At 48.2% G+C, this 72,089-nt stretch overlaps 1 protein-coding gene across 1 annotated transcript; it reads left to right on the forward strand.

Annotated features, from left to right (window-relative positions):
* The first annotated feature begins 12,412 nt into the window (after positions 1-12,412).
* Positions 12,413-42,186, forward strand: CIMAP1D (CIMAP1 family member D). Its single transcript, XM_085637677.1, has 4 exons — positions 12,413-12,586; positions 19,471-19,581; positions 38,062-38,175; positions 38,780-42,186. Exons 1-4 carry the CDS (start codon positions 12,442-12,444, stop codon positions 39,262-39,264), a joined length of 855 nt encoding a protein of 284 aa, XP_085493803.1. The 5' UTR covers positions 12,413-12,441; the 3' UTR covers positions 39,265-42,186.
* The last annotated feature ends 29,903 nt before the right edge of the window (positions 42,187-72,089 follow it).

A 72,089-nucleotide genomic window follows, 5' to 3' on the forward strand; every position in this document is an offset into this window, starting at 1 on the left:
ATTGGTATGGTGAGTACCTTGGTACATTCCAGATTGGGCACTGGTGTGCCCTTATATGTCCCTAGTATATGGTACTGAGGTACACATGGCATAGGTACACCAGGGGTCCCCCATAGGCTGAAGCATTATGCCACCCATGGGGAATCACTCAAACTGGAACTGCAGGCCTACTATTGCAGCCTGTGTACGCTGGTGCTAGCAACACTTACGAAAGATATTGGTTTCTCTCTATCTGAGGTCACTGCACTTAAAACCTATAAGTCACCCCAAAGGTAGGCCTTTCAATCCTGAAGGCAGGGTGCACAGTTCTAAGTGTGAGGGTCCCCCTGCATGAGCAGGACACCCCAACAACCTTGGAAGTCCATTTTGCCGGGTTGTAAGTGCATCAGCCATTATGATACGTAGAGTGGCCATGCTTCATTACGCAAGGACCATCTCTTAACTAGCTATAACAAACCCTGTCATGTTTGGTATCAAACATGTTGGAATCATACCCTCAGACCGTAAACGGTGTGGAAGGTATGATTCCATGCACCGTAAAGCTCATCTGGGAGGCCCTCAGTGCTCCTTGTACCAGTCTTCTAGACCAGGACAGCACAGCATGGCTGCTGCCGACCAGAGACCCGATTCTGCCCTCCTGCTGCTGATCCAAGCTCGAGCGGGGGAAGGCAGAACAATAGGTATCCTGTCACAGAGAGGTGTGACCACCTCCCAGACAGGACTTGGGGATTTGGGACAGGGTGTGGGCACTTTACAGCGCCACTAGACTGCTTTGTAGGAACATTTGGTGCCCTCCTTGCATACTCCAGTTGAAACCAGTTGGCTCCCGCTTTGGCGCGAAACTGCAGGTAACAGCGGTGGAGCCGGGTGGGGGGGCATTTTGAGGGACAATGCAGAGGAAAAATTAACTAAATAATTAATTTTCTCTCTGCATCGTCTGTCGGAATCCCCCCACCTGCCCCACCGCTTCACCGCTGTTACCTGCACGGACCACGGCTGGTTTAGTGTATTGGGGCCGGGTGGGAGCACTTGCCAGTGCCATTCAGTCTGCTTGAGGGGCAAATTTGGTGCCCTCCTTATATAGTCCAGTTCAAACCAGCTCAGGGAGCCGCTGGCTTCCGCTCTGGTGTGAAACTGGACAAAGGACATGGGAGTATCCTTCCCACTATCTGACCCCTCCCCTGAGAGGGAACCCTTAATCATCCCAACCCTTTCCTTAGGGTACTTAAGGGCTTACCTGTATGTGGGTCCCTAGATTTGTCGTGGGACAGGAGTCATTTCAAGACCCACTTCTTCTTCGACCGCCTGGGCACTCTGGACCTTGCTGGACTTCACTCTGGGTATTGAGACTGCAACTAGGAAGACTCCTGCTGCTCCTGGTCTCGTCGCCCTGCTTGTCTGCTGCAAGGTCAGTGCCTGTGCACCATACAGGAACCTTCCAAGGCCTGTGGACATCCAAGACACCTGAAGGAGTCTCCCTTGAAGTGAAGGAGTCAATTCCCTGCATCTGCAGTCACCGCAACAAAGCTGAACAGTCCACCAATCCTGGGCGCCCACGGACTCAGAAAGGGTCAGCAACACAGGTGGTGGTTCTTCACATCCCTTGAGGCATGCCCTGTCCTCTCACCAAGTGCGAGGCCAGTATCCCTTGATAGAAGCCGCAGGAACCGAACCCCAGTGCACCAAGTCGACTTGCCATTGCAAAGGCTTGTTGGCTTCCTTCCTCCAAGATCTTTGGGCTCCAAGTAGCCCCAAGAATCTCCTGCGACCAAGATCTCAGTCCTCACCGCATCACTTGCACCATGGGCCTGCATCTTTGGTGAGCTGCTCGAGGTCCTCTTGCGACTGCAGTGCCTCTGGCCTGTGGGTCCTCTTGAGGGTCTTCTTTGATTTCTGTGGGCTCTGCTGATTGCTCGGGCCTGCCCTGACTCCTCTGCTTGTTTTGAGTCTCCTGGGCCTTGCTGGTCCCGACATCGCACCTTTCTCCATTTCCATGTTAGTTGCAGTTGCCAAGGCTTGTTGGTGCTCCCGCCGAACACTGACCCCTCAACTCTCGCCATCTGACATGGGACAGCTTGTGTACGGCTCCTGGTCTTCCACCGCATCACCTGGTCCACACATCTGCAGTTCCAGGGTCACGGTCAACTCCTGCAGCACCCGACATTGGTGGGCATTCGTCTTCCGTGCCTCCTGATCACTCCTGAGTGGCATAGACTCTGTCCCCTCTGCGTGAAGGTTCTTCTCAACTTGAATCCACCTTCAGATTCCACCGGACACTTTGCACTTCTTCGCCAGTGGCATCTTCCTGAAGTCCTCCATTGAGTTTGACGGCGGTTTCCTACGCAACGTCACACCAATGCACCCAGCATCCCTGGTGTAGGTATCCTGGTTCCTAGGGTATCCACGGGTGGGGTCGCACTCCAACCTTCTGTCTTCCACAGGGTTTCTTCAGGATCCACTGAGAAGGGTCCTTCTTCTTTAAAATTTCAACCACGACTTCCCCATAGACTTGAATTGAGCCCGCGGTCTTGTTCCCACTCTGCACTCGGCCTCTGTGTGGTTTCTGGTTACTTACCTTGATTGGTTCCTTGGGTCACCAGCCCTTCTACATCTTTTGGGTATAGTCGTGACTTGAGTTGTGGTTCGCATACAACTATTTTAGTATATGGTTTGGTCTCCCCCTAGCGACCACTGTGTATTTGTGCTACTAACCTGTTTTTATTGCAAAGTGTTGTGTGCAATGTGTATATCTCCGGGTAGGAGATAGCTGTATGTGTTAATGAGTGTTTATAATAAATACATATTTTTATAAATACACTGTGTGGTTCTTTTTCACTTAATCTATACCAATAAGATTAAGTACTGGTAAAACAATCTGCTTTACACGCCTTCTAGACTAAGCCTGAAGGCTTCGCTCCACAGCTATCACTTTAAGAGCTCTCAAATGTTATCAAAGACCACTGAAATCACCATAAGGGTTGTCTGGGTTGGAGCAAGGTGCAAACTTACACAAGTGAGCACCATATACTAAGCCAGCTTCTCATAGCTTTGTTCTCTTCCCCATCTCCCTTCTCTATCTCTCTTCACTGTATAGTTCTCTTCTCTGTCTCTCTTCTCTGTCTCTCTTCACTGTATAGTTGTCTTCCCTGTCTCTCTTCCCTGCCACTCTTCACTGTATAGTTCTCTTCCCTGTCTCTCTTCTCTGTCTCTCTTCACTGTAAAGTTCTCTTCCCTGTCTCTCGTCTCTGTCTCTCTTCCCTGTATAGTTGTCTTTCCTGTCTGTCTTCACTGTATAGTTGTCTTCTCTGTCTCTCTTCACTGTCTCTCCCCTGTCTCTCTTCCTTGTCTTTCTTTGCAGTATGGTTCGCTTCCCTGTCTCTCTTCCTTGTCTCTCTTCCCTATTTCTCTTCACAGTATAGTTCTCTTCCCCGTCTCTCTTATGTGTCTCTCTTCACTGTATAACTCTCTTCCCTGTCTCTCTTCTTTGTCTCTACCATGTCTCTCTTCTCTGTCTCTCTTCTCTGTCTCTGTTCCCTGTCTCTGTTCCCCAGTCTTTCTTCTCTGTCTCTTTGTCTCTCTTCACTATATAGTGAAGCCATGTATGCATGATGAACACACACTCCTTCCTGCCATAAAGTACACCATGAATGAAGACACACAACCCTGCCGTAGGGAGCTCTGCTCTCAGTAGATCTAGTTCCATTCTGAGCTCGTCAGACTGTGATGACGTCTCACCTCAGATGCACTTCTTTGTGATGCATTTCTGAAAGAGTATAACCGCAAGTGACATTCCTTTAAATCAAAGAGGGGTGCGCTTGGGTTCGTACTGCCAAAATGGGGTGTCCTCAAAAGGTACATGAAATGTTCCAAGTGAGTATTTTATTGTAAATGCATTTATATAGCACTTACTACCCATGATAAGGCGTCAAAGCGTTTTTTTCGGCGAGTAGCACGGTACTCCAGAACCCATTAAGGATTAGTGTTGAATTAGTATAGTGAAATATGAAAGTAATTTGAGTGGTGGATAGGTTAGTCAGTTATTTGGATTCAGAAGGATAGCGGGGGGATAGAAGAGGAAAAAAAGGTTTGTATTTATATAGCGCTTGTTACCCCTCATGGAGTTTTGAAGCACTTTTTCGGAGAGTAGTATGCTACTCTGGAACCCATACAGTGTTAGTGGTAAATTAGTATAGTGAAAATATGAAAGTAATTTGAGTAGTGGATATGTTAGTCAGTTATTTGGATTGAGAAGGATAGTAGAGAGATAGAAGAGGGAAAAAAGTTGGCATTTATATCGCGCTTGCTACCCCTCATGGGGTGGTGAAGTGATTTTTAGGCGAGTAGTACGCTACTCTGGAACCCATACAGTTTTAGTGGTAAATTACTTTCATACTTCACTATACTAGTTTAAGTGGTGGATATATTAGTCAGTTATTTGGGTTGAGAAGGATAGTGAAGGAGTAGAAGAGGTAAAAGGGTTTGCATTTATATAGCGCTTGCTACCCTATATGAGGTGTTGAAGTGCTTTTTCGGCAAGTAGCACACTACTCCGGAACCTATAAAGGATTAGTGGTGAATTAGTATAGTGAAATATGAAATTGATTTGAGTGGTGAACATTTTAATCTGTTATTTGGATTGGAAAGGATAGTGAAGGGATGAGGTTGCGGTCATTATTTGGGGGGAGTTCAAGCAGCCATTAAGTGGGGGTATGTGAGTTCATGCAGTCATCGGTGGGGGGTATGTGAGCGAGTGATCATTATTTGGGGGTGAGTTTATGCTGTCTTTAAGTGGGGGTATGTGAGCATGCAGTCATTATCTGGGGATAGGTGAGTGTGCAGTCATTAGTTGGGGTATGTGACTTCATGCGGTCATTCCTGGGGTATGTGAGTTTATGCAGTCATTAGTTGGGGTATGTGAGTTCATCAATCAATAAATCAAGAAATTTGTATAGCACACTACTCACTCGTGAGGGTCTCAAGGCGCTGAGGGGAGAAGGGGGGGTCGGCAGCTACTGGTCGAACAGTCAGGTCTTGAGGCGTCTCCTGAAGGTTAGTAGGTCCTGGGTGTGGCGCAAGTGGGCGAGTAGGGTGTTCCAAGTCTTTGCGGCGAGGTGGGAGAATGATCTGCCGCCGCTGGTCGTTCGGCGGATGCGTGGAACGGTGGCCTGGATGAGGTCGGCGGAGCGGAGCTGGCGGTTCGGGGTGTAGAAGGACAGTCGTTCGTTGAGGTATGCTGGTCGGGCGTTGTGGAGTGCTTTGTGGGCATGGGCGAGGAGTTTGAAGGTGATCCTCTTGTTGACCGGGAGCCAATGCAGGTCTCTTAGGTGGGTGGTGATGTGGCTGTGGTGGGGAAGTCCGAGGATGAGGCATGCAGAGGCGTTCTGTATGTGTTGAAGTCTCTTCTGGAGTGTGGTCGTGGTTCCTGCGTAGAGGGCGTTGCCGTGGTCCAGCCTGCTGTTGACGAGTGCTTGGGTGACCGTTCTCCTGGTTTCAGTGGGGATCCATCTGTAGATCTTGCGGTGAATTTGGAGGGCGTTGAAGCAGGCGGAGGAAACAGTGTTGACTTGCTGGGTCATAGAGAGCGTTGAGTCCAGAATGAACCCCAGGTTGCGTGCGTGGTTTGTGGGTGTCGGGGCTGCTCCCAGCGTGGCCGGCCACCAGGAGTTGTCCCATGCTGAGGGGGTGGAGCCGAGGATGAGGACCTCCGTTTTGTCTGACTTCAGTTTCAGTCGGCTGGTTTTCATCCAATCTATGACGGCCTTCATTCCCTCGTGGAGGTTGGTTTTGGTGATGGCTGGGGGGAACAACCTTTACAACGCAACTTTTACAACGCACTACCATTACAACGAAACTGTTACAACGCAAATGCATTGACAACGCATGCCATTACAACGCAAGTCTTTACATCGACTTGCACTAGATGGCGTGCTAACATTAAAAATAGTGTAGTTTACTATCCAAACACCTTCCCTACTGTTACGTGGACTGGAGTTAGAATAGTAAATTACACTTTTTTAATGTTAGCACGCCATCTAGTGCAAGTCGATGTAAAGACTTACGTTGTAAAGACTTGCGTTGTCACTGCATTTGCGTTGTAAAAATTTTGTTGTAACAGCATGCGTTGTAAAAGCATGCGTTGTAACATCATACATCCATGGCTGGGTCTTTGGTGAGGGAGAGGATTAGCTGTGTGTCGTCGGCGTACGAGACGATGTTGAGGTGGTGTCCTCGGACGATGTTGGCGAGCAGTGCCATGTAGATGTTGAACAGGGTCGGGCTGAGGGATGATCCTTGTGGTACGCCGCAGGTGATCGTGGTGGCTTCGGAGCAGAACGGGGGGAGGCGGACTCTCTGGGCTCTGCCTGTGAGGAAGGAGGTTGTCCAGTCCAGGGTTTTTCCTCGGATCCCTGCGTCGTGGAGGCGTGTGCGCAGGGTCTGGTGGCTGACGGTGTTGAAGGCGGCCGAGAGGTCCAGGAGGATGAGGGCCGCAGTTTCACCCTTGTCCAGTATGGTCCTGATGTCGTCAGTGGCGGCGATGAGGGCGGTCTCGGTGCTGTGGTTGCTGTGGAATCCGGATTGGGAGGAGTTCAGGACGTTGTTCTCCTCCAGGAAGTGGGTCAGTTGTCTGTTGGCGTTCTTCTCAATGACTTTTGCTGGGAACGGGAGCAGGGAGATGGGCCAGAAGTTCTTGAGGTCCTTAGGGTCCGCCTTGGGTTTCTTGAGGAGAGCGTTGATCTCGGTGTGTTTCCAACTCTCTAGGAAGGTGGCGGTCTCGAAGGAGCTGTAGATGATCTTTCGGAGTTGGGGAGCGATGACAGAGCCTGCCTTGTTGAAGATGTGGTGGGGGCAGGGGTCAGAAGGAGCCTCGGAGTGGATGGTGTTCATGGTTTTGAGAGTGCCTTCGTCATTGAGGTTGTTCCAGGAGAGTAGAAGGTTGGTGTGCTTGGTGGGTGTTGGGTCGGGGGGGTCGGCGTCAGTCGTCGGCGCCTGAGTGCCGAAGCTGTTGTGGATGTCTGCGATCTTGCAGTGGAAGAGGGTAGCCAGGGAGTCGCAGAGTTCTTGAGACGGCGGTACGTCATTGGAGCTGGAGCTGAGGGTGGCGATTTCTTTTATGATGTTGAAGAGCTCTTTGTTGTTGTGTGCGTTGCTGTGGATGCGCTCTTTGAAGGATGTTCTTTTGTTGGATCTGATGAGTTGGTGGTGTTTGCATCTGGCGTTCGTGACGGCTGAGTGGTTGTCTGGTGTCTTTGCGCCATTGCTTCTCGAGTCTTCTGCAGGTGTGCTTGGAGTTCTGGAGGTCGGCGTTGAACCAGATGGCTCTCGGGAGCTGGGGTGGAGGGTCTCGAGCGAGTGTGGTGATGAGCTGGTCATCGTGACTCTTTTCCAGTTACAGTGTGGGATACGTTCCGGTTGGTTGTATGCGGTGTGTTTCTCGAAGGAGAAGTGGATGCAGTTTTAGTCAGTCCAGTGGAGTTCGGTGGTGTGGCTGAAGGTGATGTGGTCGCTTGCGGTGAAGATGGGGTCGAGCGCGTGTCCAGCGCAGACAGGTTTGCCTTAGGCATGTAAGGGAGGGGGGAGGGACAAGCAGCTGGGAGGCGGGAGCGGTGCGGGAAACGGGCTTGAAAAAAATGGCGGGAATACAAGAACACAACGAGGGGGCACATTGAGAAAAGACCTCAGAAAATGGTATCAGACACAATTACAAATAATGCAGGCTCACAAGAAAACATGCAGTCATTAGTTGGGGTATGTGAGTTCATGCAGTCATTAGTTGGGGTATGTGAGTTCATGCAGTCTTTAGTTGGGTGTGTGGATGTGAGTTTGGGCAGTCCTTAGTTGGGGTATGTGTGTTCATGCAGCCATTAGCTAGGGGTATATGAGTGTGTAGTCATTAGTTCGAGGTATGCGAGACTCCAGTTATTAGTCGGGGTATGTAAGTTCATGCAGCCGTTAGTTGGGGCATGTGAGTTCATGCAGTCATTAGTTGGAGGTATGTGAGAGTGCAGCCATTAGTTGGAGGTGTGTAAGTTCATGCTGTTATTTGCAGGGGTATGTGAGTTTATACAGTTATTAGTTGGGGGTATGTGAGTTAATGCAGTTATTAGTTGGGGGTATGTGAGTTCATGCAGCCAATAGATGGGGTATGTGAGTTCATGCAGTTATTAGTTGGGGGTATGTGAGTTCATGCAGTTATTAGTAGGGGTATGTAAGTTCATGCAGCCGTTATTTGGGGGAATGTAAGTTCATGCAGTCGTTAGTTGGGGTATGTGAGTTCATGCAGCCGTTAGTTGGGATATGTGAGTTCCTGCAGTTCTTAGCGGGGGTATGTAAGTTCATACAGCCATTAGTTGGGGTATGTGAGTTCATGCAGCCATTAGTTGGGGTATGTCAGAGTGCAGTTATTAGTTGGGGGGTATGTGAGTTCATGCAGCTGTTAGTTGGGCTATGTGAGTTCAGGTAGTTATTAGTTGGGGGTATGTGAGTTCATGCTGTTATTAGCAGGGGTATGTAAGTTTATGCAGCCGTTATTTGGGGGAATGTAAGTTCATGCAGCCGTTAGTTGGGGTATGTAAGTTTATGCAGCTGTTAGTTGGGGTATGTGAGAGTGCGGTCATTAGTTGGAGGTATGTGAGTTCTTGCGGCCGTTAGTTGGGGTAGGTGAGATCATGCAGTTATTAGTTGGGGGTATGTGAGTTCATGCAGTCATTAGTTGGAGGTATGTGAGTTCATGCCGTTATTAGTTGGGGGTATGTGAGTTCATGCCGTTACTGGCCAGGGGTATGTAAGTTCATGCAGTCGTTAGTTGGGGGATTGTTAGTTCACGCAGCCGTTAGTCCGAGTTTGACAGTTCATGCAGCCCCTAGGTGGGGTATGTGAGAGGGCAGTCATTAGTTAAAGGTGTGTGAGTTCATGCAGCCTTTAGTTGGGGTATGTGAGATCATGCAGTTATTAGTTGGGGGTATGTAAGTTCATGCAGTTATTAGTTGAGGGTATGTGAGTTCATGCCGTTACGGGCCGGGGGTATGTAAGTTCATGCAGTCGTTAGTTGGGGGATTGTTAGCTCACGCAGCCGTTAGTCGGGGTTTGGCAGTTCATGCAGCCCCTAGTTGGGGTATGTGAGAGTGCAGTCATTAGATGGAGGTATGTGAGTTCATGCAGCCTTTAGTTGGGGTATGTGAGATCATGCAGTTATTAGTTGGGGTATGTAAGTTCATGCAGTTATTAGTTGAGGGTATGTGAGTTCATGCCGTTACGGGCCAGGGGTATGTAAGTTCATGCAGTCGTTAGTTGGGGGATTGTTAGCTCACGCAGCCGTTAGTCGGGGTTTGGCAGTTCATGCAGCCCCTAGTTGGGGTATGTGAGAGTGCAGTCATTAGATGGAGGTATGTGAGTCCATGCAGCCTTTAGTTGGGGTATGTGAGTTCATGCAGTTATTAGTTGGGGGTATGTGAGATCATGCAGTTATTAGTTGTATCTCATGCAGTTATTAGTTGGGGGTATGTGAGTTCATGCAGCCGTTAGTTGGGGGATGTAAGTTCATGCAGCAGTTGGGGATTGTTAGTTCACGCAGCCGTTAGTCGGGGTTTGACAGTTCATGCAGCCCCTAGGTGGGGTATGTGAGAGGGCAGTCATTAGTTAAAGGTATGTGAGTTCATGCAGCCTTTAATTGGGGTATGTGAGATCATACAGTTATTAGTTGGGGGTATGTAAGTTGATGCAGTTATTAGTTGGGGGTATGTGAGTTCATGCCGTTACTGGCCGGGGGTATGTAAGTTCATGCAGTCGTTAGTTGGGGGATTGTTAGCTCACACAGCCGTTAGTCGGGGTTTGGCAGTTCATGCAGCCCCTAGTTGGGGTATGTGAGAGTGCAGTCATTAGATGGAGGTATGTGAGTCCATGCAGCCTTTAGTTGGGGTATGTGAGTTCATGCAGTTATTAGTTGGGGGTAAGTGAGATCATGCAGTTATTAGTTGTATCTCATGCAGTTATTAGTTGGGGGTATGTGAGTTCATGCAGCCGTTAGTTGGGGGATGTAAGTTTATGCAGCAGTTGGGGAATGTAAGTTCATGCAGCCGTTAGTTGGGGGTATGTGAGATCATGCAGTTATTAGTTGTATCTCATGCAGTTATTAGTTGGTGGTATGTGAGATCATGCAGTTATTAGTTGCATCTCATGCAGTTATTAGTTGGGGGTATGTGTGATCATGCAGTTATTAGTTGGGGGTATGTGAGTTCATGCAGTTATTAGTTGGGGGTATGTGAGATCATGCAGTTATTAGTTGTATCTCATGCAGTTATTAGTTGGGGTATGTGAGTTCATGCAGCCGTTAGTTGGGGTATGTGAGTTCATGCAGTTATTAGTTGGGGGTATGTGAGTTCATGCAGTTATTAGTTGGGGGTATGTACGTTCGTGCAGCCGTTAGTTGGGGTATGTGAGTTCATGCAGTTATTAGTTGGGGGTATGTGAGTTCATGCAGTTATTAGTTGGGGGTATGTACGTTCGTGCAGCCGTTAGTTGGGGTATGTGAGTTCATGCAGTTATTAGTTGGGGGTATGTGAGTTCATGCAGTTATTAGTTGGGGGTATGTGAGTTCATGCAGTTATTAGTTGGGGGTATGTGAGTTCATGCAGCCGTTAGTTGGGGGTATGTGAGTTCATGCAGTTATTAGTTGGGGGTATGTACGTTCGTGCAGCCGTTAGTTGGGGGTGAGTTCATGCAGTCATTCAGTGGGGGTATTTGAGTTCATGTGGGCATTGGCTGGGGGTATGTGAGCGTGCGGTTATTAGTAGGGCATAACTTGCAGCTTTCGAAGCTACTGCAATGTTTTGAATTCTTATATTTTCTTTATTTATACCCGTTGGCGCGTGGCTCCTCTAGCCAAGTGGATCTGTTACGATTAAAATCCAGGAGGGATCAAAACAGGAGAAAGGACGGGCCGAGTTTCATCCCTCCCAAGTGTGTAAGAATCAACACTGTCCGCCAGGAGGCAGCACAGGAAGAGGTGGACTGTCTGGACAGTGGGGGGCATCACTGTCTCTTCTCTATCATCCCTTTGAGCTGTGGGTACATTTGTAAATGAATGTTCTCAAGAAACAAGCGTTATGATCTTACTAGAATGGATGTCTTCCTACGTAAAAAAGTGGTCTTTTCAAAAGTGGTGTGGGGTGTATCAATCGCTGCCCCAAGGATCTGCTAAGACACGAACACAGGAAGATTTCAGTGTTGCAAACGCTGAGTTAGTGGATGAAATGCGCAAACATGTACACAAACATGTAAACCAGAGACCACAGGCCCGCGAGGTTTACTTCCACAATCCCCCAGACTGGGCCTTTCTTCCTAATTTCCACCGGATGCAGCCAGGCACCGGCTGCCTCTGACCCCCCCTGCCCTGGACCTGCAGGCGACAGATGGCTGCCGGCTCGGCCCCGTCATGCACTGCGGCAAGTAACCAGAGCAGTCCTGATATCCTCATTGTGGAAGGAGCTCCAGCCCCCCCCCCTCCCCCCACACTCACTGCGACTAATGACCGAGGCAGAGCTGCCAGTGCAGGCATGCAATGACTTACCCCTCTGTGGAGCCACCAACCTCCTCCTGCCCCCACTGTCCCTCCCATGGGGACACTAGGGCGCCCGGGCACGTGAGCAGGGCTACGCGCCAGTGTGTCCCTCGCGGTTGCTATGTGTGCCAGGGATGCTTTGTTGGACAGCGGTGACTTCGTAGGTCATCGTACTAGGTTACCCGGATCCCTGTATCCTCTTTCACCGACATCGCTGGGGACATTTCTTCTGGTCTTTCATTCAGGGCTTCGGGTGTCAGCGGGGAGAGGTCTATTGTCACTGCGGGGCTAATGCAAGATCTGTCCTGCTCGTTTGAGGTCCACCAGCCCAAGTGAGCCGTCCAGCGACACATCAGCAAGTTGGTATCTGCACTGAGGGTCGTCTGAGGAGGGAGCTGAGGTTCTTCTGATATTGTCAGCAGACCAAGACTGGTGCTGAGGGCCTCCCACCTTCAGCAGCACCTTGAGAGCAGAGGTGACCGCCTTTCCATGTCCACGCAGGACTGAGGGTGAGGTGGCCTCCTCCCCTCCTTGACACCCACTGACTGGAGATGAAGGTCTCCAGACTGTGGAGGTGAGGCCCTTCTTGACCTCAGAGGCTCGAGGCTTTAGGTCAGGATCTTTCCACATCACAGACCGCCCAACAGCAGAGGTGAGCGCCTCTCACATCGTTGACAGTCAGCCAAGGGCCGACCTTCTGATGGTAGAAGCAGCCCGAGGTGAGGTGCTTCCTGCATCAGAGGTCCAGGAGAAGAGGCGAGGGCCTGTTCACACCGGCTCCCACTGCTCGTAGGAGTTAGGACTTCCCACGTCAGCTGCATCTCAAGGGGTTCTGTGAAGAACATCTGACTTCAGCTGCTACCATCCACCGTCCTGAGGCAGGCATGCACTCCTCCGCTACCATCCACCGTCCTGAGGCGGGCATGCAGTCCTCCGCTACCGTCCACCGTCCAGAGGCGGGCATGCAGTCCTCCACCATGAGCGAAGTTGGTGAGAAGAAAACTCCAATGATTGAAGCCCGCGTGACAGGTATGTACAGTTCATAGTGAAAGATTTGAGTGGCACAACAAAGGGTGGTGGCACTTTGGGTCATTTACATCACCCATACGTGTTCCATTTATCTACACTTTTCCATGTAGTAGACCACTGAACATGTTTTTCTACAGTTTACTTTCACACCCAGCTCCTGGTCACAATGAAAAACCAAACATCTGCCAGACACTGCCAGCATTCCTGGAAAAATAACAGTTCTGCTATTTACAAAGGACTGAAATACTGTCCACTTTATCCATTTAGCATGTTCTTGCTGAAGCGTGTGTCTTGACAGGAGTGTGGTGTTCACCGCTGTATGTAATGCAAGATATTGACATTGAACCTATCGTTCACATGACAGTGCATCGCTGGGCCCCGCGAGTGAGTGACAGCTCTTTAAACCCAAGCTCTTTCTTTCACTCAAGGGACACTGGATATTTACCGAGCTCCTGAAAATGCACATTTTCAACCTCAATTCTCCACTCGTGCCCGTGTTACCTGCACAGCTCCCCTGTACACCCGCAGCACCTGATGTGTCTGTCAATGGAAGGGTCCAACATAGACCGTGGCACAGCCAGTGGGCCATGGGCTCTAGTGCAAGGAAGGACCTGGGCCCCTAGGCCCTACAGCACAAATCAGGGTTCAGTGGGACCCTCAGACCTCTGGCCCCAGTGCTACTGCCCCTGAACACAGATCCAGGAGGGTCTGGTGCATGCCTCATTTTTTGGATCACCACTGGCTTTTGAAGTAACTTTCATTTAGATTAAGTGAAAGTAAATGTATCCTGTGAGGTTATCCTGAAAATCTGGCATGGTCCTTTTCTTTGGGATCACCGTTGGCCACTCCTGAGCTCTAGATTAAGATGACCAAGTGTCCTAGATTTGCAGGGACCGTCCCTTTTTAGGTCTCGGCTAGCGAAGGCTGCGCTTGCGCAGTCTCGCTCGCGAGATATAATGACTTTGAGAAGAGGGGCTTGCACCCGCCCCTCTTCTACCCTGTTCTCCATTGGCTGGCCTAGTAAATGCTGGCCAGCCACTGGAGAAGAGGTCAGTCACTCCGATTATGCCCCGTCCTTTTCGGATCGGGGGCGTGTTTTTTGCGAGAAGTCTCAGGGAGGAGACAACAGCAAAACACGCCCCCAAATCCGAAAAGGACGCTCCCTTTCTCCGAGGCATTTTTGCTCTGCCTCGGAGAAAGGCGGTTGTGTCTTCCGGTGCCCTCGTCGTAGATGTTTAAAGGCTAGTTTTGTTCTATTTTTATTAAATGGCTGGTGGAGGGGAAGCTGAGATCGTGCAGGGGGTGGGAGCGGTGGTGGAGAGAGGTCTCGTTGCTATTCCACCGCATCCGGCCGTTGTTGCGCCCCCCAGCCCTTTCCACATTCTGTCTGTCACAGTCTCCGATTCCCCGGTGGTGCGGGTGGCCTCTCACTTGTTGTAAGGTTGGTATTACTGGTACGATTTGTCCTTTCAAAACCACTATATTTGCATATTTGAGATTTGCGTCACACAACGCAAAAAGGGGGTGGAGGTGCCAATTTAAAAAATGCGCTGAAAATAAAATATTAATAAATAAATTGAATTATTTCCTGGCAACAATAGAGTGCGGAGCCTCTACAGGAATGAAGACGAATGCGCATTTGTGGTTGAAAGTGACTTAGTTTTGATCGTATTGTTGTTTGTTATGACCGAGGGAGGCGTCGCACTGGGGAGCTGCATCTTGTGGCGCTCGGGTGTTTACTCTACCCTCGCCCTGCAGCTTAGGCGGCGACAGCTCCTCCTTCCTGGGCAGGGCACCTCGGGGAGCTGCTGCTTTCACTTTCGGTTCGGAGTTTCGCTCTCTTGACCCGCTCCTGTTTCCGTGCGCTTTGACCTCGAGCACAGCGCTGCGGGGGGCTGGAGGTGGCGTCGAGGCGCTGAGGGGGTGCCTTGTGGCGGTCCTTCGGATTTGTTTAGGGTTGTTTTTCGTTGATCTGTTCGTATTACCGGGAGGCCATGGCGGAAGGGAATGCTCGTGTCTACGAGGATACCGTCGAGAAGAAAGATGACGGACCCACCTTTGTGTGGTGGAAGCACCTGCAGCCTCTACGCTTCGCCCTCAAACTCTTGGAGGTGGTGAGTATGGAGCCCTAGAGAGGCCCGCCGAGAGGGCGTCGCCGCCAAGAGGGCCACTAGCCCTCGCCGGGGCCGTGCCTAATCTACATCTAAGCGCGCGCCTAGCCTACCCAAGCAAGATCACACCGGGGTGCTCACCTGGTCTGCCCCTAACCACCACCAGCGACCGGGCACAGCTACCCTCCACGAGAGTCCCCATCTATCGACAGGGCCCTTACCCAGCTAGAGTTCAGCTACCCACCCCAAATGCCCTGTATATCTACCGAAAGCCCCCCTGGCAGCATCCCTTTACTTGAACCCTCTGCCCCATGCCCCTTACTCTCACTGTAGCAATCCAGACCCGCGCCGCCCTCCGCGAACGGCCCCATCTCACCCACTCGCTTCAAGACATATACCCTCTGAGCCTTGGGCCGACCCACTCCACCCACAGGCGAGACCAAAGCACGGGGAAGGAGGGGAGTACGACACTTCACACGCAGGAGAAATATAAAAGAGCAAGTGCTGCTCACTTTATATCCCTGTTAAATGTGACTCGCATGCAAACACTGGTTTGCAGCAATTATGTTTCGGGCGATAGGAAGTGAAAGCCAGGCATATTGGCTTTGCCAGTGCTTGGTAGTTGTGTTGTGGCTTTGTTTCCTTCAGCATTGACAGGGCCGGCTTTAGCGCTGCTGGCGCCCGATGCGACAATCTTTTTTTACGCCCCCCCCCCTCCTCCCCCCCGTTACCGCCTCCTCAGATTCCCTCACTAACACATGGCAAAAGGGCCTCTCATCTCTCCATAGCCTAATTCTCGCATACATGTCATTTGTTTTAAAACGCTGCCTTTACTAATCCACTCAGGTCAAGTCATTGTCAAGCCAAGGGTGGCCGCAGTGACTCCGGTGAGTGTTTGTGTGTGTGTTTTGTAAGAGATGGAAAGGGGTGGAGGCGGTAGGGGGGTATTAGTAGCAAAGTACAGGACCCTTATCTGTGCGCTGGTCCTCAGCCCTCAAAATGCCCCAGTATGAATCAAGGTCTTCGAATAATTTCGAGGAGGCCAACCTAAGTAACATTTTGATTGCCCTTCACCAACTTTTGATGGGGATGGAGGGTAATTTGCACTACGCAAGTTCTAGCTACACACTGTTTGTACGCATGATTTTTGCTCTGGAAAACAAATGTGCAGGGCACCAGAGACACGTCCACAGGTCCACATCTCACCTTTCAGCTACCTGGTGGGGTAGGAGGAGGTAGTTGCATCTCCCCGAGGATATGGCAGCAACTGATTATTGGTTTTAAAATATTTCTACAACAAAATGATGATTTTTGTGGCAGTTGTGCGACATGTTTGAAAGCCATAGCCGATAAGCACAGATAGCTCCAGCGTGAGGTTGTCACAGCTGCCACGTGCCCCCGTGACTGGCGAGGGGCCTCGATTTGCTGGAGTTTGTCCCTTACGGTTTTCCTTTCAAATGTAGTATGTGGGCATTTGCTCAAAATCCTGGGTGGGCTTGGTCACTGCTGCTAAAGGTGACTGATGGTCGCGATCCGAAACAACTAAGATGTGTCAAACAAGCATTTACAATGCAACGGTCTCGGCATTGTTAAAGTTAGAGCTATTGGCATTGCTCATGACATTATTTTTGGGGTTTTTTGTTTTTAAAACATGTCGAGAAACGGCATTGTTATTTACAATGTCAATAGCTTAATCAGTGTGTGTGTAGGTGGCTCTGTGTGTGGGTGCAAATGCAATAGGCCTCGCATTTGAGAGTGATTAAGCTATTGACATTGTAAATAACAATGCCGTTTCTTTAAATGTTTGAAAATCCAAAACATAAACAAAAATAATGTCATGAGCAATGCCAATAGCTCTAACTTGCCGAGACCATTGCATTGTAAATGCTTGTTTCACCATCTGTCCCAGTAATTTTCCATAAATTTAGCACACGCGTGGGTTTTCATTACAGGTGGGTGAGCCACTGAAAGCTCGAGCCAGGCTAGCGTCAGATGCCTGGCTCAGCTAGAAGTACACGTGGACCCTCGAGCTGACGATGAGCCTAACTTTAATGCTCTAACCTCATGCCAAGAACTAAAGACAAAGCATTAACCTTTGATGTAAAAGAAAGAAGAGAAAAAGACACTCATCTGGTGGCTGAATTGCACAGCATGAAATCAGAAATCTTGGGATCAGTCCTGCCTTTACCATTTGACCAAAATGTGTGATCCTGGGCAAATATCTTTCTTGTGTTTGATTTAATAGACGATACGTTGCTACATGTAGTAAAATAATCTAGTTCACATAGAGGGTGCATTTCGCGCCCGCCTTGCCTCTTCACTGACAGCATTGTTGTTAGTGAATGTTACTAAATGCATGTTTACAATGTGTAACGTGTAATAAATGCTAGTCAATGCCAGGATATAATCCGATGTACCAAGGAGAAACCTTTCGTATGTTGAAGAGATATACTTTTTTGAGTTTTGAAGAGGCTTCAACATATCTTCACACGGTGTTTGTGGCACACATGACATGCCAAGCACTGTGGTGGCTTGGCTCATGCCCTGGCTTTGAGAGCAGACCAGACCCTTGATTAGACTGTACCTCAGCACTCCCTGGTAACCACCACTAGTTGTCATAGACACGCGACTAACCAAAGCAGCAGGTAAGACTTCAAGTATTTCAGTGAAGAATCAGTTAGCAGCCACTAGCAGTAAGTACACGAATTACCAGACATGCGACTGAGGGTAAAAGGTGCAGTTACCTGGAGCCTCAGTGTATTTTCTAAGTTGGAGACTGAAGCCAATTAAGTCATTTCGTCCCCCTTGGTCGATGCAGAATTGCAGTCCTACTTCCATGCCTTTAGAAGGTTCAGGTTTTTGGGTTTCAAAATATGATCATCGTTCTCCAGATTGACGCACATGTCCCTTTGACCCATCCTATGAGTCGCAGTCTATACATTGATGCACCTGCCCCTGTTACCTGCACAGCCCCCTCTCACACCTAACATGCTTGTTGATGTCAGTCTATCGATTGATGCACCTGTCTCTGTTAACCGCACATTCCCCTCTCTCAAACACCTAATGTCCTGGTAATGTCAGTCTATTGATTGCTGCACCTGTCCCTGTTACCTGCACAGCCCATCTCACACCTGATGTCTCTGGTAATGTCAGTCTCACCTGTCTCTTTGACCTGCACAGCCCCCTCTCACACCTGATGTCCTGGTAATGTCAGTCTATAGATTGATGCACCTGCCGATGTTACCTGCACAGCCCCTCTCACACCTGATGTCTCTGGTAATGTCAGTCGCACCTGTCTCTTTGACCTGCACAGCCCCCTCTCACACTAGATGTCCTGGTAATGTCAGTCTATAGATTGATGTACCTGTCCCTGTTACCTGCACAGCCCCTCTCACACCTGATGTCCCTGGTAACATCAGTCTATAGATTGACGCACCTGTCCCTGTTACCTGCACAGCCCCCTCTCACACCTGATGTCTCTGGTAATGTTAGTCTTTAGATTGATGCACCTGTCCCTGTTACCTGCACAGCCCCTCTCACACCTGATGTCCTGGTAATGTCAGTCTATAGATTGATGCACCTGCCCCTGTTACCTGCACATTCCCCTCTCTCTAACACCTAATGTCCTGGTAATGTCAGTCTATTGATTGCTGCACCTGTCCCTGTTACCTTCACAGCCCATCTCACACCTGATGTCTCTGGTAATGTCAGTCGCACCTGTCTCTTTGACCTGCACAGCCCCCTCTCACACCTGATGTCCTGGTAATGTCAATCTATTGAATGATGCACCAGTCCCTGTTACCTGCACAGCACCCTCTCACACCTGATATCCTGGTAATGTCAGTCTATAGATTGATGCACCTGCCCCTGTTACCTGCTCAGCACCCTCTCACACCTGATGTCCTGGTAATGTCAGTCTATAGATTGATGAACCTGCCCATGTTACTTGCACAGCCCATCTCACACCTGATGTCTCTGGTAATGTCAGTCGCACCTGTCTCTTTGACCTGCACAGCCCCCTCTCACACCTGATGTCCTGGTAATGTCAGTCCATAGATTGATGCACCTGTCCCTGTTACCCGCACATTCCCCTCTCTCTCACACCTAATGTCCTGGTAATGTCAGTCTATAGATTGCTGCACCCGTCCCTGTTACCCGCACAGCCCCCTGTCACTCACGTACATCATATCTAGACACTGTGCCTCTGCATACATCACCTCTGAATTCACAGGACGGTAGATATTTAAGAATATCTACTACTGACTTTCATGAAACATGGGATGGGTGATTATATATAGAGGTTTATTCAATGGTTTTCTTTGTACAAATATTTATGTTATATGCCTTTTTGCAGCCCTGGTGAAGTCCTGTGTAAAGGACGAAACGCGTTGGCTGGGCTGACAATGTGTGTAAAATATGCCGTGAAGAAGAATGGCGAGTAAAAAGGACTATAAATGAATTGGTCTTCCTGGAGGAGTTAACATACTGGACATAGCTAATATGTATAAGTTATTGATATACCTCCAACTACTGAAACCATGTTGGATGTAGTGATTGAGACACTAAACATATTTTTGAGTGATCCTCCCACATACATTAGTTCATAACATAAAGTGATGTAATACCAGAAGCTCAGGACAACTTTGCTTGTATCTCCTAATGTTTGTTTGGAAAATGACAAAATGTGGATATTGCATATCTTTCTAGAGCCTCATGGCCACTTTCTGTATTCAATTCCTTGTTTTTTTCTGACTGTGTGTTTATTTTATGCAGGTCCTGGGCCAGGCCGATACAAGCTGCCCCCTACAGTGGGCTTTATCAACCATGACTACACGCGCTACACTAGCCCCGCATACTCCTTCCATGGCCGTCTCAGTGATGTCAGTAAGTGCGACCAGAGGTTGACGTAAGAAAGCCACATTTTTATGTGAACGAATATGACTCACCAACATTTTTTAAGCGAAGTACAAGTGTAAAGCCCCACCCATGTAAAAAGGGACACATGAATGGTAAGGCCTTGGTTGTATATTGAAATATCGTCTGCAGAAGCGTCGTGCTATAAAAGCATTGTGGCCAAAATACCGAGAAGGTAAGTGCATACAGGTAAGTCTAGGCTACGTCGATATCCTCAGGGGATATACATCTGGAGTTAAGCTTCGGGGATTTGGAAGTACAAACTTGTGGACTCAATGTTAAGGTGCAATGTCTATCACCTGGCATAGCTTCTGAGGGCCCTACTGGCATGTGCTACAATGTGGGCAACGCTCTGTGTTATTCAGAACATGGACATACACAGAGATTCAACTACACAAAAAGACAACCGTGGCGGTTGGGTCTCAGCAGAGCAAGAGTGGCTCCAGGGCAGCACTGAGGACCAGGTGGCCTCAATGACACCTCTATGGAAACAAGTGACCCAACAAACATCTCATGGAGGGATGAGGTATCTGGTGTCCGTGGGAGGGACAGGTTCTCCTTACAGCCTCCATTAGCCCCCAGACAGAGATGTGTGAGTTGTCTGGTTGCGATGGGATTAAAAGACACCTGAGATGTTCCGTTGTGATTGGACACTGACCTCACTGTCCTGTCCAGCTGCTAAGATATTGGCTTAGCTCTGTTTTCAGTAACTGGGCCTCTTCTGAACACCTCTCATCTCTGGAGGATGGCTTACGAGGCGAGTCTTTGTCACCGGGGCCCCCGTGCACTAGTCACAAGCGACCCCTTTATGCACCAATGCACTGTAGTGCAAAAGATTTCGTGGGGGCGAGCAAATATGTCTGCTCTCAGAATGCATTCATCTGATGTACAAGAACCGTGGAAAGAAAAGCTGGTTTCATGGAGTACATGGACTCACATGATACACTTCAAGGGGTTATTCTAAAAGCGTGCCCATAAGAACTCACCTAGTAACATGCAGTGCAGAGAGCTTCTCTCACTAAACCACCTGCTCACTCGTGAACACCATCATTTGACACAAATCCCATAACATGTCTTCCTTTCAACTGTAATATCAGAGTCCGCAAACAAAAATAGCTCTGTTTCGGCTCTGTTCCTGCCTCTGTTCTACCAGTTCTGTAAGTTAATTTTACAGAACTGTCACAGATTATGCTGTACCTGTCAACTGTGAGAAGGAAGCTTGCACTGCTGCTAGAATTCCTGCATCTACATGCATCTAAAAAGGAAGCTTGTGCTGTGGCCTCTGCTGTGCTGTTGTTCTGTGTGTGACTGAAGCTTGCATTGCTGCTGTATGTGTAGATTTTATTCATTGTGTGACAAACACATGCACTATTGAAATCTTTGGTATGTTTTCTAGAGTGTGCAGAATAAACTTGCACTGAGTCTGCTGTCTCTAGATTACATTTTCTGTCTGTGCTGTACTCATTTTCAGTGTGATTGAAGCATGCACTGATGTCTGTGCTGTGCCTACTCTATGTGAGCGAAGCTTGCACTGATGTATGTGCTTTGCCTACTCTGTGTGAGTGAAGCTTGCACAGCTGCTCTCTGCTGTTCCCATTCTGTGACTGATTGAATCTTGCACTGGTGTTTTCTTTACTATATCCATTGTGCGTATAAACAAAGCTTGCAATACTAATCTCTATGTTGTATTTGTTCTGCGAGTGAAGCTTGCACAGCCGCTGTTGGTTGTTCCAATTCTGTGACTGAGTGAATCTTGCACTGGTGTTTTCTTTATTGCATTCATTGTGTGTATAAACACAGCTTGCAATACTATTCTCTGTGTTGTATTTATTCTGTGTAAGTGAAGCTTGCACAGATGCTCTCGGGCTGTACCCATTCTGTGACTGAGTGAATCTTGCACTGGTGTTTTCTTTACTATATCCATTGTGTGAATAAATGAAGCTTGCAATACTGTTCTCTATGTTGTATTTATTCTGTGTGAGTGACGCTTGCACAGCGGCTCTCTGGGCTGTTCCCATGCTGTGACTGAGTGAATCTTGCACTGGTATTTTCTTTACTATATCCATTGTGTGTATAAACAAAGCGTACAATACTGTTCTCTATGTTGTATTTATTCTGTGTGAGTGAAGCTTGCAGTGCTCCTGCTTTGTATGTGTCTTGTTTTGAGTGAATAGTGCACTAATAGCCTTTGTTGTACACGTTTGGTGTGTGTGTGAGAGTGTAATGGGTGGATGAAGCTTGTGCTGTGGTGTCTGGCTATCCTGCACCCGTAATATGTGTGACTGAAGCATGCACTGCTGCTACTGCTGTATCATTCAATGTCTGCATGAAGGTGTCAGTCATTCAAACAATTCAATCTTTATTCGGCGGCACAAGGCATCCATAAAAGCAGCTTGCAGTACATACAAAGTTTAGGCAACATAACATGACATGTGTGTGTATCAGTACAATAAGCAGCACGGTATATTGCTAAAACAACATGGACCTCCGTGCACAGACAGACAGTTTTAAAAAAGACTGTAGGAGAGTAGGATCTGCTTTCATAGTCACCCCCACTTTTTGCTGGTGTCATTATGTTTTTCTGACTAGTCTGACTGGGATCCTGCTAAGCAGTACCCCAGTCTCTGTGCTTCTTCCCTAAATTGGACATGGTGAGTACTTGGGTACCCCCCAGATTGGCTACTGGTGTACCCTAGTAAGTCCCTAGTATATGGTACTAAGGTTCCCAGGCATAGGTACAACAGGGTCTCCCATGTGATGAGGGATGTATTATGCCACCCATGGGAGACCACTCAAACTGTAACTACAGGCCTGCCATTTCAGCCTGTGTAAGCGGATGCGAGCACCACTTACGACTGATATGCGTTTGCTTATATCTGAGGTCACTGCACATAAAACCTATGAGCCACCCCTAAGGCAGGCCTTTCAATCCTGAAGGCAGGGTGCTAAGTTATAAGTGTGAGGGTGCCCCTGCCTGAGCAGGACACCCCTACAACCTTCGGAGTTCATTCTCCCGGGTTGTAAGTGCATCAGCTATTAAGATACATAGAGTGGCCATGTGTCATTACGTGATGGCTATCTCTAAACTGGCTGTAAAGAACCCTGTCGCGTTTGGGTGTGGGAGGTATGATTCCATTCACTGTAAAGCTCTCCCAGGAGGCCCTCAGTGCTCCCGGTACCAGTCTTCTAGACCCAGACAGCAAACTATGGCTGCTGCTGACCAGAGACATAATTCTGCCCTCCTGCGGCTGAGCCAAGCTCGAGCAAGGGAATGCAGGGCAATAGGTTTCCTGCCACAGGGAGGTGTGACCACCTCCCAGACAGGACTTAGTGTATTGGGACAGGGTCGGGGCACTTGCCAGCACCACTAGACTGCTTTGAAGGGCACATTTGGTGTCCTCCTTGCATACTCCAGTTGAAACCGGTTGGCTCCCGCTCTGGCATGAAGCTGGACAAAGGACATGGGAGTATCCTCCCCACTGTCCAGCCCCTCCTCATGGAAGGACCCCTGAATCATCCAAAACGCTTTCCTTAGGGTACTTAAGGGCTTACCTGTGGGTGGGTACCTAGATTTGTTGTGGAACAAGATTCAGATCCAATACCACTTCTACTTGAACCATCTGGGCACTCTGGACCTTGATGGACTTTGCTTTAGGAACTGAGACTGCAACTGGTAAGACTTCTGCTGCTCCTAGTCTCGTCATCCTGCACGTTTTCTGCAACATCTGTGCCTGTGCTCCATGCAGGTTCTTCACAAGGCCAGTGGACATCCAAGACACAAGAAAGGATCTCCCTTGGAGTGAAGGCGTCTCTACCCTGCGTCTGCAGGCACCACAACAAAGCTGACCGGTCTGCTGTTCCTGAGCTCCCACTGACTCTGAAAGGTTCAGCAACACAGATGATGGTTCTGCAACTCCCTTGAGGCCTGCACTGTCTTAACAGCAAGTTTGAAGCCCGTATCCCTCGTCAGAACAGCTGGAACAGAACCCCTGTGCAACGTGTCGACTTGTAGTTGCTAGGGCTTGTTGAATCTCTCCTCCAGAGATCTTCGGGCTCCAAGGAACTCCAGCCTCAAACATCTCCTGCAGCCAAGATCTTTGCCTGCACCACATCCTTTGCACTGTGGACCTTCATTCTTTGGTGAGCTGCTCGAGGTCCTCTTGCGACTCCAGTGCCTTCGGCCCGTGGGTCCTCTTGAGGGTCTTCTTTGGCTCCAGTGGGCGCCCCTGCTTGCTCGGGCCTTCTCTGACTTACCTGCTTGTCGTGAGTCACTTGGGCCTTGCTGGTCCCGACACTGCACCTTCTTCGACAACTATGTTATTTGCCATTGCCAAGGCTTGTTGGTGCCCCTGCCGGACACTGACCCCCTGGCTCTTGACATTCGATGTGTTCTTCTACAGGGTCGCTTGGTCTGCACAGCGGCAACTTCAAGGGCACTGTCTACTCTCCTGCATCCCCGACATCGGTGGGCATTCGTCTTCTGTGCCTCCTGATCAATCCTGGGTGGCATAGACTCTGTCCCCTCTGCTTGCAGGTACCTCTGAACTTGATTCCACCTTTGGATTCCATCGGACTCTTTCACCTTCTTCGCCAGCGGCATCTTCACTGAAGTCCTCCATTGTGGCCTACGGCGGTTACTGATGTCACTTCGCACCTATGCACCCGGCTTCCCTCGTGTAGGTATCCTGGTTCCTGGGGTATCCACCGGTGGGATGGCTCTCCAACCTTCCATCTTCCCTGGAGTTTCTTCAGGGTCCGCTGGGAAGGGCCCTTTTTCTTTAAAACTGCAACTGCAACTTACCTATTGACTTACATTGATCATGCAGTAGTGTTCCCACTCTGCACATGGCCTCAGTAGGGTTCCTAGATACTCACCTTGTGTGGTTCCTTGGGTCCCCAGCTCTTCTATGTCTTCTGGGTCTGTTCTTGACTTAGGTTGTGGTTCGCATTCCACCATTTTAGTATATGGTTTGGTCTCCCCCTGGAGACCACTGTGTATTTGTGCTACTTACAAGTTCTATTTCCAAAGTATTTGTGTGTATTGTGTTTATAGTGAGTGTTTATAATAAATACATATTTTTATAACTACACTGTATGGTTCTTTTTCACTTAATCTATACTATCAGATTGCATTCTGGTAAAACAAGCTGCTTTACACTCCTTGTGGACTAAGCCTGAAGGCTGCTCTCCACAGCTACCACTTAGAGAGCTTTCTAAGGTTGTCTAAGACCACTAAAATCACCCCACAAGGGTTGTCTGGGTTAGTGCAGGGTGCTACACTTTCATAAGTGTGCACCATATACTAAGCCTGCCTCCTACAATGATCCAATGTGCAAAACTAGTTAATAAAAATAAAAATCTAAAAACAGGTCTACATTGGATAATATGAGAAGAATACTTTTTTTAAAAAGGGTTTAAAAATTGGTTAGTATACATGGCATTAAATTTACAAAAAAACTGAAAATGAAGCATAGATTGGGTGGACACGCCATCACAGGGATATACTTTGACTTCAAGATTATGAACAAAGTCTGATGGAAAACATAGCAAGTACGTCATTATATCCGATCTAAAGTGGAAAAGGAAGGAGAGCTCCCAACAGCCACATGCACCTTGAATATAATCAGGGTGCTAACACACAGAGATGATGGAGGGAGCGCTGAAACTTTTCAGACACACCCCCAGTCACTATTAGATCTGGGTTGAATCCATCATTGTTCTTTAGCTCAATTTGCCACCCCAGTGCAGACCCAGCTATATGCAAATCAGTCTTGACCTTTTCCCTCATGGGAACAGTCCAACCCGAACTGCCAAGCCAGGTCCTCCCTGGACTGGAAACAAGCATCCTGGGACAGGTTTCGGGATAACACCCCTCATCAGCCAGGCTAGCTTGAATCCAGTGGCAAAGTGAGCAAGGGACCCACGTCTGGGCATACCCTGTCAAGTTAGGGCAAACAAAGCAAACGCAAGGAGATGATGGACGGAGCGCTGAAACTTTTCAGACACTCACCCGCAGTCGCAGATCTGGGTTGAATCCATCATCGGTCTCTAGCTCACTTCGCCACCCCAGTTCAGACACAGCCATATGCAAATCAGTCTTGACCCTTTTCCTCACGTGAACAGACCAGCCTGATCTGCCAAGCCAGGAGTTCCCTGGACCAGAAACAAACATCCTGGGACCTGTTTCGGGGGTGCTATCAGTTTCTGACGTGTTTAGATAACTAATCACATTTAGTTACCCTGTCAGACTACTTATCCTTTAGGATTCAGCCTGTTTCAAGAATTCACTGGCTACAGTTTTCCTACTCATGCTAGTACTGAGTATAGGATCCCCAAAAATTGAATTGAACCCAACTTTCAAATGCTTGGCTTTCACATACGCGATCCAGGGAATTGACAGACCTCTATCCAGAGATAGTCATTTATATATCTCTAGATAGAGTTGCCTCAGTATTTTGCCAGATAGATAGACACAGTAAAAGAGGCCTTAACATAATCAAATCAGAAATATAGCAGAGTCCGAGATCCTTGTGGCAAATACATTGTAATGCAGAAATAGGGACAGATAAAACCTTTCTACAGAACCTATTCTCTACTGTCTGGATAGCTGAGTAACTGGAGACCCCCCACACCTCTGCCCCGTACATGGTAATTGGCAAGCATTGTGCTTTATATCCGTGTAACAATGGAACTATGGCGCCGCCCGATGGTTGGGGAAGGCTGCTTAACAAACGGTTTGCTGCTGAAAAGTTAGAGGAGCGATGCGCAGTGTTTGCAGAGCATGAACCATGGCTAGAGAAAATAACACCCTGATATGTAAATGTATTAATAATACTTATGCTATGGGTGCCAACTATCATGTTCGAGAGGGTTCTGCTCTAAGGGCCACAGGCCATACTGTGGGATTTGGCAACATTTGTCTGTAAGTCAAGGGAGGCCACATAGTCCACAAATGCGTTAATCAACTGGCGCAGAGCCCTTGGTGTACGTGCCATGAGCACTGCGTCCTCTGCATAAAGTAACGGGGCAGTGGTTTACCTTAATGAGGGGGCACATCAAGAGAATGAAGGTGTCCCTGCTGCTGCAGTGCCTGTTCCATACGTTAGTTCAGCTATGCTCTGCTTGTTTCATATGTGAGTGAAGCTTGCTGTACCGCTGGTTCTTATTCCATTTGTGAGTGACGCTTGCAATGCTGCTACTGGTAGGAAAGTAGGATCTGCTTCTATGGCTACCCCCACTTTTTGGCTGGTGCTAAGCTGTATTTGACTAGTCTGACTGGGATCCTGTTAATCATGACCCCAGTCTCTCTGCTTTCTCCCTAAATTGTTATGTTCAGGACTTAGGTACATCCCAGATTAGATACTGAGGTACCCTTATAAGTCCTTAGCATTTGATACCCATGTACCCAGGGCATAGGTACCCCAGAGGTCCACCATGGGCTGAAGCACGTATTATGCCACCCATGGGAGACCATTCAAACTGTAACTACAGGCCTGCCATTGCAGCCTGTGTATGCTGGTGCTAGCACCACTTACGAAAGATATAGGTTTCCTATATCTAGGGTCACTGCACTTAAAAGTAACTCCTATAGCAGACCTTTACAATCCTGAAGGCAGGGTGCTTGCTTCTAAGTGCGAGTGTCCCCCTGCATGAGCAGGGCACCCCTACAGCCTATGGAGTCCATTCTCCCGAGTTGTAAGTGAAGTAGCCATATACCATATAGAGGGGCATCACGTAATTACGCGATGACCATCTCAAAACTGGCTACAACGAATACTATCATGTTTGGTATCAAATATGTTGGAATCATACCCCCACACCATAAACGGTGTGGAAGGTATGATTCCAAGCACTGGAAGTGCCCTCCGTTAGGCTCTCCATGTTCCCGATACCAGTCTTTTAGACCCGGACAGCACAAAATGGTTGCTGCCGACCAGATACCCGATTCTGCCCTCCTGCTGCTGAGCCAAGCTCAAGCAGGGGAAGGCAGAACAATAGGTATCCTGTTACAGGGAGGTGTGACCACCTCCCAGACAGGATTTAGTGTATTGGGGTGTGGTGAGTGCGCTTGCCAGCGCCACTAAGTCTGCATGAGGGGCACATTTGATGTCCCCATGCATTGTCCAGTTCAAAGCAGTCCTGGGAGATGTTGGCTCCTGCTCTGGCCCAAAACTGGTCAAAGGACGTGGGAGTAACCGTCCCCCTGTCCAGACCCTCCCCTGAGAGGGTGCCCTGAATCGTCCCAACCCTTTCCTTAGGGTACGTAAGAGCTTAACTGTGGGTGGGTCCCTAGATTCGTCGTGGAGCACGATTCAATTCAGACACCACTCCAATCTCTACCGTCTGGGCACTCTGGACTTCCCTGGACTTCGTTTGGGCCTGACTTTGTCTCCCTTCCAGTCTGCTGCATTGTCTGTGCCTGTGCATCATACAGGAACCTTTCAAGGCCTGTGGGCATCCAAGACACTTGAAGGAATCTTCCTTGAAGTGAAGGAATCCCTTCCCTGCATCCACAGGCACCACAACCAAGCTGAGGGGTCTGCTGACCCTGAGCTCCTTCATACTCCGAAAGGTTCAACAACACAGGTGGTGGTTCTCCACAGCTCTTGAGGCCTGCCCTGCCCTCCCACCAAGTTTGAGGTCAGTATCCTTTGTGGGAGCTGCAGGAACCAAACCCCTATGCACAGCATTGACTTGCTGTTGTCAAAGCTTGTTGGCTTCCTTCCATCAAGATCTTCGGGCTCCCTGTAGCCCCAACCTCGAGCATCTCCAGTGAGCAGAATCTTTGTCCACACTGCATCGACTGCATCGTGGCCTGCATCTTTTGGTGAGGTGCTCCAGGTCCTCTTGTGACTCCAGTGCCTACGGCCTGTGGGTCCTGTTGAGGGTCATCTTTGTTTCTGTTGGGCTCCCCTGATTCCCCTGCTTGTGGTGAGTTCCCTGGACCTTGCTGGTCCCAGCATTGCACCTTCTTCGACATCCATGTTGTTTGCATTTGCCAAGGCTTGTTGGTGCTTCCCACGGACACTGACCCTCAGCTCTCGACATCCAATGTGGTAAAGCTTGTGCACGGCTCCTGGTCTTCCTCAGCACTGCCTGGTCCTCACAGCTGCAGAGTCAAGGTCACCGTCACCTCTCCTGCAACACCCGACATCGGTGGGCATTCGTCGTCCAGGTCACTCCTGAGTGACATAGATTCTGCCCCCTCTGCTTGTAGGTAACTCTCAACTAGAATCCACCTTCGTATTCCACCGGACACTTTCTCCTTCTCCAGCAGCGACATTTTCCTGAAGTCCTCCAATGGAAAAAACGGTGGTTTCTGACACCACTTCGCACCTATACAACCAGCTTCCCTGGTGTAGGTAACGTGGGTACTAGGGTATCCACAGGTGGGGTGTCTCTCCAACCTTCTGTCTTCCACTGGGTTTCTTCAGGGTTCACTGGGAAGGGTCATTTTTCTTTAAAAATCCAACCAGGACTTACACGTTGATTTGTACATAGAACGTGGTCGTGTTCCCACACTGCAAATGATCTCCCAGGGGTTCCTAGTCACTCACCTTGGGTGGTAACTTGGGGCCCGGCACTTCTACGTCCTCTCAACGTTGTCTTGACATGAGTCGTGGTTCTAATACCACTTTCTTATATATATGGTTTGCCACCCCCTCCCGGGGTTCACTGTGTATTCTGTGCTATTTACGTGATTTCTATGCAAAGTATTGTGTGCATTATGCATATCTCCAGGCAGGAGATATCTAAACATGTTAGAGAGTATTATATAATAAATTCATATTTTTATAAATACTTTGTGTGGTGCTTTTTCATTTAATATTACCTATAAGATTGCATTCTGGTAAACCAAGCTGCTTTACACTCCTTCTGGACTAAGCCTGACGGCTGCTCTCCACAGCTACCACGTAGACATCATTCTATGGTTGTCTAATACCTCTTAAAACACCATAAGGGTTGTCTGGACTGGTGCAGGGTGCCCACTTACATAGGGGTACATCATATACCATGCCAGCCTCTCACACCACTGCTGTATCATTCAATGGGTGAATGAAGGTGTCACTGCTGCTACAGTACCTATTCCCTCTGTTAGTTCAGCTCTGCTCTGCTTGTTTCATGTGTGAGTGAAGCTTGCTGTGCTGCTGGTGCTTATCCCATGTGTGAGTGAAGCTTGCTCCTTCTCTACATGTTTTGTGTGCTACGGAATCTTGCACCATTGATCTAATCCTAAGACACAGAGGTACATTCACAAACCCTGCAGTTAGTAAAACATGGATGCACAATTGAAACCAGCCTAGATGTAACTGTGTTCCTCACATTCTGTCCATTTTGCAGTGCTTAATTTGAGCTGATGCTTGCAGGTGGGGCCCAGCAGCACTCATGTTTGGAGACCAGATCCTATTGTTTCTCTTCAGATTTTCACCCAGAGAAAGAGAACAAAAACACACTAAAGGGGAAACGAAGGAGAAAAGGGAAAGCAGAAAAACAGTGACTGAGGGAGAAAGCAGAAATTAAAAAGAGCATACAGGAGAGACATAGAGGTGCAGGGAGTATTTGGTGGTGGATGAAAGAGACGGGAGGTGGAATTAACACTATGCAGCCTTGGAATTTGGCACTTCTGATATTCGTAGTGCCGGACACAAGCTTTTGGGCAAAACTTTGAGCTACGGCACTTATTATTTTACAAATTTAGAATTGCCAAATTGGGTGTCCGCATAGACTTCCTCAGATCTTGTGCAAGTAGGAACGAGTGGAACTATCAGGTGTAGCTTCACTCCCTACATGTTTTTGCCCTTCACCTTGAAGTGGCCCTGTCCTCTTTCACTTGGTGATATTCCATTTCTGGGACAGCCCAAGGGCCTGCTCCCCAGTGCCACAAGTAGGAGCTTCTGACTGTGATTGTCTGAGGAGCTCCCTCACTCTCCTATCTTTATCTATGGGGAGACTTCCCTGAGTAGGGATGGAAAGTTTCCTCATCACGAGATGTCTGCGTATTCAGAGGAGAGGCATCTGAGAGCGAATGTCTTCTAGGCTACTGCTCGTCGGGGCTTCTTCCCGCTGAACCCCCCCCCGGGTGGTGGCTGCGACTTGCCTGCCTCGGCTGGAGTTAGGCTGCTCCTTCCAAGGGCCTTAGATCCCTCAAGGACTCTTGAGAGGCACAAGTGGTGTTCAGCCACACACAATGTGGTGGAACAGGTCTTTGGATGCTTGCATTAGCCACCAAGGCTCCTCCGTGCTGTGCAGCTTACATGACCCCCGCGGACGGCATGGCTTATCTTATACTGCACATACCGGCCATGCCTGCGAGAGCGGTGCTTCAGCTTGGCATCGACCGAGATGGGAGAGGGATGCATGGAGCACACTTGTGGCCAAATGCGTGGAGTTTATAAAGAAAAGAGAAAATCCTTTTACATAGTCCTAAGGGAAGAAGGGGCATATTTACAAGGGCTTTATCTCAGCTTTATTGGCTTACAAAGCCAAAAAAGCGGAGATAAAACCAGCACCCTATTTACAAGAGGGTGCTGACATGCATAATTGCATGTTAGCACCCTTTTTCCCAGCGCCTCCCTTTGCATCTCCAATGAGATGCAAAGTGGGCGTTACTGGGCATACCCCGGATGGACTACCTTGCAAATATCGCTGATGTTTACATTGCGATATTTACAAGGCAGCCCACATGATTTTAGCAGACGTTAGATTTTGGCGAAAACGGCCATTTTCGCCAAAATCTAACGTCTGCTAAAATCCTGACTTATCCATCCCTAACATAGGGGGTGGATTATGCTGATACGACCCTGTGGGTCGTATCAGCAAGGTTAACGCCGTTTTGCAGGGAACATCGCTGGAAAACCAGCGATGTTCCCTGCAAAAGGGCGATAACCTCGCTATCTCTGGAATTTTTATCGCCCTGGAAAAACGCGTTGTTAATAACGCACTACCAGGGCGATAAATTCCAGAGATAGCCTGTGATAATATTATTATCGCTAAACACGGCCAGCGATAATTATCGCTGGCCGTTGATAATATACCCCGTTGTTTCTTCTGTCTGGAAGGCAAGGCGAGTCCCTGCTCTCATCGTGACAAATAAACGCCACAGAGTAAGAACTATGACAAGGAAGACTTGGACTCGGAGTCATGAAGAGTAACGAGAAGTAATGCGCACAATGCAGTCGGGTGGCCGACAAGAGCTTCAGAGAACAGCCTTTGTGGCTCAGGTTTTTCCTGTAGTGATTTCTGGAAGGATGAGCCGCTGCCAGCTGGAGCAGCTCCCGCAGAAAACTGGCTGCGGTACCCCCATGTAGGAGGAGACTGTGGCCAAGAAACAGCTGCGCGGGCCTCCCACCCCCACCGCCACGGAAAGAGGAATGATGCTGTTGCTGATAATGAGTCTAGAACGGGAAACAGCCTTTACAATGAGGTTTTTACCTCACTGTACCTTTACCACACATGTTTTTAGAACTCATATGCTTTTACAACATATGCCTTTATCACACATTTAAGGTAAGTTTGAGGGTGTGAGTGGTCTTCCCCCACAAATACATTGTTAAAATATAAATATATATATATAAACAATGCGTGGTAAAGGCTTTCGTTGTAAAAGCATATGCGATCTAAAAAAATGTGAGGTAAAAAATGCGTGGTAAAGGCATGCAGAGTATGTCCCTGTGTTGTTCCGTCATACAACCGTCTAGAATACAGGCTCTAGAACACAGCTCCACCATCTCACACTCTCCCTGCCCCAGTGACAGATAAAAGCAACTGGAGTCTTGTTGCCAGGCATGTAGCACAGGCCATACCTGTTACTGGTATGTGGTCACAATGCACACCTGTTACTGACATGTAGATACCATGCACACCTGTTACTGGCATGTAGACACCATGCACACCTGTTACTGGCATGTGGTCACAATGCACACCTATTACTGGCATGTAGATACCATGCACACCTGTTACTGGCATGTAGACACCATGCACACCTGTTACTGGCATGTAGACACCATGCACACCTGTTACTGGCATGTGGCACAGGTCATACCTGTTTCTGGCATGTGGACGCCATGCATACCTTTAAATCCTACCCTTCTGGTTAATGTTGCTGGAAATCATTTTCTTTAAATGTCGGCAGGGAGAGCTCAGAGGCCCAATACCATGTTTTTAAATCTCACTTTCAGAGCTTGTAAGGAGTCCCATGTTAGGCATGATTAGCTCATCTGGGCCTGGCCTTAGACTTCTGGTACTTGTTGTCTAGAACGTACAATGGGAAAAGATATCAGTAAGTATTGGAAAGAAAAGAAGAACAAGGGCTCTGGCAGGATTTAAATTGGAGCTTTCGACACTCATTTTTCGAAATGTACCTGTGGGGTAGCAGGGGGGCAACTGCTAAACCCTTGCTTTAAATTATGTGTTACGTTTCTTTAAAATTCCAATTTTTTAACGTTGTGACTGGTCAGAAATATGTTGACATTTCTTATTTAGACACCCATCACTACCAATAATGCACAAGAAATGTTTTGGTGTGGACCCCTCCCATCTGTGGCTAAAACTGAGGGTTTGTTTTAGTGGGGGTGGCACATGTCATTGAGTAGTTACACCACTAGTGGGGGCATCCAATGGGCCCCTTTCACTGTACTTTGCATGTGGGCTGTCATTTCCCACTAAGTCACCTGATTCTGCCAAATGAAAGCCTGCATTTATATAATAGGAAAAACAAAACTTCAAGTACCAGCATGCATAGCAAAATCCTGATCTGTATGAAGCACTAACATATGACATGAGACTGCTGAAGGCATCCTGTGGGTGGACCTCCCTCTGTCCCCACACGCTAGTGCAGCGGCGGAGGGCGCTTCGCCCCCCCACGCGAGGGTCCTTCACTCCATCGCTGAGGGAACATGTTATTTGTTGTTCCATTGAGAGGGATCAGGTTTAAGGCCACGCCCACATTGCCCTAGTCTCTTGTCACCAGCCAAGGGCATGACGCCAGAGGCATCGATCTTTGTTTACCTACCAGGTGCCAACTGAAACTGGGCTCCAGTCCTAATGATTCCACCATCCTACCTGGGCGGCTGGTTAATATGTCAACAACTATGCGGTTGTGTGTGATTTCATACAAAAACGTTTTAATGAAATACCTTTACTGAGAAATCATTTTATCTAAACAATTTAATGGAAATTTTCAGGATGAATGGCATTTACCAGTTCATAGAAACCAATCCATAAAATGGCTTTTGTATCAAAAGTGGCTTCTGCTTACTTCTTTTTTAAGGTGTAAATGAAATGGTTGCAGGTCTTATTTTCAGAAACATTTTTATGTCAGGGGATATTGTTTCAGACTTACATCCTTTACATTATCGAATAATTACTTTGAAGTCATTTAATTCTCTGAACCCTCCCCACCTATAAACGCCATCCATCTCTGCCCCTGAAAATGCCTCCGCCCGGATAAACTCCACCCATCACTGACTGCTAAACTTCACCCATCCATGAACCCTAAAAACCCCTCCCCACACCTAAACTCCACCCATCTCTGGCCCCAAAATTCCACTCATTTCTGAACCAATAAAAGCCCTTCCTCTTCCTAAATTCTACACTTCTCTTCACCTAAACACCTCACTATGGCAAAACTCCACCCATTTCTAAACCCTAAAACACCTTTCTAAGCCTAAACCCCACCCATCCCTGATTCCTTAAAATCCCATACCACCTCTGAACTCCACTCAACCCAGAACCATAAAAAACCCTTACCACTCCTGAAAACCACCCATTCATGACCCCTAACATCCCTCACCACCCCTAACCTCTTGCACCCCTGAAACCTAAATGCCTTTTTGCATATACACTCCACCTATACCTTAACCCTTAAAACCCCACACCAGCTATAAACTCCATTCATTCCTGAACACTAAACACCCTTCACCACCCCAAAACACTACTCGCCACTGAAACTTAGATACACTCACCAGCCTTAAACTCCACCCATCCATAAAACATTAAAAAAAACACCTGCTCTTAACTACACTCATCCGTGAACCCCAAAAACCCCCTGACCAGCCCTAATTTCTACCCATCTCTGAATCCTGCAAATCTTTAAAAACCCTGATATCCCCTAAACTTTACCCATCCTTGAGCCCAAAAAAACCTACTACCCCGCCTACCCTTACACAAGGGTGTAATAGTGGATGTTTCCTTAAAATTATCTTTCCTCTAAAATGTTTTCTTTAATTTTCAATCTATTTGTATTTTCTTAAACTTGGTTTTCCATAATTTTGTTTCTTCCAATGTGGTTTCTCAGTTTTCGTTTTTTCCATTAATTCACATACATCACCACAAGGCACTGCTAGCCTCGGCAGGTGTGGTTTCAGGAGGGCACTGTGTTAAAGCTTCACAGATTGTTTTACTTATGCAATGTGCTTGCCAACAGTCAAGTGACCAAAAAGAGGTAGAGTGATTACATTTTTAGTTTTTTTATGAGCTTTTCACCATATTGAATCAGAACACAACAATCTCACCAATATGTCATCTATTGGCAAACTCCTGAACCCTTTTCCTCCCACACCCAACTTTCCCTATTAGAACTACTCCCCCTCCCTGCAGCCTCTCAACAAACAGTTCCATGGGTATGCACTCTCTGTATTGAGTTATGTCGTTCATTGGCTGGTGGGATTTCTGATGTCCATGTTGGTGATTAACTGGTCATCGCCTGGTGTGTAAGGCTCTTGCACCCTATGTATTGAGTTATGCCGTTCATTGGCTGGTGGGATTTCTAATGTCCTTGTAGGTGGTTAACTGGTCATCACCTGGTGTGTAAGGCTCTTGCACCCTATGTATTGAGTTATGCCGTTCATTGGCTGGTGGGATTTCTAATGTCCTTGTAGGTGGTTAACTTGCTATCACCTGGTGTGAAAGGCTGTGGCTCTCTCTGTACTGCTTTTTGCCATTCATTGGCTGCTGGGATTTCTAATGTCCATGTTGGTGGTTAACTGGCCATCGCCTGGTGTGTAAGGCTCTTGCACTCTCTGTATTGAGTTATGTCATTCATTGGCTGGTGGGATTTCTAATGTCCATGTAGTTGGTTAACTGGTCATCACCTGGTGTGTAAGGCTCTGGCACTGTCTGTATTGAGTGATACCGTTCATGGGTTGGTGGGATTTCTAATGTCCATGTTGGTGGTTAACTGGCCATCGCCTGGTGTGTAAGGCTCTTGCACTCTCTGTATTGAGTCATGCCGTTCATTGGCAGGTGGGATTTCTAATGTCCATGTTGGAGGTTAACTGGCCATCGCCTGGTGTGTAAGGCTCTTGCACTCTCTGTATTGAGTTATACTGTACATTGGCTGGTGGGATTTCTAATGTCCATGTTGGAGGTTAACTGGTCATCACCTGGTGTGTAAGGCTCTGGCACTGTCTGTATTGAGTTATACTGTTCATTGGCTGGTGGGATTTCTAATGTCCATGTTGGAGGTTAACTGGCCATCGCCTGGTGTGTAAGGCTCTTGCACTCTCTGTATTGAGTTATACTGTACATTGGCTGGTGGGATTTCTAATGTCCATGTTGGAGGTTAACTGGTCATCACCTGGTGTGTAAGGCTCTGGCACTGTCTGTATTGAGTTATACTGTTCATTGGCTGGTGGGATTTCTTAATGTCCATGTTGGTGGTTAACTGGCCATTGCCTGGTGTGTAAGGCTCTTGCACTCTCTGTATTGAGTTATGTTGTTCATTGGCTGGTGGGATTTCTAATGTCCATGTGGGTGGTTAACTGGTCATCACCTGGAGTGTAAGGCTCTTGCACTCTCTGTATTGAATTATGTTGTTCATTGGCTGGTGGGATTTCTAATGTCCATGTTGGAGGTTAACTGGCCATCGCCTGGTGTGTAAGGCTCTTGCACTCTCTGTATTGAGTCATGCCGTTCATTGGCAGGTGGGATTTCTAATGTCCATGTTGGAGGTTAACTGGCCATCACCTGGTGTGTAAGGCTCTTGCACTCTCTGTATTGAGTTATACTGTACATTGGCTGGTGGGATTTCTAATGTCCATGTTGGAGGTTAACTGGTCATCACCTGGTGTGTAAGGCTCTGGCACTGTCTGTATTGAGTTATACTGTTCATTGGCTGGTGGGATTTCTTAATGTCCATGTTGGTGGTTAACTGGCCATTGCCTGGTGTGTAAGGCTCTTGCACTCTCTGTATTGAGTTATGTTGTTCATTGGCTGGTGGGATTTCTAATGTCCATGTGGGTGGTTAACTGGTCATCACCTGGAGTGTAAGGCTCTTGCACTCTCTGTATTGAATTATGTTGTTCATTGGCTGGTGGGATTTCTAATGTCCATGTGGGTGATTAACTGGTCATCACCTGGAGTGTAAGGCTCTTGCACGCTCTGTATTGAGGTATGGCGTTCATTGGCTGGTGGGATTTCTAATGTCCATGTTGGTGGTTAACTGGCCATCACCTGGAGTGTAAGGCTCTTGCACTCTCTGTATTGAGGTATGGCGTTCATTGGCTGGTGGGATTTCTAATGCCCATGTTGGAGGTTAACTGGCCATCGATTGGTGTGTAAGGCTCTTGCACTCTCTGTATTGAGTTATGCCGCTCATTGGCTGGTGGGATTTCTAATGTCCATGTTGGAGGTTAACTGGTCATCACCTGGTGTGTAAGGCTCTGGTACTGTCTGAATTGAATTATACTGTTCATTGGCTGGTGGGATTTCTTAATGTCCATGTTGGTGGTTAACTGGCCCTCGCCTGGTGTGTAAGGCTCTTGCACTCTCTGTATTGAGTTATGTTGTTCATTGGCTGGTGGGATTTCTAATGTCCATGTGGGTGGTTAACTGGCCCTCGCCTGGTGTGTAAGGCTCTGGCACTGTCTGTATTGAGTTATACCGTTCATGGGTTGGTGGGATTTCTAATGTCCATGTTGGTGGGTAACTGGTCATCACCTGGAGTGTAAGGCTCTTGCACTCTCTGTATTGCGGTATGGCGTTCATTGGCTGGTGGGATTTCTAATGCCCATGTTGGTGGTTAACCAGTCGTCGCATGGAGTGTTAGGCTCCTCGTGGTCTCTGTACCAAGTTGTGCTGTTCATTGGCTGGTGGGATTTCTAATATTCATGTTGGTGGTTAACTGGCCATCGCCTGGAGCGTAAGGCTCCTTGAACTCACTGTATTGATTTATACTGTTTATTGGCTGGTGCTTGAATTTCCTTGTGTGCTACACATAGTGGTGGTAGAATGATGTCTCAGTGGACAGCTGACTGTTGGCTCTGCTGGTGTTTGAGGTTTCTGTTGCTCCTCTTGCTGTGGGTTTCTTTCTCACATCCTGTTGGTTATTGACTCATGCGCTATCTTTGATACATCTTCTGCTCCTCTGGGATGACTACAGCTTCACCTTGCACGTGAGATATCAAGTATCCCTCCTCCTTACCAACTGACCCTTCTCTTCCTCTCTCCAAGTGTACTTCAAGGACTCCAGTCCAGGACCACGCTACTTCGTGGACCCGCAGTTAACCCGCTTCGGCCAAGGAGGAGGACCAGCCTACTCCATACAGTCTCGCACAAAGGTCCCAGGTGGGCATCATGGATGAAGGTTTGTGGGCACTAAAGAGGGGCCATTTCTCACTACACTCTGTGTAGCATCTGGTAGTGTCATTATGTCAAATGGAACACCAGAGACACGGGAATTATGCAATTTTGCTGCTGCAACATTTTCTGTATAATTATGGATTTGAGGCATTTGCCACATAATCCATCATCTGCTGCATAATCTGCAGAGATTATCAAAAAAATGTTTTCCAGCTCAAACAGATCAAACGTTACTGAAAAACTGAAACCCGTGTTGCAGTGCAGTGGAAGGACCTTCACAAAGGTTGACTGGTCACCTTTTTGCTGCTTATTGCTGTATTTGAGTGTTAAATTGTTAATAATGAGGTGGAAGCTTTGCCCAGTGAGTGTTACTTGTAAAAATGACAATATAATGAGGTAATACTATGACAAAATTTGCTGCACTGTCCTGCATAATTAGAATTTTCTTGCCGCATAATTTGGTAAACTTTGCCACATACCTTGGTCATTTACTGCCGCATAATTCCAGGGGTCCCTCCTAGTGGTGTCATCTTCCTCATGCCTTCAACATACACCTCCTTCTGACATCACTTCTATCCTTCTTTTGCAGTTTTCAAGAAGACGGTGCCAGGGCCAGGAGTATACAGTCCTGAAAAAGCTCCTGTGTTGACCCACCAGCGCCCGCCTACATACACCATGGGGGCCCGGACCAGATACCGTGTTGTGGATCCTGTACCAGCTCCCAACAGCTACCACCTTCCCTCACTGCTGGGCTCCCAAGTCCCGAGCAAGACCTCGACACCCAGCTACAGTGTGGCAGGCCGTACCCGATCTGGGGGGTACTCTGAGGACCTGGCAAAGACCCCTGGACCTGGACACTACAACAGCACTGAGCCTGGCACCTATAAACGTCGCGGGCCAGCCTACTCCATGCTAGGACGTCACAGTGCGCCAGCCAGAAGCAGCCAGACGCCCGGGCCTGGCACACACAGCCCTGAAAGGGTGACCGCCACCAGGGCACGGGCACCTTCCTTCTCAATGGGAGTGCGTCACTCTGAGTTCATGACCCCGCTTATAGTTGACGTCTCATATTGACTCAAGTGGTCACAGTTTTCCTGCGGTCACATGTCCCAGCAATTCTGCATCCCTGTCTTGTTCACCTTATAGCACCACCCTACCACCTAACCAGTAGCGAAGCCAGGCCCACTGAGAGGAGTTCCACAGTACACACTGATCATGCATTACTTTCCTATGGTTGGTAAAAAACAGCACACTGATATACATCTCTTATCTCTTTCAGAGCTCCAGCTAAGTCACCTCCATCTGTGAATGCCAAGGCCACCCCAGCTGAAGGGGGGTACAGGTGGACATGTTTCTGCTCAGGGGGATATGGATTGATCAGAGTTTCTCCCTTTTCACACCCTCACACTGGTCCCAAGGAGCGATGTGAGCTTCAGTGGTCAGTTGGTAACCACAGGTCCCTGTTCCAGCATCAGTGACCGGAGTGTCAGGCACTGTGCCTGCAAGGCCCTCAGCACCCATATATCCATGCACCGCGAGGCAGTCAGTCAACAAATGGCCCACGAGTCGCATACTTGTGCAGAGTGCGACACCGGCCAGATGGTAGCGAGACCAACCCAGCCACAGAGAGACAGATATATTAGTGGGTCACTGGTGGGGGGGGTCTGGTCCTTCACTGTACATAAAAAGCCAGTTCCGAAAGACTGTCCGCTGCCCACAAGAAGAGACACGTGCATCCCAATGTTGCATTTACTAGGCCTGAGCGAAATTTACGTAATGCTTGTGTTATCTCACATAGTTTGGGTAATTTTATATTCTACTTGTTAAACAACATTTTCTAAATTATTTAACTGGACATGAGGATGCATTTCATGCTAAAGTACAGTCCCAAATGTGGTTATGCATTTCACATAATTATGTGTAATTTCTTGTGATTGTTCTGAAAGTTTGCATAATTACACAAAAACAAATTATGTAAGTTTCGCACACCCGTAGTATTTACCAGTGCAGGACACAGCCCAGGCCGTGCAGGAGAAGGTTGCAAGGTGGGGTCGGAGATCTGCTCTCACCAGGGTAACATCTGATATACATCCCTAGTGTCTCATGAGTTGGCGGGACTTTCACAAGATGAGATATGAACCATGATTGAGACTCAAAACAGTTGCTGGGGGAATCCTTTGATGTGCAGAATCCAACACCGTTGTTGACACCCCCTTCCTTGAGAACACACTGATTTGAGATAAGCCAGCCTAGCCAGCGCTCTTTTTAGGTCGAGCCTAGGCAGCGCATGCGCTGTCTCTTCAAGACATGCTGTATCCACTCTGTGGGCTTACATCCCGCCCATGTCTTTTCCTTCGTCCTTTCGATTGTCGTTCAAAAATACGTGTGCGCTACCAGCAAATCCTTCCTCTTTGTCCCTCCTTTTTGTGATTTTTTACTCTCACAAAGCCCGGCCCAACTACTGGTAACGTTCTTATCTGTTCATGTCCGGGACTATTGTTTTATTCCTTACCTGCTCATCTTTGTCGTGGCAGCTTAAAGGCATCCAGCCGCTACCATGCCCCCTCATCCCAGCAGCACTCACTCCAGGCTTCCTCAGTAAACAGGGCTGTAATTATTGTTCTTATCACCTCACATAGAATATTTCTAAATATCGGCATAGATTGCGACGAGTATCCATGTCATGGTGTTACTTCCTATTACAGAATTAGCGTTGACTACTTTGGTACACAAGAGGACGTGTTCTAAAAAAAACAACAACATGGAAATATCACCACGGCTCTCTCCGGCTCAGCGTGAGAGCCCCTACTATAAAATCCACTGCTTTTTGCAAACTCGCCCCCTTAATGCTTTGCGGGGGTCTCCACTTTAAAAGGCCTTTTAGTCCATATCTCAGCCTGTGGTGGTCCCAGGGTGATGGGACCACCACCAAATTGTTCAGCACCACATCACCTTTCCTGCCTTCAAGGTCTTCCATTGATGGAGCTTTTGTTTTGCTGCTGTTAGTTGTTTGCTATCTTGAGACCTTGTGCATGGTAGCATTGTGGAAGGCTGTAACATGTATTGTTCATGTGATTATATTCTCAAGGGGTTGATTATATGGCTGCAAATCAATGCTCTTCCACAATGCAGTTTACTGTGGTGTCTTGACTTTGCTTGTTTAATTGTATTCAAATCTATATTTATCCACTCCCCAAAATTAAAGATGCCGTACCGTTTTTTCAGCAGAACAGAATACCTACGCATTGAGGTAAACCAGCGTGTCATGGTGTTACTTCCTAATACAGATCTAGTGTTGACTGTTTTGGTACACCCTAGGCTGCGTTCTAAAAAAAACCAACAAAACTACAGGGAAATATCACTGTGGCTCTCCCAGTCGCAACAGAAGAGCCACTAGCATAAAATTCATAGTTTTCTGCAAATTTGCCCCATAATGCTTTGTGGCGCCACACCTTTAAACTGCCTTTTCATCCATATCTCAGCCTGTGGTGGTCCTAGGGTGACAGGTCCACCACCAACTTGGTCAGCATGGCGTGGCCTTGCTTTTCCTGTCAACTTCCTGGACCTCACCCTAAGTGTTGGGGGGACCTCAAAATCATCACCTTCCCTGCCTTCCTATGAATTTATGTGTTTTTCATTGGTTGAAGGTTTTGTTTTATAGTTGGAAATGGTATAGTCTTTAGGGGTTTTGTGCATGATAACATTGCAAAAAACCTAGAAGGCCAAAAAACGTGTAATGTGATGGTTATATGGTTTCAATTCAATGTACTTTCACAATGTAGATTAAGTGTAATGTCTTGCCTTCTTTGTTTTTTTTATTTGTGCTGGAATCAATCTTTATTTGTCCACTCTCCAAAATTAAAGATGCATAAGAGTTATTTCTGCTGAACACATTACTTACATGGTGAGGTTACAGATAGGCTTTTGTGGTTTGTGTTACAAGACAGCACATACTGTCAGAACTGGTTTTGTTTTGTAATAAACATACGTCCCTTCCCCCACATTGCTTTCTTTCTGCTACCCTTTCCAGATGGAGGAAACGCTGTTTCAGTCATATCACAATAAGCTTGGCATGTCATTTTCAGAGCTCCAGCTTGAAAAGTGTGTTTCTAGGGATGCACACGAAGCTTGCCTTTCTACTGTGAATCATTCTCAGTGTTGTCGTCATCATTTCCCATTGCTCAAAAGTCAGCGTCACCCTATCTTGTTCCGTTCGGTTGAATCAGAGTGGGCTTATGTTATGTCATGAGATACACGCTTAGCACACATACACTTCATATTTTTTTTCTTTTGCCCATGCTACACAGCATCTTGCCAATGCTGAAGAGCATCGCCCAAGGCACTGGCAAAACTAGCAGGTCCCAATGGGAAGACCTATTGGCTATGCCACTGCTTGTTTGCCTCAGTCATGGCATGATGCGTGACAGAGGAATTCTACAGCCCTTACAGTTTGGTAAAATAGCATTCCTTTTAAACTGGAAGGCTACAGATAGTTTCCCTCAGGTGGTCTGTGGGATCATTAAGCTTTTGTGCAAGCATAAGGGGCATCCATCAGCAAAATAATAAGGGTCCCAACGCGAGTCTCACTCAATGCAAACCCCTACATTTTCTACAGAATGGCACACGTGTGAATGGTCTCTTAACGGGCACCATTTGGTGACTGCCAGTGTATACACACATACCTATATTCTTTAGAGCATGGATACCCACAAGTGACCACTGGTGATTATAGACTGGAAAAGCTACATAAAGCATGGCGTTTTGGCATGCCCACTATCTCATGGAAAGACATTGGGGCATATTCTCAAGGAGCTATCGCCGAGTTAATAGCACTTTATCGCAGCCAAAGTCACAATAAATTTATCACCCCATTCACAAGCTGGTACTAACAGCCCATAGCACCAGTTTACCTGCGATAGCAGTCGCAAAACCCATCGCCACAGATGACCCCGGCAACTATCGCTAATGAGATGCAGAGTAGGTGTTCCCGAGCAAAAAGCCACGACAACACCACTCCACAACATTCTCAACGACCAACCAGATCGGCGAAAAACCCACGAAACATGCGATAAGGCACGTTAGCAGCAGGAAATTAACACCTGCTCTGACTTGGTGTAAAGTCGGACGGCAGCCTGCACCACAAAAGGGAGCCCAGCCCACAGCCACACCTGAAGAACAACAGATGCCATGGAGCCACTGATCATGCGGGCCGGACACCCAAAAGGGCCACAACACCCACCACCAAAACCCCCATGACCACCCCCACCCCCCGGACACCCCCCGCACCTCCCCGGACAAACACTGAGGCAGCGCAGACAAAGAAAGCGACCTGCTGAAAACGCACCAACCCCACAGACCCAACACCAGGAAACGTCATTGCCCACCACAGGCTCAAAAGGACAACCATCCTACGCATCCTTACCACCATTGTCCACAGGCCGACAGTACCAACACAGCGGACAACCAACATCCCTCCGCAGACAAAGAGGCTGGCTGTGCCACACCTGTTGGCCTCTGGGATCTGCCAACCAACAACTGCCAGAGTCGGAGGAGTATCACAGCCAGCCACATTCCAAGCCCCCCCCAACTTTCCTGGATGCCATCATCAGCTTGGTACTACACTACCTATCCTTCCCCCACACTGCGCAGGAACAGCTGGAGACCAAGCAAGGCGTCAAAGCCATAGCTGGCTTCCCTCACGTGTCAGGGAACAATTGAATGCACACATGTCCTACTTGTGCCCCCTGGTGACACTGCACACAATATCCGCTACAGAAAGCACACGCATACCATCACTGTACAGGCAATAGTGGACCACCTTGGAATCTCCACCAACCTCGACGCCAACCACCCATTCCGAGTGCATGAGTCCTACATCTTCCGACAGCCCATCCTCACCCGGCGCTTCCTGGCTGGCACCTACAGAAATGCGCTGCTCGTGGGCAAGTACCAAATGAACACACCTCAACTCCACAACCATGCAACTCACAACACTGGGAATGCACATGTCACAAACTCACATACAACATGCCAAACAACATGCCCACCCACCAGACACGACAGCACAACTCACTCTGGCAACCTGGGCCAGCCATGCACATAAGCCATCAACTGCATGACACCTCAGCCAAACGATAGCAGATTGAGGGAAGATGTGGGGACCAGGCATGTGCGAAGGAGGCAAGCGACCGATGAATGACAATGTACACAATGTGTGGCGTCGAAGCAATGGCCAGACTGCAGTATGCAGACCACACACATATCCATGTCGACATACACCGTTGGTGTATGGAGTGCAGTGGACGCAACCATGTCACCCCAGCCAGTGGGGAAGATCCTGGAAATGTAGCTTGTTACGTCCCCCCCTGTAAGAGTGAGCGGAGTGGGCTGGCCCGGCATATGCCGGGCACGCGTAGGGTGTGAATAAAAAGCACGTAGCTCTGGGCGTGGTCCTCTTCCGGAATGCCCAACAACTCTGCCAGGGCGGCGCCCCTCACCCCGCCACTAGGCCGCCGCCGTGAGCGGTGTTGACTGCGTTCCTGTGCGCCTGCTGCACCCCCGCCGCAGAGCCCGTAACAGATCTGCCGACACCGCCGTATGTCGATGAGGGCCCACCACGTGCCAGTGCAAGCTCCAAGCCAGAGTGCCACGAACCAGGTGGCCTCCTCAGACCATCACGGCCTCCGCAACAACGGCCCACTGTACTCCCTTCCCGTTGACATACTCCACCTGCATGCGCAACGGAAAAGTAGGTCACACATTCGATGTGGTGCCACCAAGTCTGTGCATAGCATTCCACCCACTGGTGTCCGTGGGCCCACATGGACTACTGCCCTCGGGCCACGCTGCATTCGCACATTTGGGACTGAGTCTTAATCATACATTGTCCGAGTACGCACATCAATGAAGCGTTTACATCATTCTACTCCCTTCGATGTGGTGACACCAAGTATGTGCCTGGCATCCCAACCACATGTGTCTGTGGGCCCTTGATGACTACGCCGTCGGCCTACACTGCGGTCTAGCAGGCCTCACGCCAATCCAATCCGTACCAGGCAGGACACGTCATCGTCACTGACTGAACACCCGCTCGGCTCTGGTGCTTTTGCCTCTATCAACCACAAGTCACCCCCAAATGTCATGTCAACGTCGTGTGTTAGAGTTCCAGGAGGAGCTCGCTGAACCGCGTCTGGCCCGTGCTGACCGCTGCCTCAGGCCTACACTGCGGACGAGTAGGTCACACTATTCAAATTCAGTCTTGATTTATTTATGGCTGACTTGATGTCATTGTACAGGCCTCAACGCAAACTGCATCCCCTTTCAGCCCCGGTGCCACTAAGTCTGTTCCCCCAGACCCATGGACACTTTCTGGTTGAACTTTGGTGGCGACTTAGTCCATGGACTTGGGGTTGTCGTCCCATCATGTCGGTGATACTTACCTCGTGGCTAAAACGATGCCGTGGCATTCCACTCCTCCATTTGCTGCTTTCAGACAGCTTCCACCCTCTGGATCATACCCTGGAGGACAGCGTCCACTGTCCCCCGCAACCCTCCGCCACATACACCTCGGACATTGATGAGGACCCGCTCAGTTCGCGTGGCCCATTTGACTGCACCGCAAGTCACCGTCCCGTGGCAGGGTGCCTGTGCCGGCCGCAAAGCATCCGGGTCCACTAAGTCTCTGCTGGTCAGGTCCGGGACCCCTTATTCTGAGATATTGGATGGCCTCTGAGGCGATGGCCTTGGGGTCATCAGTGCCATGTGTCTGTGGCCCTGCGCTGTCCGCTGCCTCCGGCCTCAACTGCGGCCCACCAGGGCTAACACATCAAATCGAGTCCTGACCGGCCCGGACGTCGCATCACTGCAGGAGGCACACGCCACCACCCCCAGGACCAACTCCAACCGCCAACTGCCAGTGTCGAAACGGTCGTACTGGCAGACTGACGGAGTTGGCCGCACCTGTCGTGGATGCCATCTTCTGCCTGATCCCCTGCTCAGCACTCCAGGTGCCACTAGCTCAGTGCCCCATGATTCATTGTCCATTACTGTTTTGGTTATGTGCTGTGGAGAGCCCACGCAGCAATGTCACCTCAGGCAGTGTGGGAGACCTTGGACGACGATTAGGAGGATGATTCAGGGGTGTAACCCCCCCACTGCAGCTGCATCTGGAATGTCCAGAAGGGACACAATCCTAGACATTTTCTTCACATGAGCGCGCTCCGCTCTGGGGCCCCAACCTCAGCGCACTGAAACTCACGGACACTTCTGTTTGTATGTTGGGTGACCTCTGTACTTGCTCCGGCTCCCTCCATGTTGCTCAGCAGTTGACTCTGTTATGCAGTTTTTTTCTGTTTCCATTGCACTGGTGTCCACTGTTCAAGCTGTTGCCAGCACCAAGCACTCCATGCGGGCTGGCTTATGCTCACCCCATACCCATCCAGCACAGGCGTCACTGTACATATGGCCCTGCCAATAAAGGGGCCGGCGCACGTGCCTGTAGCCAGTTCAAGATGATGTCTGTGTGTGTCCCTGTGGTCTTGTTGTATGCATGAGGGTCCTGGGCCCTAGGACCTTACATTGTGCTGTGTACAGCAGACGCAGACATGTCACCGCAGGCAGCGGGTTAGAGCTTGGACATGAAGCTTTGTCGTCACCCACTCAATTCATAAGGGGAGTGGACATGGGCCGTCGTACGCAGAGCCAACGTGATGTGTGCATGCCCCTGGGTGTGGTTCTGTACTGGGAATGTGCATCTGCATGTGTCTCTATGGCAGTGTGGGTCTTCTTTGAGGGGTGTAGGTAGTCCCTGAAGGGTAATAGACACCCACGTATGTGATCAGGTTCACCTTCCATGGGTTCGGACCACACCCGCATATGTTCGGCCTCCTCCTTTTGGCGTTCTGACACCTGGGATTGGGGTGCCATGTGTGGATCGGTGAAGTGTTGTGAGCCTTCCGTGCTTGCGGGTACTTCATGCTATGTGGTCTGTTCCAGGGGTGGGTTCTCCTCTATGCTTGTCTGCCCTGGTCCTGGTGGTGGGTTGCGTGGGATGTACATGGGCTGTTGTAGGGCATCGGTGTCGAAGGTGTGGTGGTCGTTTCCGGCATCACTGATGGGTTGTCTCGTCTGACCTTCTGGAGGTGTTGTTTGTCCCTCTGCAATGTGAAGGGGAGATGCATGTTGACATTGTGTTGGCATTTATGTTGGCGCATTGTTCTTGTAGACATGCAGACTATGTGACAATGTACATTGTGACTGTTTGGGTGGTGCTGGCAATTTGAGGGGGGACAGTGGACATTTGGACTACATGAGTGATGTGAGGATGTACCCGTACATATGCATCTCACAGTTTCCTGCTCTGTCACATGTGGTTGGCCTGTTTCTGCGCATGGGCGGACACAGTTGTGTGCCCTGTTCTGCAGTGTCGGGGTTGCACGTTGTGCCACATTGTCATGAGATGTGCTGTGATTGCTATGTGTTTGTGCTGCAGTATGCCATGGGGATGGGGGACCTGACCCTGGGTAATTGAGGGTGTGCAGTGTGCTACACATCGTTGTGCATGTGTGCCGTTGTGCCCATCTCCCCCCGTCCCCCCAGTCCCTGTTCGTTCCTCACCCTGTTGTTGTTGTGTCAGGTCCTCTCGAGCTGTGTCCATACTCCCACCTCCTGTCGCCGTTGCTGCCTTCCTGTTGGCAGCGGCTGTGGGCCTGGTTTAGGTTTTCATGACATGCCAGCGCCTCTTGGCCTCCTCCATTGGCCTCCTCGACACTCTGGCTGCATTCAAGGTGGTCTGATTGTGGGTCAGTTGCTAGTTGTGTTCTGTCACCTCCGTGACGCTGATCTTGTTTTCCTGCGGTCTGCACCCCGTCTTCCTCTCCCTCTTCCTTCTCCTTGGCCTTCCCTGACCCCGTTGTTCCTTGCTTGTGGTCTGTGGGGCTTGTGGGGTTCTCGTTGGCCTCTGCGCTCGGTCATGGTGCTACGCACTTTGGATTCTTTCTGGTGTGTTGTTTTTGTTGCTTTTATGGTGCATTTTCCCGCCAGACGCGTGGGATTTGCAGGCCTGCCACTGGTTTTCGCAGCTTTTTGTATTGTGATTGGCCTCATTGCAGCTTTTTTGGTGTTTGTGTTTCGCATTTTTACGGCGTGGCGTTGATTTCAACGCGGCCATTTGACGCGTTGTCGGGTGACTATCGCATGGTACCGCCATGTTGCGAATACTTAGTTGACACGGAGTAATTTTCTCGCGATAGGCTGCGATGTTGAGAGTTGCGTTAAGCTACTCTTGCGGTAGTTATCACACGTTCTTGAGAATATACCCCATAGTGTGGTGTGGCTTTGAGAAGAACATGAATTGTTGATTTGTATAATAATGATGTGAGTGTATATTTATTTTCTTTTTAAGGTATATTCGTTTGTAATCTGCGTCCTTGTTCTAATGTCCTGAGGTGGCCCAAAGGCAGGAGCCGAAACGTGTCAACCATTCCTTTTTAAGAACTTAAGTCAAGGACAATTTCAAGCGCAAAGCTTTAGGACTTCATTATATCTCCCACATGGTTTGGATTGATTTATATTAAAGGAATTACCTTAGGTGGACTCTTCTTCTATAATCAATTGGGAGACACCCAGAAAACTGATAACAAGGGCTATGTGTGTTTTTAGTTTTTTGTGCTCAGGACTTGTTTATGCCTGTATCAGATATGCTATGTATGTCTTCTGTTTTATCCATTTTGTTAAAATTGTAAATACATTTGTTTTAAACTATCAGGGATGGAGTAATACCAGTGCTGGGTAAATAAATGCAATTTAAGTTGCAGTAACAAATTGATTGTTTTTTCAATAGTGAGTGATTCCCCTATTGTTCAACTCCTCTAGAGGTGCGTTAAACTGCCACCTACAGAGAACCGCCCATACCTTGAGTTTAGGGATGTATGACATTTTCTCACATCCTGTGATGCCAATTTGGGTGCAAAACTGCTTTTGCTCCAGGGTCTCCTTTACACGGTCCTCTTTGGAATCAGGACTTCTGTATTCACTTCAAACTGTATATTGCTCCTTGCGTTCTTGCAAGACAGAATGGTGTTTCATCTTCTAATGGTAAACAACAATACCCCATAAACCTACCTATCTGGACTTCATGCTTAGTTTCGTTACAAGAGGGTTAATCGGTTGTAATCATGGAGTAATCACAATGTTAGGTGTCATTTAAACATGAGCATAAACAATTTTAAACAAATGTATTAAAAGCCATAGGGGTTTATTTACAATATGTTGGCGTAGAGCAGCGCCGCAAGCCTTCCAGCTGCGCTGCCTTACGTCAAACGAAAAGGGCAGGCATGCACTGTATCTACAAGTTCCGGCAAATTCCTGTCCTTTCTGCCAGCGCCGGTGCACAAATTGCTGCCGAGCGCCAAAGCAGGCACCCTTGCACCTTGGTACAACCGTGTCTGTGTCGTTGGCATGATTGTTTTTGTGCACAAAAACAATCAAAGGAGCAGTTTACCTTGTTCTATGTGTGCTGCAGAATGCCGCACAGATAGAAAGGGGAAAAAAACTAGGAGCGATTTCAACATTTCTCTTCGTTACGCCTGCTTTGGGAAGGCATTAGTTTTGCCGCTTTCCCAGATTTACGCTATGTTTTAAATCTGGGGCAGTGTCAAAAATCACCCACAGCAACATCCATGGAACACCCCTTCCATGCAGAGTAAGGCATTGCCTTACTCCATATTTACAAGGCCATGGAAAGCCACGCAGGGTGGCTTTGCATGGCCTTGTAAATATAGGCCGGCACACTGAGCATCCTGAGTGCCACAAAGGTGATGCTCCGGTGGCATAAAAGTGCAGCTGGGGCATTGCAATTATGCCCCAAAATGTTTTAATGATGTTAGATAGAGAACAAAGACCATCGGCAGTAACTAATTGTGCTTAGATAGAGGACTGAGGGTTATATTTACAAGAAATGTCGCTTCGCTGCGCCATGGCAGTAATGGGTCAAAAGTTCTTACGCCTGCGCCAAAAATCCTTACGACGTCATAGATGCACCGTATTTGCAATATGGGGCTCCATGGTGCAAGGTCCCAAAAATGCACCAGAAATGTTTACATATCCATGGGAAGGATGCTGCAAGGCATCTGACCCAAAAGTGGTGCATTGCTGTAGTTGGTAATAAAAATGACTCCACTTAAGCAATGAATCAAAAAACAGAGGTGATGCGTCAGTATTGACTGACTCAAGTAGCTTACTGTATGGGGACCAATGTAATAGAGTGTCAAGAGATGAAAAACTCATCATGGACTCTATAACATTGGTCCTGGTTGTCACGCAGACAAGTGGGCATAGTATACTTATGTGTACCACTATGCCTACATTTGTGTGACATAAGTCATTAATGGTGTGTAATTTGTGATTTCCTGTGTTAACTACCTTATGTGTGCGTTTATCTGTTGAGGGGCTGAGACTTGATTGCAGATTACACTGTTTCACGTCACTTCAGCTGGTCAAATTCCTCTGAAACAGTCAATGTGTCATTCCTACGTCTAGGTTTTAGAGGCGTAGGAATTTTAACGCATCTCAAGCTTCTCCCGAAGATGCGTCACTCTGGCTAAAAGTCATAAATACCACAGCGTCATATTTACAGGGGATTTTAGGTGCAAACGCCTACCTTGCATATATTAAAACTAATGTGACGCAGCCGATTCCAATAGAGGAAAAACCAACGCAGGCCAGCGAAAAGTCCCACATCAGCCTAGATGCGTCACTTTGTAAATATGGAGCAATGACAGTGTCGCCGCTGCGTCAAAACAAATGATGCGGTGCAAACTCCTTGTAAATATGCCCCCGAGTTACATGTGAATCAACTTTCCTTCCACAGTGATATAGTTAATTAAATACTCCCTTATTTTAAAAGACATGATGGGGCATATTTACAAGGGAATGGCAGAGCATGGCGTTAAGCACAAAATGCTAATGCCACGCTCCGCCATACTGAAAACGCAGGGATGAGCCGTATTTACAAACGTAAGGCACATCCCTGAGTTTTCCCTGGTGCTGGCGCAAATTTAAGCTGCCTAGCTCCAACGCAGGCACCCTTAAGCATAGTGCAAGGGTGCTTGCGTTGATGGAATGATTGTTTATGTGCAGGAAAGTGTCCCTTCCTGCACATAAACAGTCACAAATTGTGATTTGAAACTTCTATGTGTGCAGCACACATAGAAGTTTCAAATCACCATTTGTGATTGTTTAAGCGCAGGAAGGGACACCTTCCTGCACATAAACAACCTTCCAAGGCATTTTGCTGTTTCCATGTGTGCTGCACAATGCAGCACAGATAGAAACAGCAAAAACAAGGAGAAATGAAGCATTTCTCCTTGTTTTGCCACGTTAAGAACAGGTTTTCTTTGATCTTAATTTTGGCGCTGCCTCCTATTTACGCCAACCTTGTAAATAAGGGGTAGCGTAAAAAAATATGGGTGTTGTGGTGGAAAGCCCACCGCTACACCCATTTCCATCCTCTCCACGCTAAGTATAGCGTGAAAGTGTGCCTAACGACAAGGTGGCATTTAGCCACGGTAAGTGACGCGACGCCGCCTTGTGAATAAGGCAAAGCCCCTATCGCCACAGGAATTTCGTTAAAAGTGACGTTCCTGCGGCGTTTGGGGCTTGAGAATATCCCCCAATGTTCTTCAAGCTCAGCATCATTCCTCCAACGCATCAGAGTGAACACTATTTGGAAATGTTTGTGTACAGCGAGGGTAGTTTCATAAAAAAGACTCACATCTGTACTTCTAGAGTTACATTCATCCATGGGTTCGTCTCAATTACTTTTTTCAATGCACACACTTTTTCAGGAGTTAGACTGGAAAGCTGCACCAGTGGTGGTCTTTTAGTTGTAACTCTGGGACATTTTTCTGTTGGAGTTATCATTCCTACAATGAGGCATAGCTTGCACAGTACATTTCTGCACTGCAGGAAGCTAGTGCCACTCTGCAATATCACATTTTATTTTTTTTCCCCAAGAACAGTAGTTGAAGTGGTCGGAATCTATCCAGAACAATGGACCCAATCTTTTAAAAAAATATTTTTACAAAAACAGTCCCTCTACTTAAAAAAAAAAACTGTTCTGGAATGATTAACGCTTAACTTGAAGTGCCTCTCGCATCTTGTGTACTGTGAAGACAAGCGAGACGCAGGCCGCTAACAAACAACGGGACGTCACCTGGAAGACATGTTAATGTGTGCAACTGGTTAATCAGTAAATCCATGGGCTGCCTGGGAGACGCTAAATTACTTTAATTGTTCAGTGACTAAAAACTAGAGGTCTATTTACTGAGATTTAACACCGTTTGTGTCACAAAAGTAACGCAAAACGATGCTAAATCTTTATTTCACCTATTTACTTTCCAGCGTAAAACCTGTTTTACGCTGGAAAATAAGTTGAGAGTAGCGCTAAGCAGGGCATAGTGCTGCTTTTCATTACTTGGTGCCGAGGGGGCGTACCATGGGTGGTGCATGGGCGTTCCCATGCCACCACCCAAGGTTTCTGATGCTAAACCCTATTTACTGAAAAAAGTAAACAAGTTTAGCATCAGAAAACAACGGCCATTTCAGATAGGTGCTATGACAGAGAAATGTTTTTATTTCTCCTTTCTTTTCTGGCTTTCCATGTATGCCGCACTCTACAGCACACATACAAAGTGGGAAAAGGTTTAAAATTAGTCTAAGCATGGTATTTTATACTGGAAGGGAATCCTTTCATAACAAAACCTATGCTAGACTCACGGAGACACCCCTGCACGATGGTGCGAAGGTGTGTCCATTGGGCACATCTGCACATTTCTGCACCAGCGTTAGGGAGAGGGAAGCAGACGGTCATATTTCTGTAAATATGGCGCTCTCTTGCTCTCGCCTTCTCATGCAGCACAGCATTTGCGGTGGCTACACTGCGCTGCATGAGAAAGTGGCAATGTAAGGGTTTTATAAGAGTTCTGTGTTGAACCTTCTGAATGGAAACTTATCAAAAATGAAATGCACTAGGAGCAGTCTGACTGCGTATTACTAAAATATATATATATTGGAAGCACTTGGTTTAACAAATGATGAATCTAAGTGCATTATTTGTGCTAGCCTATTTTATACTGTTTGGCTCAGATGGTCACAGAAGCTTTTTACAGAGCATTAGCTGAAAATGGCCAACAGCTTCGCGGACTGTCTAAACCAAAATGTGGAGGGTATTGAACGGGTCGTGGTATTCAAGGGTATTGCCCATCCAATTGATGGTTTGCTTAGGGCCAAAACATACAGAGAAAGAACGAATAACCCAAGGTGGTTCGACCAAAAGTGCTCCCGCGCCCTGAGAGAGCTGAAATTAGCATTAAAATCCTCCCCAAGAGATAAGAGGAGGGTGACCCTATGTAGGGCAAATTATAAATCGGCAGTAAAACGCTGTAAAACTAGTTTGCAGCAGCAGGCTTGGGAGGACTTAAGGGAAGCGATAGAGCTAAAGAACACAACTGCTTTCTGGAAAGTTATAAATGACTCTTGCTTGCAAGAGGCAAATAAATCGAGGGTAGCTAATCACATCCTGCCAGAATCATGGTATGAGCATTTCCACGGGCTTTACAATCACTGCCGGAATGAGGCCCAGACGGAAGCCGAAGGGGGGGAGCAGTCTATCAACCAGATGAGCTTCATCCTGGGGGAGATCAAGGTAGCAATTGAAGGACTGACTCGAAACAAGGCACCGGGCCCTGATGGGATTCCTCCTGATCTTTTCTTGTGCCAGGTAGATCTTTGGGCACCAATCCTGACCAGAGTCATTAATGCAGCAGTAGACACAGGTATGCCACCATCCTGGTCCACAGCCATAATCGTTCCCATTTTCAAAAAAGGCAATAAGGACAGCCCACTTTGCTGCCGGCCCATTTTCCTAATGATGTGTCAGCGAAAGTTCTAGGAAGGGCTATCCTCAGCCGGTTAATGGACTGGGCAGAGGATAGAAAGATTATCACTGACACCCAATATGGCTTTAGGCCGGGAAAGTCAACCACCGATCAATGTCTTAACCTTTATTTACTGGTAGCCAAGTACACCATTGCCAGCCAAGAAACTGTGTACTTGGCTTTCATGGACTTGACGGCGGCTTTTGACCGAGTCAACCGTAGGAAATTATGGGCAATTATGGGAGGTCTTGGTGTGGACCCGGGACTTATTAACATTCTAAAGGTATTACACCAGAACACCACTGCCAATGTCAGATACAATCAGGAGGGAAGTACCACCGACCCTTTTCCATGTTCAAGTGGGGTGAGACAGGGATGTATTCTGGCCCCATTTCTGTTCACCCTGTACATAAATGGCTTGGATCAGGCACTTAGCACTTTAATGGTTGATACCCCGCGGATTGGCTTAAGAGGGATCCCCGTCCTGCTTTATGCGGACGACGCGGTTCTCCTCGCGCGGACATCTAAAGGGCTCCAGGGTTTGATAGACGGCTTTGTTTCCTTTATGGAGAATCTAGATCTGTCCCCTAATTTAACTAAGTCATACATCATGGAAGTAGGGAAAAAAACGAGTAAAAACTATGTTTACTCGATTGGTTCCCATCACCTGGGAAAGGTGCACTCCTTTTCTTATTTGGGGGTACTATTTGACAGTCGTCTTAATTTTAAGGCCCTTGTAGAAGAGAAATGCCGCACATTAGTGAGCTGCTCTGGGTCGATCATGAACTTTGCACGAAGGTTGGGCCGTTGGTCCCCGGAGCAAATACTGAGATTATATAGCTCTAAATGTTGTGCCAAAATTCTTTATGGAAGCGAGGTATGGGGTTTTATTGACACGCAGCATCTGCAGACTGAGGAAAACAAGTACCTTCGGCGCCTACTGAAAGTGCCTCAGAGCACACCGTCCCACATCATTCACGAAGAACTGGGTGTCAGTTATGTTGGAGATAGGCTGAAAGCCAAACCCCTAACCGGTTGGGCCAAAATATGGGCAAATACAGAGGCCTCATTTAGTAAGCAGATTATAACAGACTGCCTTGCCCGTGACCGGGGGCTGAACATCCCATGGCTTAAGTATGTAAAGGAGACTTTAGAAGCCATAGTCTATCTTTTTGATAACCCCACTAAAATGTCAGTGCATGACAAGACCTTGGTGCAAGCCCGGTTCCAGAAGCATGCTATATCATGCAGGGAAAATAGGGAACTGGTTAAACAGTCAGTTAGAGAATACCTCCTGTATTGTATTATTTTAAGCTGTTGATTGTTTTGTTTTTATATTATGATGTATTTGATCTGCACTTTTATGGTATTTTTTTATACCGAATAAAGTATTATTATTATTACTGTTTGTAATACAATTTTAAAGTAATGAATTACACATTCTGGGACTGATTTACAAACCGTGTGCCTGCCAGAACGTCACTTTTTGTGATGTTCTGGTGGCACACATGGTTTAGCTATATCTACAAAGCCACATGAAACGACCCTGCATAGCATTTCATGGCCTTGTGACTATGGAGTGGGTCAAAGCAGCGCAAGTCGCTGCATTGCCTCACACTACGACGGGGAGGCGTGCAATGGGTGTTACGGTGGGTGTTCCCACATAACACCCATGGCATTTGTCACATTCCCAGGTTTACAACAAGTTGTACACCTGGGAATGCATCAGAAGCCTAGACCTCCCCAGGGGTGGCATAGGAGGAGGAATCACATTATTTCTCCTTGTTTTTCCTCTTTCTAAGAGTGCTGCATTCAGCAGCACACCTAAAAAGAGAATGTTGTCTTTATTGATTGCTTTTGTGTAGGAAGGTGTCTCTTCCTGCACAAAAACAATCATCCCTACAATGCAGACATCCTTCCACCATGGTGCACGCGCGCCTGCGTTGGCGCTAGGTAGCCAACTGAGCACCAGCGCAGGGAAGGAGAACAGGAATGCGCCATATCTGATAGATGCAGCGCATTCCTGCCCGTTTCTTTTGCTGTAGGGCAGCACAGCAGGAAGGCTTGCAGCGCTGCCCTACGGCAAAATATTGTAACTGAGGCCCTCAGTGCTTTCAGTGGCAGGATGGGACATCCTAGCACTATAAATACACGTCACTATTCCCCACTGCAGGAAGTGGGATTCAATTCTGTGACCACCAGGTTGAATGCACGGATATCTTCTGTGATCGCATTAGCCCACTGAGCTTTCCCAACATAAGAGTGCATTTCCTGGAAGTGGGATTCATTTCTGTGACCGTCAGGTTGAATGCACAGATATCTTCTGTGATCGCTTTAACCCACTGAGCTTTCCCAACATAAGAGTGCATTTCCCAAAGATTACATCAACTTGCATTTCTTTTCCATTTAAGATGTGTGTGTTTAGTTTTTATATTTATTTTCCTGAAGGTGAAAGGCCAACAAAAAAGTTGCAGAGTGTTTAATTATATTTAGCCACACCTCGAACCACGTCCCCATGCACACTGACTCCGCACTCTTGCATTTAGGATTACAGTTCCCATACTTTTACACACTTCAACTACAACCCAAGAGTGAAGTATAGTTCCCCAGGAACAAACTCATTCCTCTCACAGTGCCACGGAGTTTGGACATGATCTGTTCCCTTTTCTATCCACTGACAGGAGTAAATCTCTGACCCTCTATAGAGGCTTTCACAAATGTGCAAGGCTGTAAACACCTTAATAAGCCCATTACAAGGGGTTTATTCATAAGTAATATTATGATGGCGTGGGATAACGTTATCGGAGGGAGTAACCACATTTACGTCTACAACGCCGCCTTCAATGGATGTCTATCTGTTGTAAATCTTCTCAAGTCTGTCCATACAACTGTTATATGAGTGCAAAAAGCTTTGTGAATCGAGGCCCATATCTTTTGCCCACATTGATGGTGCAGCGTCAAATCTTTTTACATGAACACAACACAACTGGGTGCTTTTATAGAAGAGGTGAAACATGATGGATTCATAAACTAGAAGTGAAGGCCACATACACAGTTAGGCCCTCATTTATGGGATTTTGGCACAGCACAGGAAGGCACCCTGCTACGCTGCCCTACACCTCAATGAGAGGGCAGGAATGCACCGTATTTATGAAATATGCTGCATTCCTGTCCTTTCTCCCTGCGCCGGCGCCATTTTGGCAGCCCAGCGCCAATGTAGGCACCCTTGCACCATCCTCTTTTGCATGCAGGATTGTTTTTGGGTAGAAAGGGGCACTTTGCTGCACAAAAAACAGTTATAAGGGGAATTTTCCTTCTTCTATGTGTGCTGCAGAACACATTACACAAAGAAAGATGAAAGAAACATGGGGAAATAAACATATTTCATCTCATTAGGCCTCACCTCTGGAGGTGTATGGATTTGACGCTTCCCCAAATTTCCATCACTTTGTAAATCTAGGTCAGCATCAAATTCCATGGGTGTTGCGTGTGAAAACCCACTGCAAAGCCCATGGAAAGGCCATCAGGCGCAGAGTAAGGCGATGAGGTGATTTAAGCTGCGTTGCCTTACTCAAGATTTATGAGGGTACTTAAAAGCCATGGAGGGTGGCTTTGCGTGGCTTCATAAGTCTTTATGGGGGGCCTGCGCCACGCTGTACCACTTTATGTGGTGCAAAAGTGACACAGGACTCTCATAAATAAGCCCTTTAGTTTCCACCGATAGTCCAACAGCGACACGTCTAGGGAAAAGGAAGATTTCAGTTTAGATTATAGCCTCCGTCATCTGTAGAAATCGGATTCCTAAAGACGATTTGATCAGATGCCCCAAATGTCTCTGGACATAAAGGGGTTCGGACACCCTCTCTTTCCAAAGCGGTGTCTCAATTTCGCATCTGTCCCCCTTCTTGAGTCAAAGAGCATATGAACAGTTGAATTCAACTATGTCCCTGATAATAGCATAGCTGCATACACGCGAGTGTTCCACAAATGGCCATCAGAGGGCGCTGCTGCACTATTTTGCTCATTTCAAGCACTCAATGTTATTGTCACATCTCTTGGCTGGCATCCATTTCCCATCCATGTAGCCAGAGAGGATTTAAGAGGCATGGGTAAAGTGGGAAGATGCGTGGGGTCCCCACCTACCAAGTGAATTCTGGCTATTTCTATATCTCAACCTCTCACCTTTCTGCCTGTATCTACCTCTGACTCTGCCCCTGTAATCTTAAGGATTTTAGGGACGCCCAGAAGACATACTTGAATGTTTTTTGTGTGAACCCCATTTACGAAAGATTGGTGTCATGCAAGGTTAAATTCTCAGAAAACAGGTAATAGGATTAAAGGTTTTTTCGAATAGGGAGGGCCCAACATGGTTGTATGTGATTTCATAGAATACCATTAGAACATGATTTCATGGAATATCATTATGGAGAAACAATTTCATCTGAACTGTTTAATGGAAATTTGCAGGACGAATAGCATTTAGCAATTCAGAGAAACCAATTCGTAGAATGTCTTTTATATCCGTAACTGGCTTTCGCTTGCTTATTTGTCAAGGTGTAAATGCAATGGTTGCAGGTCTTACTTTCGGAAACATTTCTGTCATTCTGTTTATTTCAGTGCTTTACTTCAGGGCACATTACTACCAATTAGTATTTTTACACCATCAAACAATTCGTTTGTAAGCTTGTAATTATCTAACTTCTCACCATCCCTGAACACCCTCCATCCCGGACCCCTTACAGCCCCCAAACACCCTCCATCTCTGACCCTTCAGATTTCCTAAACACCCTCCATCCTGGCCCCTCACAGCTCCTAAACACCTTCCATCTCTGTCCCCTCCCAGCTCCTGAACACCCTACATCCCTGGCCCCCTCATATACCCTAAACACCCTCCAACCTGGCCCCTCACGCCCCTAAATACTCTCCATCCCTGGCCCCTCACAGTCCCTAAACACAATCCATCTCTTCCCCTCTCACAGCTCCTAAACACCCTCCATCCCTAGCCCCCTAAACACCCTCCATCCCTGGCCCCCTCACAGCTCCTAAACACCCTCAATCCTGGGGCCCCCTCACAGCTCCTAAACACCCTCAATCCTGGGGCCCCCTCACAGCTCCTAAACACCCTCCATCCTGGGGCCCCCTCACAGCTCCTAAACACCCTCCATCCTGGGGCCCCCTCACAGCTCCTAAACACCCTCCATCCATGGCCCCCTCACATCCCCTAAACACCCTCCATCCTGGGGCCCCCTCACAGCTCCTAAACACCCTCCATCCTGGGGCCCCCTCGTGGCTCCTAATCACCCTCCAGCTGGGCCCCCTCACAACTCCTAAACACCCTCCATTCAGGGGCCCCTCACAAGCCCTAAACACCCTCCATCCCTGGGCCCCTCACAGCCCCTAAACACCATCCATCTTTGGCCCCTCACAACACCTAAAGACCTTCCATTCCCGGCCCCCTCACATCTCCTAAATACCCTCCTTCTCTGTCCCCCTCACTTCTCCTAAAGACCTTCCATTCCCGGCCCCCTCACAACCCCTAAATACCCTCCTTCTCTGCCCCCCCTCACATCTCCTAAAGACCCTCCTTCCCTGTCCCCCTCACAACTCCTAAACACCATCCATCCCTGCTCCCCCACACAGCTCCTGAACAAACCTCCTCCTTCCCTGCCCATTACAAACCTTTCATCACACTTAAACTATACCTATCCCCAACCCCCTAAGCCCTCCATTCCTGACCCAAAAAGCCCTTTTTACCCTAACCTCCACCGATAGCTGGACCCTAAAAATCCCTCACCCCGCCTACACCCCACCCATGCTTGACCCCTAAAATCTACCCATCCCTGAACCCTAAAAACCCTCACTACCCCTAAACTCCACCCATTCATGAACTCTAAAACCTATTTTCTATGCCCAAGTTCCACCCTTTCCGAAACCCTTAAAACCTCAGACTGCTCTTGAATTCTACCCATTCCTGAACCCTAAAACTGTATCTGGCCATAAACTATGCCCATCCCTTACTCCTTATTTTACTCACTGCTCCTAAAGTCTGTTTATCCGTGAACCCCAAAAAATACTCAACATCCCTACACTCCATCCATCCCAGAACCCTTAAAAACTCCTACACAACTCTAAAGACCACTCAACCCCTACTCACCACTCATCCCAGAACCCTAAACACCCCCGGTACCCCTAAACTCTACCCAGTGTTAATCTATTGTTAAACTGCCCAGAAAAATTGTTTCCTTTAAAATGTATTGCGTGATTTTCATTTGTATTCTCTTAAAATTTTCTTTCCTTAAAATTGAATTTCTAAGATTTGGTTTCCTCCAATGTGGTTTCTCTGATTTTGTTTTACTATTAATTCACATATATCGCCCCAAAATATGACTTTGCCCAGGGTCCCAAAAATCCTTAAGATAACACTTCACGTATTAAACGTAAATATTAAAACAAAATGCAACTCTGATTCCGTTTTGCTATTAATTCATATATATCACCCCAAAATATGCCTTTGCTCAGAGTCCTAAAAACCCTTAAGATAACATTTCACATATCAAACGTAAATATTAAAACAAAATGCAACTTCACTAGCTGCTGTAGCCGAGGTTGTTAACCCAGAGGCCAACATCCTTAATACTACATCCCTCCAGACCGCCACTGTGCCACTGGAGTGGAAGCAGGCCAAACTTTTACCTTTATCGAAAAAGCCATCCTTGAACCCTTCCATTCCTACTAGCTTCCGCCCTATCTCCCTTCTCCCAGCGGTGGCAAAAGTATGTGAGGAAAGCGGTTTACAAACAGCTCGCTAATTTTGTCGAAACATCTGGCCTGCTCCATCCAGCCCAATCGGGATTCAGGGTCACATACAGTACAGAGACGGCCCTGGTTGAAATGAAAGAGGCAATTCGGGACTGTTTGGACCACAGGTGGCAGAGCAGCGCTGATTTTATTGGACCTCTCTGCCGCCTTCAACACAGTGCCTCATTCCCAAGTATTAGCCCGTCTCGAACATCAGCGTCTCAGGTCTGGCGTGGAACTGGTTTAAATCTTTCCTGGAAGATAGATCGCAGCAAGTGTGGCTACCTCCGCCCAAATCGGCACCTAAAAAGGTCACGACTGGGGTGCCGCAGGGCTCCACCCTGAGCCTGCTGCTTTTCAATATATATGTCACCCCCTGGGAAACAAACTTTTCAACGGAGTCATTACATCGCACCACCTTTACATAGCAGTCATTACAACGCAACATCCTTTACATCGCATGTCATTACAACACAGCCATTACATCGCATTACACTACAACGCATGTCATTACAATGCATGTCAATACAACGCAGGCATTACATCGCAAGTCATTACAATGCATACCATTACAACGCATAGTACCCTTACTCTATCCAACACTTACCCTACTGTTGCACTCACTGGAGTTAGAATAGTAATTTTTACCCCTACACTATCCAACACTTACCCTACTGTTGCACTCACTGGAGTTAGAATAGTAATTATTACCCCTATACTATCCAACATTTACCTTAAATGCGATCTAATGGTATGCATTGTAATGGTTTGCGTTGTAAAGGTATCATCCGATGTAATGGAATGCGTTGTAAAGGTAGTTTCTGAAAATGCGATGTAATGGCATGCGATGTAAAAGAATGTGTTGTAAAGGATGTTGCGATGGGAAAACTGCGTTGTAAAGGCATGCGTTGTAAATGTATGCGTTGTAACGTCAAACATTCGTCACCCCCTTGGTCTAGCTTGCTGAGGAGCTGGGAGCTAAGATCATTGCCTATGCGGACGATACCCAGCTCCTCTTCACTCGGAGGGATAAAGACACTGACCCGGCTCAGGCCAAAGAATGTCTCACAGCCATCTTCAAATGGCTCGCAGCGGCCCAGCTTAAGTGCAATGAGGATAAGACGGAGATTCTCTTGTATGGGTCCTTCCCGCCTCAGTTTAGGGAAGCACTGTGGCCGACAGACTGCCCTTAACTTAAATCAGTGGGTTCACCAGTCAAAAATCTGGGGGTCTGGTTCAGTGAAGATCTTCGGTTCTCCACACACAAAGAAATTAGCAGGTCAGTGTTTTGGAACACTGAATTCCCTGCGGAAGTTCTTACCCCTGTTACCCAGGGCAGCTAAGGAAACGGTTACCCGCGCCCTGATCCTCACACGCATTGACTATGCCAATGCTCTGTACAGTGGTTTGCCAGGTTACCTATTGAAGAAGCTGCAAAGAATACAAAATGCTGCGGCCAGAGTCTTGCTTAATGTAGCAGGAAGGGCAAGCATAAAACAACATTTGCATGATTTGCACTGGCTCCCTGTGGTCCAAGGAGTTACATTTAAGGCTCTAACCCTAGCCCATGCAGCCCTTCACGGATTTGGCCAGCTCTACCTCTGGAAACGTTTTAGCTTTTGTACGCCACGGAGACAACTGCGCACAGCCTCACAGTGTCTGGCTGCGATTCCTCGCTTCCGTCTGGCAAGGATGGGGGGTAGCTCTCTCTCCTTTAAGGCTGCAGAAGCTTAGAACTCCCTGCCATACTCACTACTCAGCACCCAAGATCCTAGGCTGTTTAGGAAGCGACTTAAAACTCTGTTGTTTATTTAATCTGCAGTCTCCTCTTCTTGCTCCTATGTTATCATGTGGCTCCCCCGCCGGGACACTCTTGAGTAGCCGTGCACGTTCCAAATGCTAATAACATAACATAACTTTCGTGGCAATGCCACCACGCTCTCTCTAAAGGCTGGTAAGATTGGGGCTGGCTTTGTGCGTTTTTTACTTTAATGTTGGGACTTTGTATTCTTTCAAGCCAGGAGATTCCTCTGGGCTCCTCGTGCACTCAGACGCAGCTATACTCTTATCAATGTCAACCACATCCCTCCTGCCCAGTCTGCTGCTTTCTTTGTTAACCTTTGACGTCTGCCTGGAGCATGTGTCTATCTCTATAAATCATGTTCTCATTGTCTAGTAAATACACCCTCTTATTTAATCTACCACAAACAACTGGAGTAGATATCAGGGATGATTTCCATGAGAGCATAACTTTAATCCCAATAACCAATAATCACTGGATTAACCACTAACCTTGGGCCCCAGAGCGGCGTTCTAGTCAGAGTAAAGCACTATACCACCTCATCAGGGGTGATAAGCGCTATAAAAATTCAATACAGTACAGCACGCAAGGGACAAAGGGAAGGACTGCAAACCACGTCTCCGAGCAAGTGACACAGGCGAGTTGCATGGGGGCCTAAACCTCTTTTTGTATTTGTTTTCTAATATAGCGCTTTCCCCAAAGAGCTTGAACAAAGGTCAAAAACAGCTCACAAAAAACAAGGAAATCATTTCAAAATAATTATGACAAGAGGATGTAGCAGGTACAATACTAAGGCCTTCATTACGAGCTTTCCAGATTTTGGTGCAGGGATATAGAAACGGGAATTTCCAGTTAGTATTTTTACACCAATTGCCAGTTTTCTCATTGTAATCGGGGATACTCATCAGAACCCGGAGATAGCAGGCCCGTCTCCATGTTGTTTATCCCATTTCCGGAGAGAAAAGTGGCAACATGTTCTGCCTGCTCTGTGAAAGGGTCAGAAAAAGGACCAGTGGGGCTCAGGTGGCGGGGGGCAGGGCATGCTGAATTCAGGAGGGAACTCAAGACCTGGCTTTTTGACTGATTCCACCCGAGCAGCAGAAACCTCAGCGCCTGGATACTCTCATAGGTGATTAGCAGCGCTATAAAAATCCTGATTGATTGATTGATTGACTTCTACTCCAGTGGAGTTCATTAGAGGACTGATGCCCACTTACACACATCAGGGGACGTTCAGTTACCATCCAATGCTAAATCTATATTTCTTCAGCCACACATTGGAGAGCTCCGCCCCCTGTGTCAGGCTGTAGGGTACAGTGAGTTGTGAGCAGCTCTCATCTCCAATCACCTTCCAAGGTTATATCTGGCGAAACTCTACCTGGTCTTTAGAAGAGAGACAGACTGGCCATGGGATAGCTCCTTTTACTCCCTTCCACTACTTTTAAACACTTCCCCTCCTGTGTGGGAAAACCAAGCCAGGCCACCAATGCCCTTTCATCCAGACGAGGTGATCACAGACAGGCGTCCTGTTGTAGTTTGATGGAAAAGTGAGCAGTGGCTCTTAAGTCCCAAAAGAGACAAAGCTTTAAAAGAAGAAATTTGGGCCGGATGCATCATAGGGTTTTTTACTCATTCTGTGTCTATGGGAAAATGTGTTCGTGCCATTGGCCCTGAGTCCTGAAGCCAAGGGGTAAACATGTCGTGCTGATGTTGGCCGAGCAGCCAGCACTTCGAGGACCCACAGAGGAGTGCCTTGACATGGACTGGAATATCTAAACGCCAGACAGAATCCATGTCTTTATGGACTTTTTTCACTTGAAAGGATCATTCTGCATTTCAGTCGTAGTGCTAGGCCCCCCACAGAGAGAAGTCCTGGCCATGAATAGACTGGGGGTGAAGACCACCCCGGGGGAGAGGGGGTATGCTGTACCTCTGGGTAGGGGACCATGGGGCCTTCAGTTATCAGTTTAGTGGCAGATGAATGAATGAATGAATCTTTTCCACATCAGAGCCTGAGGCTCCATCCAGTCCTTTAGCCTTCACAAGAGGATGCTGTCATCCACAGAGGGGGAGGCCGTTGATTGGTCGCGTAGAATTCAAACTGCCTCTTGCCCCTGTTGTAGCATAGCTAAGGGGTCCTCTTGTTTGGGGGCCGCTGTGGGTTATCGGCCCTCACAGGGGTCTGCAGCCCGACGGGTGACCGTGAACACACTATTCTTCAGGGACAGGTGCATCAACATATACACTGACACTACAGGAGATCAGATGTGAAAGAGGGGGCTGTGCAGGTAACAGGGACAGGTGAATCAATCTATGGACTGACATTACCCTGACATCAGGTGTGAGAGGGGGCTGTGCAGGTAACAGGGACAGGTGAATCAATTTATGGACTGACATTACCCTGACATCAGGTGTGAGAGGGGGCTGTGCAGGTAACAGGGACAGGTGCATCAATCTATAGACTGACATTAGCCGGACATCAGGTGTGAGAGAGGGGGCTGTGCAGGTAACAGGGACAGGTGCATCAATCTATAGACTGACATTACCCGGATATCAGGTGTGAGAGGGGGCTGTGCAGGTAACAGGGACAGGTGCATCAATCTATTGACTGACATTAGCCGGACATCAGGTGTGAGAGAGGGGGCTGTGCAGGTAACAGGGACAGGTGCATCAATCTATGGACTGACATTACCCGGATATCAGGTGTGAGAGGGGGCTGTGCAGGTAATAGCGACAGGTGAATCAATCTATAGACTGATATTACCCGGACATCAGGTGTGAGAGAGGGGGCTGTGCAGGTAACAGGGACAGGTGAATCAATCTATAGACTGACATTACCCGGACATCAGGTGTGAGAGAGAGGGGGCTGTGCAGGTAACAGGGACAGGTGCATCAATCTATAGACTGACATTACCCGGATATCAGGTGTGAGAGAGGGGGCTGTGCAGGTAACAGGGACAGGTGCATCAATCTATAGACTGACATTAGCCGGACATCAGGTGTGAGAGAGGGGGCTGTGCAGGTAACAGGGACAGGTGCATCAATCTATAGACTGACTATACCAGGATATCAGGTGTGAGAGGGGGCTGTGCAGGTAATAGCGACAGGTGAATCAATCTATAGACTGATATTACCCGGACATCAGGTGTGAGAGAGGGGGCTGTGCAGGTAACTGGGACAGGTGAATCAATCTATAGACTGACATTACCCGGACATCAGGTGTGAGAGAGGGGGCTGTGGAGGTAACAGGGACAGGTGAATCAATATATAGACTGACATTACCCTGACATCAGGTGTGAGAGAGGGGGCTGTGCAGGTAATAGGGACAGGTGCATCAATCTATAGACGGGCATTACAGGACGTCAGGTGTGACAGAGGGTGCTGTGCAGGTAACAGGGACAGGTACATCAATCTATATATTGACATTACCCAGACATCCGGTGTAAGAGGGGGCTGTGCAGGTAACAGGGACAGGTACATCAATCTATATATTGACATTACCCAGACATCTGGTGTAAGAGGGGGCTGTGCAGGTAACAGGGACAGGTGCATCAGTCTATAAACCGACACTACAGGACATCAGGTGTCATAAGGTGTGAGTGAGGGGGATGTGCAGGTTTAAGCGACAGGTGTATCAATCTATATACTGACATCACCAGGGACATCAGGTGTGAGAGAGGGACTGTGTGAGTAACAGGGACAGGTGCATCAATCTATACACTGACACCACAGGGCATCAGGTGTGAGAGAGGGCTGTGCAGGTAACAGGGACCGGTGTATCAATCTATAGAGTGACATTACCTGGGATATCAGGTGTGAGAGGGGGTTGTGCAGGTAAAAGGGACCGGTGCATCAACATATACACTGACACTACAGGGCATCAGGTGTGAGAGAGAGCTGTGCAGGTAACAGGGACCGGTGCATCAATCTATAGATTGGCATTACCCGGATATCAGGTATGAGAGGGGCTGTGCATGTAACAAGGACAGGTGCATCAATCTATACACTGACATTACCTGGGACATCAGGTGTGAGAGGGGGCTGTGCACGTAACAGGGGCAGGGGCATCAATCTATAGACTGACATTACCCGGACATCAGGTGTGAGAGGGGGCTGTGCAGCTAACAGGGACAGGTGCATCATTCTATAGACTCACATTACCAGAGATATCAGGTGTGAGAGAGGGGGCTGTGCAGGTAACAGAGGCATCAATCTATAGACTGACATTACAGGACATCAGGTGTGAGAGAGGGGGCTGTGCAAGTAACAGAGACAGGTGCATCAATCTATAGACTGACATCACTGGGGACATCAGGTGTGAGAGAGGGGGCTGTGCATGTAACAGAGACAGGTGCATCAATCTATAGACTGACATCACTGGGGACATCAGGTGAGAGAGAGGGGGCTGTGCAGGTAACAGGTGCATCCATCTATAGACTGACATTACAGGTCAGCCTGTGCACGCGGCAGGTTCCTTACAGCTGACGTCAGTCCTGGTGTGTGGCATCAGCCTCTTCTAGGTGTCCCAGAAGCAGGCTCGATGGAAAGGCCTCGCCCCCCTCCCCCCGCACTTCTGCTCTCCTGGGCACTGCTATGGCCAGTCCATCACCCATTAATGATTTGCTCGCTGGCTCCAAGTTGCGCTCTCGATGGTTACACATTGAACCGAGAAGTCCCTCTCTCTGCGGGCCTGGCGACCAGTGGCCGCGGCTCCTGTTTACCTATAACAAGCCAGTGCCTTCACCTGGGGGCCCTGGGGGCGCGAGGCCGGCTCCTGCATACATTAACAGCCCCTCTTCTGCCCTCCTTCCTCCACAGCTGTCTCACCGCGGCGGGAAGTGGGGGACACAGGATGTGGTGTGAGAGGCTCGGAGCCCCCGGGTCATCTGCACGGATCTGAGATCTTCCGACAGCTGTCGTGCGAGGAGTGACATCGCGGCTGGGGTAAGTGCCTTCCGTCCAGCGCTGCACCCTCCTCCCACAGCGCCTCGATGCCCGCGCCTGGAGGGCAGAGGTTCAGGGAGTTTTATATAGCGCCTTATACCGCACTTCTGTCGTTTCTAGGAGATGTTATTATTTCCCTGTTGACTGAGCTCCGTTTGCCCACCGCTGAAGGATGAAAGCCTGAATCAGTCTCACTGGGATTCACACCCGTGCTTCCAGATCACCGCACGTCTCAGCAGCGAGGGCCTGAGTCACAAAGGTAATTTTACACGTTTGTGTAGGCTTACAAAAGTTTGCTAATCACATAGGGATTTTCGAGTAGTATCTTTATCAGTGCGGAGTCGCCACACATAAAAATATCTGTTTTTATCTGCGGTGATTCCTCACTCGTAAAAAAACACTCGTAAATCCCCTTGTGAAAAGCAAGCAATCGTAAACTTATACGAAAGTGTACGTTTACCCTTGTGAATGAGGTGCTGAGGGTTAGCGTCGGTGTGAGTCACAAAAGTGATGCAAGTTGGTGCTAAATCCTTTTTTATTAATTTACTTTCTGGAAAACCAACGGAAAGTTACGCAAAGCCCCATTACTTAGCTCAAGGTTGGCGTTCCATGGGTAGTGCTTGGGCAGCCCCATGCGACCACCCAAGGTTTCTGACGCTAAGCCCTATTAGCTAAAAAAGTTTACAGGGTTTAGCATGAGAAAATAGCACCCATTTCAAATAGGCGCTATGAAGGAGAAAAGCTTTAATTTCTCCTTTTTTTTCCGGCTTTGTATATATACTGCACTGTACAGCACACACACAAAGTGGGAAAAGGTTTTAAGTTAGTCTAACCATGGTATTTTGTACTTGAAGGTTAAAAATCATGAGAACAAATGATTGTATAATAAAGTTTTAATAAGATAACCGAAAAAACAAATATGAGTTCAAAAATTATTTATACTGAAATAATGAGAAAAGTAGAAGTGAGGTAAACGCCCCCTGTGCTCCAAAAACGTGACACACAAATGTGTATAAAATATATTGTGTGACACACACAAGTAAATGAATTATGAGCCTGTGCAATATATAATGGCAATAGAGGTACGTAAATTACAAAGTCAGAAACCTGTTAATCCTATCAAATTAAGGGATCATCACCAGGACTCAATATGGAGACCCCGAGAGCGAGCAAAGGAAAGGAGAAGAAAAAGATAGATTAATACAGAGCAAAGACCAACACAGTGAAAGCACACATAAAGTCAGAACACACCATACTCGCACGTACAGCGCATTGGCCACCACAGTGAAAGCACACGTGAAGTCAGAACACACGATACCCGCACGTACAGAGCATTGGCCACCACAGTGAAAGCACACGTAAAGTGAGAGCACACCATACTCGCACGTACAGAGCATAGGCCAACGCAGTGAAAGCACACGTGAAGTCAGAACACACCATACCCGCACGTACAGAGCATTGGCCACCACAGTGAAAGCACACGTGTAGTCAGAGCACACCATACTCGCGCGTACAGAGCATTGGCCACCACTGTGAAAGCACACGTGAAGTCAGAACACACCATACCCGCACGTACAGATAATTGGACACCACAGTGAAAGAACACGTGAAGTGAGAACACACCATACTCGCACGTACAGAGGATAGGCCACCACAGTGAAAGCACACGTGAAGTCAGAACACACCATACCCGCACGTACAGAGCATTGGCCCCCACAGTGAAAGCACACGTGTAGTCAGAGCACACCATACTCGCGCGTACAGAGCATTGGCCACCACAGTGAAAGCACACGTGAAGTCAGAACACACCATACGCGCACATACAGAGCATTGGCCACCACAGTGAAAGCACACGTGTAGTCAGAGCACACCATACTTGCGCGTTCAGAGCATTTGCCACCATAGTGAAAGCACACGTGTAGTCAGAGCACACCATACTCGCGCGTACAGAGCATTGGCCACCACAGTGAAAGCACACGTGAAGTCAGAACACACCATACCCGCACGTACAGAGCATTGGCCCCCACAGTGAAAGCACACGTGTAGTCAGAGCACACCATACTCGCGCGTTCAGAGCATTGGCCACCACAGTGAAAGCACACGTGTAGTCAGAGCACACCATACTCGCGCGTACAGAGCATTGGCCACCACAGTGAAAGCACACGTGAAGTGAGAACACACCATACTCGCAGGTACAGAGCATTGGCCACCACAGTGAAAGCATATGTGAATTCAGAACACACCATACTCGCACGTACAGAGCAATGGTCACCACAGTGAAAGCACATGTGAAGTGAGAACACACCATACTCGCACGTACAGAGCATTGGCCACCACAGTGAAAGCACACGTGAAGTGAGAACACACCATACTCGCACATACAGAGCATTGGCCACCACAGTGAAAGACACTAGTCAGCACCCCGTCTGAAGCGCTAGCCTGCACGTCATGTCAAATGCTATGTGTGACACACTAGTCAGCACCCCGTCTGAAGCACTAGCCAGCACGTCAGGTCAAGCGCTATGTGTGACACACTAGTCAGCACCCCGTCTAAAGCGCTAGCCTGCATGTCAGGTCAAGCGCTATGTGTGACACACTAGGCAGCACCCCGTCTAAAGCGCTAGCCTGCACGTCATGTCAAGCGCTATGTGTGACACACTTGTCAGCACCCTGTCTAAAGCTCTAGCTTGCACATCAGGTCAAGTGCTTTGTGTGCCACACTAGGCAGCGCCCCATCTAAAGCGCTAGCCTTCACTTCATGCCAAGCACTATGGGCCGGATGTACGACCCACCAATTTGTGACTCGCAAACTGGGATGTATAAGAGAGTCTCAGACACTGTTAGTGATTCCTAATGGGGTCACAAATTTTATGCCTCATGAATATGAATGAGACCGTCGCAATTTGCAACCCCATTAGGAATGGCTAGCATTCCCAGGGATGGTGGCATACTGGGGTCAGCAGACCACCATGTCTGGGACTGCTTTTAAATAAAGCAGTCTTTTTTTTTTACATGCAGCCCGTTTTCCTTAAATTCTTTTTATTTGCATTTTTCAATAACAAACTTAAAACAATACAACTCACTGCTGTGTACATATGTTCAGCGATGACGATGCGTCTCCCCACCAACATAGCACCAAATACGAGGTTGCAAGGACACCCACTCAGTGTTATACGACAGTCTGCTCTTCACCCAGCTGTCCATCTTCCTCCCCCTCCCGTACGCACCCACCCAACCCAACGTCTGCCAATACTCCCCACAGGCAAATGCAATGACCACCATCTCCCTCCCGCCCTAGGGGAGAGCAGCGAACTATAGCGCCTGCAGCAGAGCGCGCTCCAACCAGTGTGTGAATGGCCCCCATATATCCTTAGGTCTCGATCGCATCAGCATAAGCTCCCAGTACAAGGCGAGCTGCGTCTGGCAGTAGACAGCGCTTCTGACCCATTCCCTAACGCTAGGTGACGTACCAACTCCCCAATGCATAGCAACTTGTCGTTTGGCCAGTAACAATAGCAGCGCCGGCAGCTTACGGTGTTTGGGCTCAACCATATGTAAAATTCCCAGCAGCGTAACCTGTGGTGTGCATGGTATCTGTAGGCCCGTGATTTCGCATACTATCGTCACCACCTTTGTCCAGTAGGTCGCCAATGTGGGACAGTCCCACGCCATATGCAGAAAGGTGACTCCACGAGTGCAACAGCGCCAGCACTCATCTGTGTCTCTTAAGCCCATGCGGTGCAATCGGCTAGGGGTGCGATACGTCATGTGTATGTATTTGAAGTGGATCAGGTGCAGCCTGTAGTTGGGGGACAGTATCTCAAGAAGCTTACAACACAAGTCCCAGTGCACATCAGAAATATCTGCACCCAATTCCGCCGCCCATAGGCCCCGCGCCGCCGGAAGAACCACGGGGTGATTAGCTTGCATTCGCACATACAATCGGGATACAAGCTTGCGCCCTGACTCCACGGACAGCACATTTTCCAGGGCAAGCAGGTCCGGCGGCGGCGCCGGGAACATGGGGAACAGCTTCCGGCACGAGTGGCGGAGCTGATAGTAAAGAAGCGTGTCCAGTAGTGTCGGAGCTTCCGCACCACACATCTGCTCCAGCGTGAGGAAGGTGTCCCCCGGAAACAAATCGCCCCCAGTGTGAAGGCCCAGTACCGCGGCACGCTCCCCGGTCTGCATATTTCGCAGCGGTGGCCACATCGGGTTCCCGCGCAGAGGCACAGATCGGGTGTAAAGAAGGTCCAGCCCGGCCCTCCGTCTCAGCCCATCCCAAGCCCACCTGAGTGCGTGCACCGGGTCGATTTCCGTGCATCTCCGGATGTGTGGTGCGTAGAGTGCCACAGTTAGCGGCAGCGGGGCCGCTCTATCAGTCTCTATTGCCACGTGCGGTTGAAACGGTGTGGGGTGCG

This window comes from Triturus cristatus, chromosome 12 (assembly GCF_964204655.1).
Source record: "Triturus cristatus chromosome 12, aTriCri1.1, whole genome shotgun sequence".
Classification (NCBI taxonomy): Eukaryota; Metazoa; Chordata; class Amphibia; order Caudata; family Salamandridae; genus Triturus; species Triturus cristatus.

Coding starts and splice junctions, on each gene's coding strand:
- CIMAP1D (XM_085637677.1), top strand. CDS start 12,442: ATGCACTCCTCCGCTACCATCCACCGTCCTGAGGCGGGCATGCAGTCC. Junction 12,587..19,470: donor GATTGAAGCCCGCGTGACAG/GTATGTACAGTT, acceptor TATTTTATGCAG/GTCCTGGGCCAGGCCGATAC. Junction 19,582..38,061: donor TGGCCGTCTCAGTGATGTCA/GTAAGTGCGACC, acceptor CCTCTCTCCAAG/TGTACTTCAAGGACTCCAGT.